We start from the raw sequence: 71,276 nt of genomic DNA on the forward strand, positions 1-71,276 counted from the left end.
ACAGAACCACATCATCTGCAAAGAGCAACATACGCAATTCTGAGGTCCCCAAACCGAACACTTCCTCCTGCTGGCATCCAACACCCACTGAGAAGGTTGGAGGAACATCAGATAAATCATAATAAGGGGACATAGTTCCAACATTGAAGATGTATGGAAAATGATGTCAAACAAAAACCAGTGAAGCTGTTGTTATTGTTTGTTTGACCCCACTCCTAAAAAAGAAGAGAGAACTATTTTGGTCGAGGTGGTTTCCATAGAAATGCTGGGGAGTTGCAGTGTGCTGCAAAAACAACCAGTCAGTCTTCATCCTTGAAGTATTTACTCCTGTAAGACTGAAAAATAACATTTGATAACTCCTGATAAAACATTAATTTCACTTTGCGTTGTTTGGATTCAAAACATAAGAGTTTAGGACTTTGACTTGTATTGGAGTATTTTGGAGTACTTAAAAACTAATCTGTATAATTCTTCCACCGCCAGTCAAATTCATGTTGTCATAATCAAAAAATGAGATATTTTATAAAGCCATTATCATACAACTATGATCCAACAATAATTTGTAATGAAGTAAAACGGCACTTGATGACATCTAAGGGGGACAGGAGGTTGGTTCTTTGGAATGTGGACTAACTTTTTATTGGGAAAAAATGCCGCAAAAACTGGCCAAACTTTTCATGAGCTCCACGGAACCCTTTTAACATGCGCAACCAAACAAAAACCTCAGTTGAGCAGTAAACAGCCCAAATCTAGTAACAGTCCTCGTGTATTTTCCAGTCTCTTTTCAGCAGGTGTCCCCCTCGCCTCCCTTATTCATGGGGGGGTTTCTCTTCTTTGCCCCTCTTCGGTCTCTCTTTCCTCTCCTCTCTTCTCATCAGACGGAGAAACAAGGTCAAGCGAGAACAGGAGAGGAGTGAAGAAGAGGAGAGGAGGACTCGGCTTCCTTCCCTCGGTGTGGTTTCCTGTTTGTAGGTGGGAGGATGTTGAGACGGTTGCAGCAGCGTTCACACAGCACTGCAGCTTTTTGACACCCAGCGACGCTCTGAGGTGTCACAGTTACATCTCCTGATTGGTTCGAGATGTTTGTGTGAAACTTTTTTTTCTGCCGCTCTGAGCTGCAGGGCCCCTTTTCCAGTTTCCAGTTGCAGTTTGCAGTTAAGAGCGACTGAAAGAGGGCAGTTTGATCAACCCACACACATCGTTCACAGAGACAGTGCTGTGAACTTTTATGGTAGCTGGTTGGTTGGTGAGTCACCTGGTTGGTGAGTCAACCTTTGCAGATGTTTGTCACATATCAGTCTGTAACTTCTTCTGATCTTTGATCAGGTGATGTTTTTTTTTCTCCTCTGTGTTTTCAAAACTTTCAGAAGCCAATGCTCCATCCCTTTGGACAAACCTGAGTTGATGGTCAATCATCGCCTTCCTCACAGGAAACGCTGAGGAAAACGACAAAGCATTGCAAGACCTGTGGCGGGAGGTGAAGCAAGGTGATTGGGTGCAGCAACAGAGGAGGAGAGTTGGTGACAAAGAGGGAGGAAGGAGGGAGCTGAAGTAGGTCGCTGAAGGTGCAGATCAGACTCCAGATCAGATCAGAACAGAACGTGAGCAAAGAAGTCTTCAGCTATGGTGGATATTTGGTTACAGTAGTCGCCTCATGTGGACCAGATACTCCAGGGGGACACAAGACCAGCAGCAGGCCCCGAAACTTCACCCAGCCTCCATCCTCCTCATCAACGTATCGCCTCTCCAACCCCTGTCCTGTCCTGTCCTGAGGTGTAGGTGAGTTCTCCACCATTTTTATTTCCCCATTTGTTTAATTGTGACTTACATGTGATGGAGGAACCTCAGTTTGTTCCCAGCATGCACCTGGAGGAGGTGAAGCTGAGCACTGAAGTAGATCTGTACAGTTTTCACATTGAGGCCTAGTCAAGGAAACCAGCATTCACTTTTTCTCGTCAGGCACATTGAGGTGTCTCTGAGTTAAATACGCATCGTTTTGGGTCGCTCACTCTTTTAATTCATTCTCTCAGGCAACAAAAAATGAGCAATCACAGGACTTTCACACCATAAGTTCAAGTTCATTATGTTCTGAGAGGCTGTGTGAGATAGAGCTGTATACGTTTGTCGCCTGGTTGTGCAGCCAAAGTTTGACTTTGACTCAAAATATGTTAACCTCTACAGTGGGTGTTGTCTGTGTGGGATGCTCGCATACATGGAAGTCATGACAGCAACAATTTCTACAGAGAGGAGTGCAAGAAATTTAGTGTATCTCAAGTGGTCGAAAGTAACTGAACAAATTTCACAAGTACTGTATTTTGATACAGTTTTTATGTACTGCATTTGAGTATTTCCATCTTCTGCTACCTTCTAGTCCACTATGACTAAGAGGGAAATATTGTACTTTTTACTGTACTACATTTATTTGATTAGTTTACTTTACATTAGTTACTTCATATATTCTGATAAATAATAAAAATATAATCAGTAAATTACACATGATGTAATATTATATGTTAAAAGAAAACTTTATTGATCCCAAGGGAGGGAATCAGAAGCTACTCAGCAGTTTATAAATCAACATTGAAATGATGCATGCGTTAATGCATTTATAACTATAATCCAATAATATATCATTCTCAAACAGGTCATTCTGCATAGTGAGTACTTTTACTGTGGTACATGCTAAAACTTTTATACTTTTATGAAGATTTTGAATGCAGGACTTATAGCAGAGTCTTTCTACACTGTGGTATTGTAACCTTTACTTCAGTACATGATCTGAGTACTAATTCCACCACTATGGATCTCTGAATAACTCAACACTCTGATCCAATCAGGGCTCCAGTAAGATAATTTCAAGCAGTCCAGAAAAAGCCAGAGTTAGAAAATAAATTGTACACGTTAACATTCTGATGTAGCTCGGAGCTGCTATGTAAGATCATCTGCTGCTCTGCTTGGTGCAAACTATTCATATTTCTTTTTGAAGCTCTCTTGAGCTTTTCTTTACTTGAACCTGACACGATGGCTGCAGAGGTTAAAGCCTCCTCTCTCACAGCCAAATTGGAGGTATATGAGTCCTCTGGTTGCATGACATTTAATGTTCATACTTACCTATAAATTCACAGAGATCTAAATCAGCTCCTCTCACAGCATGACAGTGACTGGCAGCCATCTTGTGAGTTGAGGCTCCATCTTTAAGCTCATTTTGAAAGGTCTTACTTAAACAGCAGCCGGCCACTAAAAAAGAGTGTATTGTGGTGTGCGGCGCAGTGCGGACAGTAAACCACATCACCTCTGTTTCAGGTCTGGCTGGCGACCTTTTTTTGCAGGTCAATCCCCGTCTGTCTGTCACTCTCACTCTCTCTGTCTCTCTGATACAAACACTCATTTCAAAAAATGTCCCTTAAAGGAAAAGTTTGACATAATCAGAAGTACACCTATTAGAGGCAGATGTCCAGATTGATTCCACCCAGGTCTGTATACTAGATATAAAGCCAAAGCCAGTTAGCTTATCTTAGCATAGCTTAGATTAGCATAAAGACTGGAAAAAAGGGGCAACCAGCTAGCCTGGCTCTGTGCAGAGGGAACATAATCCACCTACCATCACCTCTAAAGCTCAATAATTAACATGCTAATCTGTTTGTTTTTCATCTGTATAATAACTGAAGTATAAAAAAAAACACTTTAGTATTTGATAGGGGTTATGTGCAGGACTATTTCTTGGCAAGGAGCAGTGACTTCCTGTTGTTGAAGTTGCCAGTAAATGAGCAGAAACTCGAGGAAGCTGCTGAGTGTTTTGAGAGCTGATATCACAAAGATAATCAAGTCTGAATGTGATGCTGTAGGAGGAGTTTGCATCAAATGTTAAGCCATACTCTTCATCTTACTGACTTCTTTTTACACTCAAGTACCATACCTGTAAATAGTACCGAGAATACTTTTGAGATACTTATACTTTAATTGAGTATTTCAATTTTATGGCACCTTATACTTAGACTCCACTACATTTATCTGTCAGCTTCAGTTATTAAATACATGATCTTATAAAATACTCAGTGGTGGAAGTATTCAGATCCCTTATTTAAAGGTCCAGTGTGTAGGATTTAAAGGCAGAATACAGCAGTCATAGCTATGTTTTCATTAATATATAATCACCTGAATATAAAAATTGTTGCTTATTTGTTACCTTAGAATGAGCCATTTATATCTACATACAGAGTGGGTCCTCCTTCACCGAGTCCACCATATTGTTCTACAGTAGCCCAGAACAGACAAACCAAACACTGGCCATACGTGTTTTAATGTTTTCATGTTGGCTACACTACAATACTAATACTACAGTGTAAAAATACTTCAAGACAGAATTCAAGCTTAATTTACTGTAAGTAATAAAAGTAAAACTACTCATCATGCAGAATGGCTCCAACATTATATTATTCTGTTTTTATCCCTAACTTATACATTTTAATGTTGTAGTGTGGCTTCAGTGTGAAGCCAGTTTTAGATACTCTGTGTACTTAGATAAGTTGTACTGTGTAGTACCACATCATATCATATGTTTTTTATGTAAAAAACATATGATATGTAAAAAGTAACTAGGAACTATGGTGTCAAATGAAATAGATAAAATTGCAATATTGCCCTGTGCGTTTTAGTGGAATAGAAGTAGCGTAATAAAATGGAAATACTCATGTTCAGTTTTGACATGCATGAGTAAATGTACTTAGTTACTGACATTATGATGCACTTGTACTTGTACTTACATAGAGGTATTTGTACTTTTACACACGTAAAGGATCTGAACTCTTCTTAAATCTTTTTTTTTTAATTTTTTGGTAAAGATAATACAATGAAGACTTTGCCACCCAGTCTAGAAATAAATCATATGTCAATGTCCCTGGGTGAGAACACAAATAATAATCATGGGGCTTAATTTTAAACTATTGCTGTAACCTGTTAAATAACACGGTTTAATAGACTCTATCTGTCTTTTCCATTCACACTTCCTTTCTATGACCTTTTCACACTCACTTCTATTAGGCTCCTGCATTTAATAAAACCTTTTAGGGGGTTTTGTTTTGTGTGTGTGTGGGTGGGTGGGGAGGGGGTCATTGTGAAGAGAGTAACATGAAGACTTTGTAGTAATATTAAAAGTCAGTTCATCAGGAGACAGAGCTGTGTGTTTGCGGTGGTGGAGTGTAACTAAAGCATTTACTCAAGTACTGTACAAAGCTGAGGTACTTTACTTGAGTCTTTTCTTCCTTGCTACTTTCTACTTTTACACTACACATATCTGACAGTTATACAGATTCAGGATTTTACACACAAAACAAATATAAAGTTTATAAAATATCATGTTTTGTTATAGATTGAAAACGTCCCAACACTTTATAAAGCTGAAATAATCAGTAGATTAATTTATCATTTGGTTAACAGTAAACTAATCAGACAGTATTTTGGTGGTTGAATTGATTTTTAAAGTAAAAACATTTCATGGCTGCAGCTTGAGAATGTGAAAATTTGCTGGTTTCCTTTCAATAATTACATGTGTATCAGTGATAATGTCAAGGTTTGAGCTGTTGGACAAAACAAACACTTTGGGTAATTGTGCCGGCATTTGCCAGTATTTTCACAAACCAGTTAACTGATTCATGGAGAGATAATCTGCAGATTAACATGTAATGAAAATAATCATTAGTTAAGAGTTTGAGCTTCACTTCAACCAACTACAACATTTAAAAATCCTGCTTTTACATTAATGTATGAGTCGTAATAATCTAATGATATCATCAATAGAATATTTTCACAGTGTGACATTAGTACTTTTACTGCAGTAAATCATCTGAATACTTCCTCCACCACTGTGTGTTTGTGGCAGGTTTATGTGGAGGTTTCCATGTTCTCACTATGTGAGGGGGTTCAGGTGTTTTCCAGTCTCTGGAGTTGATCTGTGATGTTTTTAATGGAGAGTTCAGCTTCTCAGAGGAAAGAAAATGATCTGTACCAGCCAGTGATGCCACGTGTGAGATGAGATGGTTTTCCTTCCTGTGTGACGCACCTCTATGATTATCATCATGTTCTTCTGATGCTTCAGGAAACTTAAAAACCACCACTTATTGAAGAATACAGAGCAGGCGGGTTCATCTTTAAATCATGGCTTCCTCCTGTTTGTCGCATGACATTAACTAGAAAAATGCAGTAGAGTGCACATCTCCACCAGGTGCCCAAACGGCTGTCAGGCTGATGGCTGCCACTCTAGACAATTCTTGTAATACTAATAACTTTATTTGTAAAGTACTTTGTGAAGTATGTACATACGCCTACACCAACATATAAGCTTAAACACAAATATACCTGTATGCATGCATACATACACACATGGCTGCAAATACATACTCTCCCATACACACAGTAAGTATCAACTATCAGGAAAGGCCAGTCTGTAAAGGTAAGTTTTAAGATGAAATTTAAAGACCTGAACAGTCAGCTGATCTGATGCTTAGTGGGAGGCTGTCCCAAAGCCAAGGAGCAAGAACTGAAAAGGCTCAATCGCCATTTGTTTTTAACCTGGACTCTGGAACAGTTAGACGACCCACTCTAGCAAACCTGAGGGGACTGTTGGGACGGTACGGTGTGAGAAGCTCAGTTATACTGCGGTGCCAGATCATTGAGAGCCTTGTGTGTGACTAAAAGCACTTTAAAATTCTGAGACTGGAAGTCAATGCATAATTTCAGCAGACGCGATGTAGCACGCTTTAGAATCATCCCAGAAATATGTGCCTCATATATTTTTGATGGAGCTGCAGGGAGTTGCACAGAGCAGACTGACGTTTCCGGCCAACAGGTGCTGTATGTGAAATATAGATAGTGAGGATGAATGCATTTTTGATAACTAAAACACAGCCACAAATCTTTGATCCATGTCATTCATAACTGGACTTTGAAAGGTATTAACTTTTAGCACAACAAAGGAGGAAATAACAACAATAAACACTATTGAAATAGACAAAAAAAAAAAACATTTAAGTACAGAGCCTGCTTATTTACAAATTAACCAACAAATTAATCTCTCAAAACAGATTCTGCAATTTACATTGTAGAGGAAAGAAAAAAAAATTTTTTTTGTTTGTTTTTTTTTTTTACTGATGGATTTCCAGATTGCCAACAAATAAACACACAAAATCTGCATTCTACAAACTTATTCCACTCCTTAAAGCTCCCAGTGTGGTGTGACACCGGACATGGCAGCAGACAGAAAAAAAACAGGTTGCAGCCATGGCAGCCAGGATGTGCCTAGTAGAATTGTCCCTCCTGGCTCCCTTACAGTCAAGATGGCGTTGAAGAAAACAAAAATTGGGGATTTATTCATCTTGTGTTGTGCCTAAGTTTAGTAGATCGTAATGTAAGAGATATGGAGTTGATCTGCAGATGCTCGGGTTCAAAATGAAACCAAACTTTTTTTTTATGGATGTCAATTTTGAGCCTTGAGGAAGCCAAAATGTGGCCTGCAACAAATGCTGAGGCTTTTTTTAGTTGAGCCGATTTCTGGAAAACTTTCAGCTACTTCCAGCCGGTAAGAGAAGGAAGGAGTCAGCAGTCAGTGATGGTATAAAACAGTCAATAAAACAACTCTTCCAATGACTGTAAATCAACACAACCACCACAAACCCTTGAGCATACAGTCAGACGTGCACACAAAATTTTAGACTGATTGTTCCAGTAGTTTGCCAGATTAGCTGCAGACAGAGGATAAACACACATACAAAAAAACATTTTAATAACTGTCAGATGGCTTGTGATGAAGTGTTGTTCATCATTCATGTTCTCAGGATAAATTGGAATAATAACTGGCGATGAAAAGTCAGAAGGTCACCATAGTTATTTAAAATTCATGAGGGAACATGACCGTCCGAACTACATTTCATCACAATCCATCCAACAGTGGTTGAGATGTTTCAGTCTTGAAGAAAGTTAAGGAAAAATAGACCCATTTTATTTAACTGCATGAGTAAAATGACTGATGGTCTCATGTCGTCTTCTTCTGTCCTCCTCAGATGAAACATGACTGCCTCCTGGCTCATTTGGTTTTTGGCGAGTGCCATCTTCGTCTCCATGGTTCTCCTGGCTGTCGTCTGTCTGAACTGCAGAAACAAAGGCCCTCTGGGTGGGATGATGTCTCACTTCACTCTGTACCAACACGTGGTTAACAGCTGCTGTCCTTCTTCACAATCACTTTAACCTTATATCCCGTGGCTTTAAACCAGATAAATGCTTCACACTTCTGGTGCTTTCTGGTTTTAGCTGCTGACAGATTTTATATTTTCCTTATTTGAATTAAATAAAGTAGTTCATATTTTTCTGTTTCCTTCCACCAGTCTCCATCAGGCAAGTGAACGCCTCAGAGGAGTACATGCCGTAAGTATTTTCTTTACATACACTACTGTTGAAAAGTTATATTTTTCTTTTTTCCCTCAACATAACCATTTCAACAGAAATAAAAACAGTATAATTCAGACACCAAATTTTATGATTTACATTTGAAATAGTTTTTGCCTCAAAAGAAGAAAAAGAAAATGATTCAAACATTGATTTAGTTGATGTCCCCATAGTGTTGCATGATGTGGGAGAAAACTGATGGAAATTGGAATTTGAATTTATTTTTCAGCCCAGACAAGCCTCACTGACACTCGATCATACATTAACCACAACTGTGCTACTTGGCTCTAAATACTGAGTTTGTCAGTTTTTTTTTGGGCTGACCGTAGAGTAACCTTCTGTTTCTATTGTAAAGTCTGAAGAAAAGCTTTGTTAAACCAAACGTTGCTGTTAATTCCAGTTTATTATATGACACTGAAACAGCAACCTGTTCCTGTTTAAATCTGCACACATTTTCTAAGCTTCCAGTTTTTTAACCAGTGACTGCTGATTTCTTCCCCTCTTATTGAACTGTTGCTCAGAGGGATCTTTGTCTCTTTCAGTAGTCAGTCTGGTTGAACCATTGTAAAGTGTTTTGTTCTCCATGTACAAAACGAACCCTTCATACAAAATATCATCTATTTGAAAAGAGGACTTTGTACAACCTAAAAGCATCAAAGACTATTTAAATATATGGAGTAGTTCTCTCAGACATCTGACTGGACCCAATCAAGCTTTTGTGGCAGGAGATTAGAAACTTTTCAACAATAGTGTAGATGAAAGATACTATTTTTATAGTACAATAATTCAGTTTAAATCTTACAGTTACACATGAAGTGATGACTGACTGTGTTTTTTCTTCTTTCAATTAGATCCACTGAATTCAGAATCATCCATCCATGTAAGTCTGAAACACCTGAATGGGTTGAGAGGCATCTATTGTGAGAAGCTCTGACGCTTTAATTCATGGCTCCTATCTTTGTCTGTAAAACATTTAAACATGTTACAGTAAGCAGCTCAGTTCTCTTCCAAAGTCTCTGCCCTGATGTCCTGTCAGTTGCTAATGTATTTAATTGTCATACAAAAAGAAAAATGTACCAAAAAAATGTTGACATGCTAACCGCTGAACTGATTTTTTTTTTTTTTTTAATGGTGAATAGTACATGAACAATAATAAACCCTATTTATTTCTCATGTATTAACTGTAATAAAATAGGACTTAATATCCAAAGGATTGTATTTTGAGATCAAAAAAACTATTGTTGAGTTTGGTTTATTTTTCATTATTATTTCTTACTTTTACAGTTTTAAAAGTGCTCTGTAAATAAAATGTATTGTTATTTTAAGATGTAAACTCTGTCAGCAGCAGCAAAGCATTAGTAACTCGTAGGTCACGTCAAAGGATGTATGCTGGAGGTTCTCCAGTAAATAATTAAAGCATGAAATTTAAGTGTGTGGGAGTGTAAAAAAAATAGAAAGTTTGAAGGCTCATATATGTGTTGTTACATCAGTTGGTTTAGAGGGGCTGCTGAACTGAATTGGACACAGCAAATTAATGATGCAGAAATTAACAAAATATGATATTTCATTTATTTATTTAATTTTATGAAGATGACTCTCTGCTGATGATGTTGTCATTTACTTAGGTCTTGGTATTAATTTTTAAGTTAAGTTGACAATGATGATGATGATGATGATGATGATGACAGTGATGACAGTGATGATGATGGTGACTTTCTCTTTGTTGAGTTGCAGCTCAGCCGTCCACAGATCTGAACTCCATCCACCTTTCCTCCAACCTGCTGTCACCTTTGTGAGTTGCTTTCATTTGAATCTTTTATTGAGCATAGCCTTAGTTCAGGCAGGACACTATGTCATCCCAGCTACATCAGCAAATGCAAATACATGTTGACCTCATATAAACCCTAAGCACAGCTCCATTACTGAAACACCTGTGTGGCTCATGCATGGCCTTTAATCTCTAATTATGCATCATATTTTAAAAGTAATTTTGTATGTAATCTGAAAAGTAACTAAATCTGCAGATGAATGTAGTGCAGTGAAAAGTAGTTCCTTTCAGATTAGAAGTGTAAAGCAGCATTAAATTAAGTAAGTAAAGTACAAGTACTTTACAATTTTACTTAAGTACAGTACTTGGTCACATTAACCACTGCTCAGATCTAAGTAGAGTTAGTAGTTTCTGAGAGGTGAAATATGGGACTACAGAGAGTATTACATTGGAAAGAAAACATGTTTAACTGTTTCATATCTGATGTGTTTTTCTTTTTTTGTTCACACACACAGCTCACCTTTAGCTGATCCTGGAACTCAGCGGAGACACAGATCCTTCACGCCAACAGAAACTGGTGAGATTCTGCTTTTCTTTTCACTTTGAGTTGAATGTGTTTGTCCGTCGCCAGCGTGTTGTTGTCCTCTTCAGGCTGTCATTTGTTTGTTGACTCATGATTCATAAGTAATGTTAGTCAGGAATATCAGTCAGTGTATCTCAGATATTAGCTGTTGAACTTTAATCTAAAAATATATGTAACAATCTGACTTTTTCCATCCTACAGAAAGTAATCCAAGTTATGAGAATCCAGCAGATGGTAAGATCATGTTGACTTCAACTGCAGCAGATGTAACTTCTATAACTGACCAATGATCATATTGAAAGTCTAATTAGGAAGAGGGATCCTGCATTCTTCTATAGTTTACCAACATGAAGATACTTAGAAAGTGCAGCTGACTTGCTTTACTGTTATAATCAATCAGTCATGCATACTGTAGCATTTCCTTCTGCATATTAGATGACAGTAACTTTTATTTTACACACCTGTAATTATTTTTATCTGCACATTTTGAGACTGCAAACATCATAATGATGAGCCCTGTTTCCTTTTAACGGCTCTGAGAAATATCAGCAGATATAGAAGACAAAACCAGTGGATCTGGTTGCTGTCTTGGTCTTGGGACTTGATTACTGGATGATGATAATGTTGGATGAGTTAATGAGGTGTTGCCTTCTGCAGGTCCTGACTACATAAACACTGAGAGCGATGCAGAAGACCCCGGATACATGTAGGTTTCCTTTTTCAGATGAACCTCTGGTGTTTTTTCCATCATTTTAAAGGTCAACATTTTGTGTCTAAGTGACTAATGGAGACAAGAGCTTTTGAAGTTGGTCCAATATTGAAAGAGCGTTGCAGCCATGCAACGCCTGCAGGGTAACCCAGCCCGTTCTCACTCCCAACTAGTCAAAAACCGTTGCTTTGTCAGTGGATCTCAGTGGCAGACACAGACACACAGAGGCACTCTTAGCTGCGGAATGATACGCAGCAGGCAGCTGCTGTTTATGATGCCGCATGCAACTACCGTAGTATGAAGAACGAGGAAGTCTGCATAGGCTGGACGGGAGTGGTGGTGGATGGGTCAAACAAACTCTGGACTTTCACTTGGGAGGCTGCTTGTTATTTTAATAACAAGGTGATGTGCTAGTGTGTAAAGCAATTTTATGTTAGTGACATGTCACATGACATTATGCACGTACGATAAGCCAAACCATGATGTTTTTTTTTTAAACTGATCACATGCTTTTGTTTCCTAAACTTAAGGAATTAAAGCTAAAAATGAAGTGTTTTTTCAACATTTTAAGTTTATCTGAAAAAGGCCGTATTCATTTAACAAGCAGAAACTGTACATTTCCTGTAAAAGCAGCAGCATATTTTGAAAAGATGTAATGCATGTAACAAGCACAACTTGACAAGCTGTCCCTGGATCTCCAAAGCTGAAGCAGGAGGGTATCTAATGTGTCATATTTTGACATGTAGGTCCACTAACAAAGTGGCGGTATTAGACGAGTTGGGATGTGACAGTGCAACTGAACTCCATCACCGTCCATTCAAAGGGGTGTTGTTTAACACAGTGAGGCTCAGATTGTTATTTTACGTGTCTGAAGTGTCTCTTAACCTTTGGCTTGATCTGCTGATATCTCAGGAGATACTCTGGCACAAGTAAACCTCATCCACGTTGTTGAAATCAGGTAAATAATCACCCATAACAACACTGAAAAAGCTGCTAGATAACACAAAGCTACACTTTCTGTACTCAAACACAACACACAATTTCCTCTTATTCACATTTCCTTCGTTGTCTTCCTGCAACAAGTCACTCATTAGATTTCAGAGAGAGACTTCTCCTTGAGCGAAACTCTGACACAATAACAAACAGACCAGATCAAGTGAAAGGTAAAGAGACACCTCAAAAAACTTAAAATAATAATCTGAGCCTGTCCGTGGCAAAAATAACAACTTTAAGTGGACATACAGTACAGGCCAAAAGTTTGGACACACCTTCTCATTCAATGCGTTTTCTTTATTTTCATGACTATTTACATTGTAGATTCTCACTGAAGGCATCAAAACTATGAATGAACACATGTGGAGTTATGTACTTAACAAAAAAAGGTGAAATAACTGAAAACATGTTTTATATTCTAGTTTCTTCAAAATAGCCACCCTTTGCTCTGATTACTGCTTTGCACACTCTTGGCATTCTCTCCATGAGCTTCAAGAGGTAGTCACCTGAAATGGTTTCCACTTCACAGGTGTGCCTTATCAGGGTTAATTAGTGGAACTTCTTGCTTTATCAATGGGGTTGGGACCATCAGTTGTGTTGTGCAGAAGTCAGGTTAATACACAGCCGACAGCCCTATTGGACAACTGTTAAAATTCATATTATGGCAAGAAACAATCAGCTAATTAAAGAAAAACGAGTGGCCATCATTACTTTAAGAAATGAAGGTCAGTCAGTCCGGAAAATTGCAAAAACTTTAAATGTGTCCCCAAGTGGAGTCGCAAAAACCATCAAGCGCTACAAGGAAACTGGCACACATGAGGACCGACCCAGGAAAGGAAGACCAAGAGTCACCTCTGCTTCTGAGGATAAGTTCATCCGAGTCACCAGCCTCAGAAATCGCAAGTTAGCAGCAGCTCAGATCAGAGACCAGATGAATGCCACACAGAGTTCTAGCAGCAGACCCATCTCTAGAACAACTGTTAAGAGGAGACTGCGCGAATCAGGCCTTCATGGTCAAATAGCTGCTAGGAAACCACTGCTAAGGAGAGGCAACAAGCAGAAGAGATTTGTTTGGGCCAAGAAACACAAGGAATGGACATTAGACCAGTGGAAATCTGTGCTTTGGTCTGATGAGTCCAAATTTGAGATCTTTGGTTCCAACCGCCGTGTCTTTGTGAGACAGAAAAGGTGAACGGATGGATTCCACATGCCTGGTTCCCACTGTGAAGCATGGAGGAGGAGGTGTGATGGTGTGGGGGTGTTTTGCTGGTGACACTGTTGGGGATTTATTCAAAATTGAAGGCACACTGAACCAGCATGGCTACCACAGCATCCTGCAGTGACATGCCATCCCATCCGGTTTGCGTTTAGTTGGACGATCATTTATTTTTCAACAGGACAATGACCCCAAACACACCTCCAGGCTGTGTAAGGGCTATTTGACCAAGAAGGAGAGTGATGGAGTGCTGCGGCAGATGACCTGGCCTCCACAGTCACCGGACCTGAACCCAATCCAGATGGTTTGGGGTGAGCTGGACCGCAGAGTGAAGGCAAAGGGGCCAACAAGTGCTAAACACCTCTGGGAACTCCTTCAAGACTGTTGGAAAACCATTTCAGGTGACTACCTCTTGAAGCTCATGGAGAGAATGCCAAGAGTGTGCAAAGCAGTAATCAGAGCAAAGGGTGGCTATTTTGAAGAAACTAGAATATAAAACATGTTTTCAGTTATTTCACCTTTTTTTGTTAAGTACATAACTCCACATGTGTTCATTCATAGTTTTGATGCCTTCAGTGAGAATATACAATGTAAATAGTCATGAAAATAAAGAAAACGCATTGAATGAGAAGGTGTGTCCAAACTTTTGGCCTGTACTGTACACTGACAGTGCACAATTGCCCCATCTGGTTACATTGTGGGAGTTGTACAGCAGCACTCTCTCAATACTGGACCAGTATAAAAAAACTGTCTGCATCAGTTACACAAAAGCATGGGAAAATAGGGTTCAGGTTGGAAAATGCAGAGGTTACCCTTTAAAGGTGCAGTATGTAACTCTGAAGAAAGATAGTTGATTGCTGAGTCTCAGTCTCAGGTCATCACATACCTACACTTTAGACCAATGGTTCAGTCCAACCACCAGCCCAAGTTCTTCAGTATTTGATGACCTGGGAACAAGACTCAACAATCCACTATCTTTATACAGAATTAAATACTGAACCTTTAAGGCTGCAGCAGTAAATCAGATCATCTGATCATCTCTTCTTCTTCTTCTTCATCTTCTCTGGTTTCTGCAGAATCGTGTTGCCTGAAGGCGAGACACCTCTGACCAATCAGAGTCGAGCCTCGACGCCCAGCTCAGGTACAGGTTTGGAATACAGAAATGCAAACTCAGGGTGTAGAGTTTCCATGCATTTTTAAAAGTTGATAAATAACTATTTAAAAAATTGTATGACATGTTGTATTATGATGCATCATTGAGGATCATAAACTGTTACCTGTCTGTTAGGGCTCACCTGTGAACTGATCAAATGTTTGGTTTCATCCACAGATGTTCAGCATGATTATGTGAACGTCCTAGAGAGCAAAGGTGAGTTTCTAAAGGAGCATTGTTGGGTTTTTTTCATGTTTGCAATTCCTTATTGCAGGTGTACAATTCCACATAACAGCCAATAACTTCATCACACTGTGTTTACTTTACTCTTAAAATTTCCTTGGGATTTTTTAAAATCTTCCTTCATTTTAACATTGTATATTTGAATGTTCCTATTTATTAAGTCTTCCACATGTTCATACAGTTACTTATGAATTCTCTAAAACACCACAGTAACTGAATTTTCTCCTTCGTCTTCTTGTCTCCTCAGAGGAGAGAGACTATCTGAATGTGGAGCCACTGCACTTTCAAAGTGAGTTGGAGTTTTCAGTTTCCACATTGTGTGATGTTCTTTCTCGGTGGTGTTTCACTCAGGAAGCTCTGGTTATTGTGAGGTCACCTGTAGCCCCAGTTTGTGCCTCTCAAGTGTCACTGTCATATTCTGTCACAGAACTCAGCATCCGGTCTCTGAAACATGTATACAGGCCATCTTTGTTTTAATAACACTTACAGCTGTTCTCAAGATACTTCAAGTTTTTTCTTCCCATCTATTTAATATCTGTCTGTTTCAGACAGTTGGTTGGACAAAACAAGACATTTGAAGACTGCTAGTTTTCTATCTGGCTGCAGTAGAGCTGTTAAGTATAATTAGTAATACCACACTGTAAAAATGACTTTGCTACAAGTAAAAAGTGTTACTTCAGTGAAAGTAGAGAAATGTCCCCTGTGACTGTTTTACTATGATATACAACAGTTAGTAATTTGATTGGACAAGAGGCATTCAATGACCAGATTATCATGAACTACAGTCTGATGGATGAACTGATGGTGATGTTTAATTTCACATTTTCCAGCAGGGTCAACACCAGATCTGTCAACCCAAAGTGACAGTGATGACGATGAGGAGAGTGACGATGAGGAGAACTACGTAAACGTGCAGAGTGGGACACAGACTGAATGACCACAGTGAGCTTTTTAAAATGCCATCTACATGTCTTCTTGTACCTTTAACTAATAATAGTGTTTATTTAAAACTGCTGAACGACTGAGAAAAGAAACTGAGGATGAAGAATGAGTGTTTTTCTCTCAGTTTCTGAAGATTCAGCTGAAGGAACGTTTCTTTTTATCAGGCTGAGTTTGTCTGATTTATGATCTGTGGCGGTTAAAAACAAATATTCTGCCAGTGAGAGGTTTCAGTTTTATGACCAATGCATCTGTACTCTTGTTGTCAGATTTAAAAAGCCATAATAATTAAATGTAATTCTCTGAGTGAAATTGTGCATCAGTCTGATTTCCATCTCCACAGTTAGCTATAGATCGATATACTGTAGTCACCCATTAAAGAGCAACAAAACAAGACACTTTAAGACATCTCGTGGGACTGTGGCATTGCATCAATCTACAGCTGACTGCAGGAGAGGTAATCACGCTGTGTACCACAACTGGGTTTCTCACGAGAGACAAGATGAGTACATGTTTATGTTTATGTTGTTTTAAATCAGTATTTAAAAGGGACAGAAATACTGGTGCTTTGAGCACCACAAGCTGAGTGCCATCAAAATACATATTTTTCCTATTACCTGTAGTGCTATTTAACAAACTAGATTGTTTTGGTATGAGCTGCAGAGTGTTGGAGATACCAGCCATAGAGACATCTGTCTTCTCTTCTATGTAATTGAACCAGATGGCACTCAGGTTTCTCCCAAACCACAGTCGCCAACTGAATCACCGTGTAGTGCCTAGGTAACGTTACAGCTCAGCCGTGGAGGACGGCATTAATGTTTACATTTCGCACTGTCCCGAGCACAACCCTGTCGTCTATGAGTAGATGCACACTTCCTCCTGCGTCGTGATTCGGTTGGTGGATGTAGTGTAGTAGAAAGAAGACAGAACTGCTCACAACAAGGTCTGTGGATTATCTTGAGTAACCGGCTTATGATTTCTGGAAAGAGACATTGCTGGTGAGTTTTTCACATTTTTGGCGCTTTGGCCACAAGTCGAGTGACATCTGGTTCCATTACACCAGAAAGAAGGTAGACATCTCTACGGACAATATCTCCAACGCTCACATCAAAACGATCGAGACTGATAAATAGCACTAAATTTATGTACTTTTTGATTTTGGGTTGAACTGTCCCTTTAAGTCTGATTAAGAGTACAATTTTGAATGAAAAATAACTGAATTTCTTGACAATCCTTCCAACAGTTGGTGGGATGTTTTAGTCTGGATCAAGAGACGAACACGTCATCATTGCAAAGTAGAAAACAACACATTTCTACTGCACAAAATTTGGTTTACCTTTTGAGGCTAATCCTTGTTTTTATTGCTTGTACATTTCACTGTTAAAAATGATTAAATTAAGGAGAAATTACACATAGCAGGACAGCTATGAAAATACCCCCAAAACACAATAATTTCTCCTGTTAGCCTTTTCAGTCTCTCTCCATTTAACTCTCCTAAACCAGTCAGAAGTGTTCACTTCTGTAGTTTTTTAAAGAATCATTTTTGTCATTGTTTTCCTCCACAGTGTGTGGAGTACGCATGTTTGAGCTTTACTTTGATTTACTGACAACTCCTGAGAATGTCTTTATTCCCGTTTTCATGTTTGTGGTTTATTTATGTGTCGCTACCATGGTTACTGTCACTGTCTCTAGATCTGTAATCCACTTGTGTGAACTAGAATTCTTTTTTTAAGTAACTACAATTCAATTAAACATTCACAAAACTGTGAACGCTAGTTGATTTTGTTCCTTCATAGTAACATCTACTTTGTTGTTACAAACTGAACTTTTCTTTGGACATTTTTGACACTTTAGCGGAAATTACAAAGAAAAACAAATCAGGCTGCTGTGGTACTCCGCTTGTGAGTTCATAAAAATATGTTTTACATTTATGTGTGTGTTGATGTATGTAGAGCCAGGCTAGCCAATTCCCTTTGTTTCCTGTCATTATGCTAGGCTAACCGGCTGTAGCCTTAAATTTCACAGACAGACATAAGAGTAGTGTAGATCATCTCTGGCAGACAGTTAATACATCACCTGTAGTTTAAGTGTTCAAGCTAACAATGATCTTCCAGGGACAATGCATTTAGTTCAGTGGTTTTATTATTAATGAACTGGTTTCGTCTGTAAAAGGACAGAGGAGGTGGGACGGGGAGAGAAACTGTTTCCACTGTCGTCAGTCTAAACGTTTCCACCAGTTATTGTCTTCAGTCCAGCTGTGTGGACACAGTCTGTATTTACATTTTAAAATCCAGACACGTCTCTGTCTAAAAGGTGATGTGGGTAAAAATGAGGACGTGTTAAATGTGATGTCAGGAAGTGGGAATGTTACAAGTTGTTTGGGGTTTTGGGGCGGGGGCTTTTCAGACAGTAACACTCGTCTTCCTCGCTCCTGAATCCAGCTATGACCAAGTGGGTTCAGTTTGCAGAGGGGTGGAAGGACAGCTGCTGGGTGGGGTGAGCCTGAACCTGAACAGCTGGAAAACACAACATACACAAAAGGTTTTTTGAAAAGTAATCTATACACATTTTGAATATAAGGCTGTTATTTACAAACGCCTTCAATTACACAACAAGTGAAAACAGAGAAGCAGTCAGAGCTACAGGCTACAGTGAGGCTAAAAACAGAGTTCATATGACGCTTTTCAAAACAATTTTTTATGTTGGGGCTTCAGCACACTTGGATCACTACGGATGAGCATGTTGGAGATATTTTGTGGTTTCAGTTTTGTTTTCTTGGACGTTAGTCTGGCGCTCCGTCAGCCATTAGGTGTGCTAGCCACTCCCCCCACCGATATCCGCAAGGTATGTGAGGACTCTAAAACTTCACCTGAGCCTCCGTCGGCATATGGGTGAGTAGATAATGGCTTAATTTTCATTTTTGGGTGCACTATCCCTTTAAGTTATAGTATAGTATGTTGTAAAAAGTAGTTGAAAAAGTGTTGGCATACTATGTCATAAAAAATCCTAAGTCTTAGTATAGTATCTCATAACAGCATAAAAGTAACTTTTCTCCATTAAAAACAACTTTTTTTTGTGGCCCATAGGACCACAGTCAGTCTGTGTCCAGGGGTGTGTTATACCTTGTGGGTGTCCGATGTAAAAGTGTTGTGGTGCTCCCTGCTGGGGGCCGTGTTGGGGGTTGGAGCTTCCACCCTGCTGAGGGGAGACGTAGTGCAGCATGACAGGTGGCAGGCCGTGACCTGCAGAGTGGTGAGGTCCTGACATGCCTGCAGTGACATGAGCCTGCAGAGGACACACAAGATGCCATATGAGAAACTGCAAACTGACGATGTCTTAAGAACCACACATCAATGACACCTCACGGATGTTCGGCGGTGAAATAACTATTCAGCTCCTTTACTTTAATAAAAATACTGTAATCACACTGTAAAAATACTCCACTACAAGTAAAATTCCTAAACTCAAAACCTTAACTAAGTAAAAATACGCAGGTATTATCAGCAGAATGTGCTGTAGTGCATGCTCCGTGCCAGTACTCCTGTCTGCTTCTCCAAACTTGGAGCTTAAGATCGCAATTTGCAAAGAGGGTTCAGTTATGAATAAGCACATCAGGCAAGCCAGGAGGTTTATATGTGGCAACTACATCATGCAGAAACCTGTGTCAGCTCACATGAGGAAAAAGTTTTAGAAGGGTTTGGGAAAAAGCATTTTGATCCTAAAACATGCGCGTTTTGACCAAAATTTTGATTTTTGAATTTAATATATAAAGTTCACTAATGGGAAGCTACAGAATGATGAAAAAAAAAAAACCACAACTAAATAATAATATAGTATAGACAGGAAGGGTATGAAAAAACTCTAATCTAAAAAAATAACTAAAGCAGACAGAGAGGTGGAGTAGAAGTTTAAGGTAGCATAAAATGTGAATAGTAAAGTACAAGTACCTTGAATTTGTACTTAAGTAAAGTACTTGAGTTAATGTTCTTAATTACATTCCAAAATTCTGAACCCCATCTCAGATTTTCTTAAAGACGGTGTTTCCTAAGGGTTCATATTCACCTGAGTGAGTTGGCTGATGGAGGGGAAGCCGTGGGGCAGAGCCTGGTGGGTGGGGAGGCTGTATCCCTGCATGGTGTAAGAGGCCTGAGGGGAGCTGTGGCCCTGCTGCAGGTTAGGAGGGGTTGGGGCTGACAAACCTCCAGAGTGGAACATGGACTGAGGCTGAGGAGCAGCCTGATTCGACTGAGAGGAAAAAACAGACAACCCGAGTTTGATTAAGTAATTTAACAGGAAGAGTCAAAGATTTTACATCAGAACATCACCTGTCAACCTAGTTTTCTTCAAGGTGTATTATTATTATTATTATTATTATTATTGTCATTGTTTTCTTTGTATATAGTTTTAAGGATTACAATTTGCAGAATAGTACTGTATGTTATGTTAAATAATGACCAAGGTAATCTTATTATAATATTTTGCCTGGTTCTGTCTTGAATTTACTACAAAGAGTGTATAAATTACTGACGACCATTTTACAAAGTACACTAAGGCTTTTCATAGGGACAAAATATTTCATCAACCAGGCAGCTGATAGTCACCATAAATGTCAGTACAGCATTACCTGAGTGTGTCCTGGACTGGGAGCTGTGTGCTGGGGAGGGGGCTGATTCCCAGTGGGGGTGCTGGAGGGCTGAGGAGGATGGATGGAGCCCGAGTGGTGAGAGAACGACTGAGCTGAGAGAGAAAAATACAGGTAAAAGTGGGAATATTGCTCATTTACATGCAACTTTTAGGTGGTCTGGTATATTCTAACATTTAAACAAAACATTGCAGATATGCAAGTCTGTACATCATCCAGTGCCTTGTCTGCCTTCATACCACAGTACATTTACAATTTAAAATCTAATTTAAAGTGAACATAAACGATGATATACTGTTAAACCTGGAGCTGGCAATGCATTGTAATTAATGATTTTTCCTCAACTGTGGACAGACATTGGTGTATATAGGCGGGTAATGCTCAATCTAAATTCTTATTTATTACCAAAGGAATCCCACAAGGTTCAATACATGGACCATTTCTTTTTTATCATTTATTTTAATCACAATATTTCTATTGTTCATCTTTATGCAGATGACACTGTACTGCTGAGCTGAATTAAGCTTCAGAAAATCTGCAACTTTACTCTGCAACTTTACCTATGACGAGTCTTTCTGTACCTTGTTATTGCAGTATTTATTATTATATATTTTCATTTAAATTCATACAACAGTAAACTCACACACAGACTTTATGTAAATAGTATATTTGGCAACCCATGTCAGCATTTTTCATTTTTTTTTTCTACATTCATTTTCTACATTTATTCTACATTTCATCTACGCCAGAGGACGATGCCATCCGTGATCAAATAACTAGTGGACAATTCCCCTTTGATCTACCCTACCCGTACCTGCTTGTTCTGCTACCACGGCCGTGGCAGAATCACCCTAAAGGGACGGTGTTGTGTCTAAGTCTGACCCCCTATCAAACACTGTTCCTGTAGCACCCTCTTTGGGGTTGCCTCAGATTTAGGTAAGGGGAAACACATAGACGAGGAAACAGTCTTCAACACAACACAGGCCCAGGATCTGCGGCGACAGTTTAGGCATTTGGTCTATGTTTTCAGAGAGTTGCAGGCGAATCTGAAGAAACTATACTGAATCTACTATTAAAGGTAGGATCTGGAGGATTTTCAAACAAAACAAAATATAGACATATACAAATGAAATCCTGCTTAATCATCACCTATGGGCTTCTACTCATGTGTGGTGGTGACTCTGTTTGCAGAGCTCCTGCCCTTTAACTGTATTTTGATGTTTTTTTGAGCTCGGACCGCTTCTGGGCGGAGATTTCCCCAGCCAATGAGAGAGCGTAGGTGCCGTGCCCAAGCGTGTCCAAGCGTGCACCAGCGCGAGCCTTGCCTGCACCTCTTCTGCAAAGCCTTCTTCCGTACCTCCGGGCTCCGTACACCTGGGAGAGTTGAGCCTGATAGGAGGGGCTAAATTTGAATGTGTGTTTACAAACAGCAACTGGAAAATCCTCCAGACCCTACCTTTAAATATGATAAAAAGATGCATCCCATCTTTCCATTTCGTTTGATTTACCCTCCTCTCTCTGCGGTTCTCCTGGAGTTGCATTTTTACCTCCCAAGTGCTAAAATTTCTAAAACCACCCCTCCACTGTTAGAAATAGCCTAGTATTTCTGCTATTTGTGATTGTGTTTTTTTAATATATGTACTTATTCCTCATACTTGTCACTTTTGTCTACACAGAGCGAAAGAGACAAGAAGAGACACACACACACACACACACACAAAAGCAGGAAAACAGTGACAGATAAGCTTGGCTCTACATGTGATTAGAAAAGAGCATAATGATGTAATGTATAAAACAGTAATAGGAGTATTGAATAAATCAAAAAATTGATTTGTTGTTTGTCGCAGGTAGACCACTATTTGTGCTGGCATGTAATGCCGGCCATCTCCATCGGCTACAACCACAAGAATATTTCAGAGCTGTAGGAAACACTGTATCATCAATGTTGCTATCATTATTGAGTATCATGTTTCAAAACCCAAAATGGCACAGTGAAAAAAAGAACTGCAGTGATGTTTATTTCCTACAACGGAGATAAGAGCTCAATGTGAGAGATACATTTTGGTGTAGGCTAACAGAGTTCTGAATTCACAACAAATTACTTATTAGGGCAGATCACAACAAAACAAACTGTATTCACCACATTCATGATTTGTTGAGTTTTAAGGAAAACTTCTTGCTTTGCCTTTCAGTAGATTAGCTTACCATACATGCCCTGTTGTGGCCCCGGTGGGCCATCACTCTGGCCAGGGTACTGGGGGCCAGGAGGACCCATCTGCTGAGGAGGTGCCCCAGATGTCAGCATCCTGGCACCACCCTGCAGCATTGAGTAAACAGGCTGGAAATAACAAAAGAACCAGACAAGAGTATCAAAAAACAAAGTCAAGTCAAAATATTTGTTTTAGTTTCTTAAGATACGGTTTAACAAACATCAAATAGTAGTTTGACTTCATGTGATTCAATCCTAATATACATTTCTTTTTATTTTAGAGGCTTTTGACACACTATTACTCACATTTAGCCGATGAATAAGAATCACATGCAAAGTCACAGTAGAATGTCCTAGTGGTTTAGTTTTACTTTAAGTAGGGCTGGGCGATATGGCCTTAAAAAAAAAAAAAAAAATCCGATTCACGATTTAAATCGATTTTTTTCCCCTCCTAGTTAAAACAAAATAATATTTGCGGCCTGGTAGCACATACCTGGAGTCCAAAACTTTCAGCATGTGAATAAACCCTGGCTTTTCCATGGTAGCCTATATGGGCACCACATCTCCTGCAATATACATGGCAACTGCATCTGTGATCGCTTTCCACCGGACCCCTTTCTTATCATAGGCCTACAGCAGTGTTTCCCCTACCATCATATTTGATCACAACAGAAGTCATTTAAGGTTACCTTTCCTATAGAACAGGTCTATACCTTGTCCTTTTATTATACAAACTAAATAGCCTTATGTTACAGGCTGAGCCTGATGTGTGTTTGTGTGTGTGTGTGTGTGTGTGTGTGTGTGTGGAGCTGTGTATGTGTGTAGTTGTTGCAGGAGTTAGTGCGCCGGGTGTGGTGTGTGACATCAGACGGATGCGCCCCAGGAAGAAAGTGAGGCATGTGCTATGCTATGTTTACATCGAGCAGCCACAGTGAAGAAGCCTGCGCAGTTCTGCATGCTGTTTTTGAGTTATTTCCCTCTATGTAAAAGTCAGACACTGATGACAGAGGCTGTGCATCATCCCTGCAGTGCTGAAAATAAAGTGCCGTTCTTCAACGCAGATGAAGTCCCGTTGTTTATGTGTTGTTGCCACAACGAGCTAACACAAGCTAAAGGAGCTAATGGTCTTCGGAGGTCCCTTTACTACGGTTCGGGGGTCTGCCAGCTTGGCGTTGGTAACACTTATTTATCTTATTGACACAAGGACATGTCATTTCTGTCCCTACACGGTGCGCGTCTAAAATCCTCCTCTGCTCTCTGTGTCGTGCACGGCGGAGTTCGGCCCTGATACCCACACACACACACACACACACACACACACACACACACACACAGAGATACGGACACAGGTGAGCACATAAAAACACTGAAGAACTTGTTCCCTTTCTTGAGAAGGAGTTCTTCCCCGCTTGCTGCCATGTTGTTTGTGTATCAAGCGCGCGGGGGTGAGGGGGGAGCCCACTCTAAACTACGGGAGCCCAGCATGGAGCAGCGTTGGCGAATTTTAAATAGAAACTTGATTTTCATTAAAACAAATTGGCCTAAACTACAAATTCGAATTAATCGAGAAAATCGATTTATCGCCCAGCCCTAACTTTAAGTATCAAAAGTAAAAGAAAAAGTTACCTTGACTGATATATTTATGATTTACATTATTTGATAGTTAATACTGAACCATCAATGTTAGATTATGTTCCTGTTGTAGCTGCTCGGGGTGGAGCTAATTTGAACTACTTTATAAACAGTAAGCTGGTTTGGTCCAGTGGTTCACAACCTAGGGGTCGGGCCCCTCAAAAGGGTCAACAGTTAAATCTGAGGGGTCATCAGATGATTAGATAATAGACTTCATGTTAGGTCTCTTTAAACAAATAGACATTACAACTGTGACAAGGAGTTCCAACTGCTTTTTTGTAGGGAGCCATGAGCCAAAGAGGTTGGGATCCACTGGTTAAATGTGCTTCATGAGCTTCAATGTTAAGTCAAATATCAGTACCTGTCCGTGGTAGTGTGGAGGAAGGGCCTGGAGCACCTGACCGTACTGCAGGTAGGACTGGGGATAAGGTGAAGCCACCAGGGGGGGTCCTGCTGCCGAGGCTGCAGCTGAGATCATGGGGGAGGCCTGGGAGGCATGGTGCTCTGGACGCTGTCCCACCACCGGACCTGAAACAGCAGAACACATGGTCACTACCACTTCAGAGGTAAGAATCATGTTGATAGTAATGTCAAAAGAAATGTTGGTAGTACATCACAGAAAAGGTGAACAATAATGGATTTTGTCACTCCTAATATTAGTCTTTGTCTTTAATCTACTTGGTGATCAAAAATGTTTTGGAACCACAGTGGGATGTAAACAGGAAGTATAATGTTGCCATGGAGTCAGCGAATTATGCTGTAGGCTACACTGGGAGCCTGTATTTGTTTACTCTTTCTTCACCATTCAAAGCATGCTGAATTAGCTACTAGCAGCTCCTGTTTGCAGTGTGCCTACACACAACTATTACTGAATTACTTTGATACTGAAGAAAACTTAAAAACATGATGATTCTCAGGCAACTTCTGCACCATCTTATTTCTGTCAGTTTTAAGAGGATTTGTAGACATTTACTCCGGATGGACATCAGATATAATGATACCCTCAGGAAGTGTGACTAACACTGAATCTAAAAATATGTGTCATGTTTGTGTGTTAACATTTCACTGAGTGATGAGTCTGAGAAAGACCATGATTTTTGGCACAAATTGCACCCTCATCCCTTCCACAAACGCTGCTGCAGCTTCAACTATTGCCAGTGATACGCAGGCCAAGAACACCAAACTATGTTGAATAATTTCATGTTTTTAGAACACCTGCACGCACCTGTCCCTTTCACCTCCAAATATCTTTGCCTCACGTTTCTCCATTCTCATGATTGCACAGACATTAATGATCAATTTGAATGAAATAAAAAAAAAAATTGTGTGTGTATGTTTACCTTTGGCTCTGGGGTATTTGCCCTGGTTGACAGTTGACATGGTGTACTGATACATCTGAGGAGCCTGAGAAGGAGTCAAGGGAGACACTTTAATTACAGCTGTGTAAAGTTTTATGATGACTCTCTAATGCCATCTGATTAATGACACAACAATGGAATATATGTGTATAATAACAGTCTTGGTGACTGACACTACAAAGAGGGAATCAGACCTGGATCTGGTGTCCTTGGATGTGGAGGGGGGAGACATAGGACAGGTAGTGCCCAGGTGGGTTGCTGTAGATGGCGCCTCCTCCTGGCTGTCCTGGAGGAGGCAGAACTAAAGAGGGGCTCGGAGGGGTTGGTCGAGGAGGGGTGGGGGTCGGCGCAGGCTTCTGTCACAACACGGGGAAAGAAATACTGTCAGAGAGGAAAATCTTAAGTTGAATTTAGAAGTTCTGGACTATTATACAACCCCTACATATAAGGTTTCACATAGAGCAGTTCAACACTTAAAAACTGTATAACAATCGTGAAATCAAACTAAACATCATGTTAAAGTGTCAAATTATTCACAAACTACAATCAAACTACAAGTGAAACCAAAAAGTGGGTGTTTGTTTTACCATCAAACTAACCTGGACTGTGTTAACTTTTATGGGAAGAAATTCTTTTGCGTTTGGATTCAGTGTTGAGTTTTTCACTTGCCTGCAAAAAAGAAAACAGAAATGGTCATTAAATATATACGTATATCAAAAACAACAAACAGCTAAAAATAACAGCCATGTTGTTTAAGGTACGGGTGGGACGATGAAAAATGATTCAGGAAGTCCAGTTTGAGTAACAGATTTTTGAGTTTCAGGGTTTATCAGACGCAGTTACAGAAAGGATTACTTTTGCCTCAGTCTCAAGTAGCCGTTAGAGGAATTGCAGTTTTTGGCAATTCCACTATGGCTTAATTTTTCAGCCTTGGGGCGCTGCTGCTTTATGAACCCCCACTAATCAAATTCAGCAAGTTTGTTTTGAATGGGAAATTTTGGTATTCTTAAAGTTGAAAAATACCAAAGTTTCCCATTCTCATACTTATGTGCATTATGACTATGCAAACTTTAACCATCTTCACTGTAGAGATTCAGGAAAAGTGTCTCCATTTTTCCAAATAAACTTTAGTTTTATATAAATTATTTCACAACCCTGACTGATAGTAAAACACAGAAAGTAACACCCTGGATTTGCTACTGTAGCTAACTGGTTTGTTTACACGTGTGAGGCTGTGCAAATTTAATATGATCCACAGTCAGAATGGACACCCCACACCTTCCTGATATCTACAACTTTTTCCTCTAACTTTCTGAAACTGACAAGCTGACATCCATGTCTACTTTCCTTTCATTTATCATGTTTGCCTGTTTTCACTACCTGAGAGAAAATTTTGTAATAGTAATGCAGCACTTACACTGCAGCTGCAGATGCAGACTCTGGTCGTTCACCGCTTTCTGAACAGCCCTCCTCACTGCTGGGGGCCGACTGGGTTGTCCCTGGCTGCAGCTCATCTGGCCCTGAGGCCTGGGGGCCGACAGGAGCTGTGGGGGTCGAGGCAGCAGGGGTCGTGGTGGGGGCAGCTGCCTCTGCTGTCTGCTGCAGATCTTGGGCAGAGGAGGTGAGAGGTTTCAGCGGCACAGGGGAGGAGGAGGATGAGTCAGCAGGTGAGGAGGAGCTGTGCTGAGGAGGATCTGAAGAAGCTGGGCTCGCTGATGGAGAGGAGGTGGGCTGCAGCTGAGAGACATACAGGAAGAAATACAAACATTAACAACTGACACCCCAGATACTGTTTTTTAACACTTTATAACTTCACTATTTGCTGACTTCTTCTGATACACAGTAAAGGTGCAGTTTGCATCCACGTCTGTCAAGACTCATGTAATAATGAAGACTTTGAAGGAATGTAATGAAAGGTAATAAGTGTATTTTTGGGGCGAAATGTGGATGCTTTACACACATCTTCATCCCAAATCAATGTTTTATGTGTTGATTCAAATAACCAAATTTTTTCCATGTCTTATTTCTTCTATATGCATTCTTTTATTAATTTACTGTAAATATAATACACACATAGGATTGCAATGCTAAAATTAAACACTCCACTCCATCCTTCATGAATTAATCCATCAATGCCTCACCTGTAGATTTCTGAACATAATAAATTCACTCATAAATTAACATTTACAGTAATTAACTCTAAATCTTACATCATTAACTTTGATCTGCTGTGGCTGTGATTGAACTGTATATGCACATCGCTTTAGAAAACAGCATCTGCCAAATCAATAAATGAACACATATTTATTCCTGAACCCTCAGACAGGAACATGAGCCCTGTATGACCCCTGTCCCCTTAGTATCACATCATTCTCACCCTGAATTCTTTGCCGAATTTGCGGAGCTCTTCCTCCAGTTGGGATCTCTGCTGGCCCGAAGAAGCTGCGAGATAGAGACAGAGAAGTAGATGAATGACTCATCAGATTCACCACAGTGGGATTTTTAAGACTAACATAAGAATGACTGTGTGCGGATCACAGCTACCTAAAGTCAGTGTTTTCTCACATCAAGTATAAAAGGGACGAATGTAAACGCCGTGAAGGACACAAGTCTTTTACCTTTGCTGCTCTTTGCTTCAGACAAACTTTCAGTTCGCTCTTTCGCTGCTGTGCTGAGGATCTCATTCACTGTGGAGGATGGAGAGAGGACTGAAACACACTTACAAAGAAAACACTGACATGTAGAACATACCAGCATTGTGGATTCTCAAGTTCTGACGACTCTTAGACATCCATTTTTCCATTTACAGTACAGGCCAAAAGTTTGGACACACCTTCTCATTCAATGCGTTTTCTTTATTTTCATGACTATTTACATTGTAGATTCTCACTGAAGGCATCAAAACTATGAATGAACACATGTGGAGTTATGTACTTAACAAAAAGGTGAAATAACTGAAAACATGTTTTATATTCTAGTTTCTTCAAAATAGCCACCCTTTGCTCTGATTACTGCTTTGCACACTCTTGGCATTCTCTCCATGAGCTTCAAGAGGTAGTCACCTGAAATGGTTTTCCAACAGTCTTGAAGGAGTTCCCAGAGGTGTTTAGCACTTGTTGGCCCCTTTGCCTTCACTCTGCGGTCCAGCTCACCCCAAACCATCTGGATTGGGTTCAGGTCCGGTGACTGTGGAGGCCAGGTCATCTGCCGCAGCACTCCATCTCTCTCCTTCTTGGTCAAATAGCCCTTACACAGCCTGGAGGTGTGTTTGGGGTCATTGTCCTGTTGAAAAATAAATGATCGTCCAACTAAACGCAAACCGGATGGGATGGCATGTCGCTGCAGGATGCTGTGGTAGCCATGCTGGTTCAGTGTGCCTTCAATTTTGAATAAATCCCCAACAGTGTCACCAGCAAAACACCCCCACACCATCACACCTCCTCCTCCATGCTTCACAGTGGGAACCAGGCATGTGGAATCCATCCGTTCACCTTTTCTGCGTCTCACAAAGACACGGCGGTTGGAACCAAAGATCTCAAATTTGGACTCATCAGACCAAAACACAGATTTCCACTGGTCTAATGTCCATTCCTTGTGTTTCTTGGCCCAAACAAATCTCTTCTGCTTGTTGCCTCTCCTTAGCAGTGGTTTCCTAGCAGCTATTTGACCATGAAGGCCTGATTCGCGCAGTCTCCTCTTAACAGTTGTTCTAGAGATGGGTCTGCTGCTAGAACTCTGTGTGGCATTCATCTGGTCTCTGATCTGAGCTGCTGTTAACTTGCGATTTCTGAGGCTGGTGACTCGGATGAACTTATCCTCAGAAGCAGAGGTGACTCTTGGTCTTCCTTTCCTGGGTCGGTCCTCATGTGTGCCAGTTTCCTTGTAGCGCTTGATGGTTTTTGCGACTCCACTCGGGGACACATTTAAAGTTTTTGCAATTTTCCGGACTGACTGACCTTCATTTCTTAAAGTAATGATGGCCATTCGTTTTTCTTTAGTTAGCTGATTGGTTCTTGCCATAATATGAATTTTAACAGTTGTCCAATAGGGCTGTCGGCTGTGTATTAACCTGACTTCTGCACAACACAACTGATGGTCCCAACCCCATTGATAAAGCAAGAAATTCCACTAATTAACCCTGATAAGGCACACCTGTGAAGTGGAAACCATTTCAGGTGACTACCTCTTGAAGCTCATGGAGAGAATGCCAAGAGTGTGCAAAGCAGTAATCAGAGCAAAGGGTGGCTATTTTGAAGAAACTAGAATATAAAACATGTTTTCAGTTATTTCACCTTTTTTTGTTAAGTACATAACTCCACATGTGTTCATTCATAGTTTTGATGCCTTCAGTGAGAATCTACAATGTAAACAGTCATGAAAATAAAGAAAACGTATTGAATGAGAAGGTGTGTCCAAACTTTTGGCCTGTACTGTATAAGGGACATATTAAGAGAAACAGACTTTTTCACAGCTTTTCAACAAAACTACATGATATCATCTTACATTTTGGATATTGTTATATCTTCAGTGTTGTCTTTTCCTGGTTTTAAAGGCTGCATTACAGTAATTAGAGTAGACTATTATGGCTGTGCTATTATTTGCCTTTACCCACTTAGTCATTATATCCATATTACTGAATTTATACTAGGAACTCATTGTGTACACATTTTATGATAGCACCAATAGTCAACTCTACAATGTCATTACCATATTGATATCAAGTTATTTGCTAAAAAATATAGTGATATGTATTTTTTCACTTTTTTCAACAGTATGAGAAAGACACTCTTCCCCCCACCACAAAGCCAGTCAGATCATTAATTAAATGTTAAATAGCAGACTTCAACTTCTCGGGATTGAGCACTTGCACGCTTGTTTACAAAACGTTACTTTTAGTTCACCTCATCCTTTTGCAGAAGTCTCATGATTTTTTTAATTACATGCTGCTGTTTATATTTTTCTCAAGACTTGGTTGTGGTGTACATTTTACACTGTCTACATAGTAAATGCTCTAACTTCAAGTTTTTTCCACTTGTGATATTGATTTTCATAATCAATTCTTTGTATAGTAGGTTATAAAGGAAAAAAGCCAAACATTTGCCTCTAAAATGTGAATATTTTCTGCTTGTCTCAGTTTTATTTCATTGTAAATTGAATATCTTTGAACATCCAAAAAAATTATCAAGAAATTAATTGAGCAAAAAATTCTAATTATTTATGGCCCTAAATTCGTTCTTTTCTTTTCAGCAGCTTCTGAACTTCACTTTTATTTCATCTAAAATTATCTGCAGACACATGAAATCTTTCCTAAATTGTTATTTCTGTTGTTTAAGAAGCTGAGAGTCCAAAAAGCCCTTTGCTTACTTAAAGTTGTTCGGTTTAACATTTTCATTCAGAAAATGGGGATTCTTATTTTCTTTACCAACAACAAAATGGAGATACAACTATTGGCTCAACAAATGTAATTGTATAGACATAATATTGAGAGTACAAACAGTCAATCATTTAAACTCTTCAGGTTAAAGAACTTCTCCATGTAACTGAGTTTCAATGTCAACATTTTTGAAGCCTTACCGAAATATACATATAGCCCTAGATCTGAAAACGAAAATAAAAACTGTCTCACCATCGACAGGGAAGAGCGGGGTGGGGCCAGAGGGTTTAGTGGTGGTGGTTGCCGTGGCGACTGTGGAGGAGAAAGAAGAGGAGGAGTCCAAGAAAGTGGGGCCGACCAGGGGGAGGTCCTGGGAAGAGGCGTCTGGTTTTGGAGCACGAGAGACTGGAAGGAAGAGAAAGAGGGCAAAACTGAATCTCTCTTCATGATCAAAGATTCATGAAAGAAATTTCTCTCTTTCTGTGTGTGTGTGTGTGTGTGTGTGTGTGTGTGTGTGTGTGTGTGTGTGTGTGTGTGTGTGTGTGTGTGTTGGACCTACCTGCAGGTGAGGACTGGGAGTTTGGGGTCCGCAGGTTTCTGGTGCTCTGAAGTCTCTGGGCTTTGGGGGAAGTTCTGGATGTGACTGAGAGTGAGAGAGAGAGAGAGAGAGAGAGAGAGAGAGGGAGAGAGAGAGAGAGAGAGAGAGAAAGAGAAAGAGAGAGAGAGAAGCAGTTAAAGCCAACACACACATACACAAACACACTAACACACACTAACAATAAATCGTATTTCAAATTAATTTTTAAACCCATCAATCTCTATGATCCTTTCTTTACCAGGCAAAATAAGATTTTCCTGCTCCTTGTTGGTAATGGAGCATGTAAATCAAGTTGTGCTGTGACTGTGAGTTGTTTTTTTCCTTCCTGGTGTCGTGTATTACCATGAGTGGATCAAATGAAAAAAAGAAATGAAATAACTGTACTTTTTGCTCCACTTTATTTATTTGATAACTTAAGTTACTTACAGATTTCTATTATTAATACAAAATATAATCAGATGAAAAAAAGATGATGTATTATTATTATGGATTAAACTGCCCAACAGTATATAAACTAATTAAACTGAGCTCCACACATGATAAAGACATTAATGCATCAATAATTATAACCCAGGAATATAATATTTATGATTCTGCAATGAGCCATTCCGCATCATGAGCACTTTTCCTTTTAGTACTGTAAGTACACTTTGATGCACGCTAGCCTGGCTAGCTCCTGCAGTTTTTGTGTTTGACATCTCTCTGACTGCACCTGTATGGGCAGAAGAATTTAAACCTTTGATAAGTCTGGTGACCCGAGTAGGTGAGCAGAGATCTAACTATGTGTGGATCTGCATGGCCTTCAACACGACAGTGAGGCTCCTTTATTTAAATAAAATAACAGGAACATATATTTAGGTTACCTCCGTTAACAGACGAGCGAGATGAGTCGGCCAGTGCCTGTGGGTGGGAGACGGAGTGCGGGAGGACGTGATTGGTGCAGGGAGGGCTGCCGGCAGCTGGCGGGCTGCTCTGTGATTGGTGAGGAGAGTAGGCTGTTCTGATGGTCAGTGGGTTACTCCTATCAGAGGGCAGTTTGGGAGATGACGAGCCAGGCGGTGGGTGTCTGGAGGAGGTAGGTGGAACAGTTCGACCGGAGGTGCCAGCCCTGCCAGACAGACCGATCTCTCGAGCCCGCTGCGGGAGAGGAATGTATTTACCTTCCCTGGAAAACCAGATGGAGGAAAAAAGGCAGTGAGAGGAATTCTGGGAGGTTGATGGAATAAAGTTCTGTTTTTAATCACAGAGAAATTTATGTACATCTGGTGCACGGCCAGCAGAGCAAGTTTCAGAGTGAACACAGACAGGAACATAATTTTAGACTTTTTCTGAATGGTGCCATGAACTCAGTTCTCTGGATATATTTAAATGTTTTTCTTCCACATAAAAATCTTTGTTTTATTTTAACTTTTGTTTAAGTTGCAATTAGACAATCTAAAAAAATAATTCTTGTATGAATAAGACTTATTCTGTACTATCAAATAACTGTAGGCCTCAGGTCGTGTTAATTCGCTTTAAAATTATATTTAATCTGTAATGATCTGTACAATTTCCCAAGTGTAACCTACTCTGCCTTGTACTTCACTGGTGTGCTGTCATAAAATCCACTGTCACTCTGATCTTTTGGCGTCCTGTTGCCCTTAGTAAACGAAAGTGTTGTTCTCTTTGTTGACGGAAAATGTGTCGTGCTGATGCCAAAACACCTATAAAGTCATGTATGGAGTGATTTTAGATTGAACAATATGAAAGGAACACTTGCGGATGAGGAACCTGTTTGCTGACTTTATAAAATGCTTTATGCTAACATGATAACGAGGCACTGCAAATGGACAGAAACAGATTAATTCTACAAAAAAAACTTAGGGTATATATATTATGGTACGTTGGCTACAAGTCAGTTTAAACAATTTTATGTGAGTTATTTTAACTTAAGCATATTTGAATAAAGTGACAGCCCTAATATTTAGAAAACCACATAATCAACTCTTGTTCTGTGGGACGATTCTTTATTACTGCTCTATATCTGTGTTCTTGTACCAGCCCCTTTTTCTAACTGAGGAAACACACAGGTTATCTAACAGCACGTTATTAATGCTAACCTTATAAATCACAAGTTTGGTAAAGAAAACAAATTTAAGTCAGTCAATAACTCCTGCTCCCCTTCCTCTTAAGACTTTTGGCACAGATTTCTCCAAAGTTTATCTCTCACAGACAAAATCAGTGTATGTTCTTCTTGCCTGCCAGTGGACGTGAACCCGGGGCTCGCCCTGTCCTCCCTCTCTCGAGCCACTGAGCTGTATTTTTCTTCCTCGCTCCGGCCCTCGTCGTTCTCTAAAGACACCCGCCGGCGGTACTGCAGGCTGCCCTCAATCTCATTGGCTAAGCGGGCTGCTCGTGCTTCCCGCTGTCGGAAAACGTCTGAGTTCCCCTTCTCCAAAGGCATGCTGGGAGACCATACAAGACACAAAAAATAAGTCCTAGAAGTAAATGAGACCCTATACTCATTAGGAAAATGTCTACTGAGGTAATAAATCAAGTGAGAAGTGGGGTCATTTGGCAAACTATGAAAATAATGAAATAATAAACCCAGGAGGAAAAGTCGGGTTTAGTTTGTAATAGTGTCGAGGGATGAATTCTCTTTGCGAGTTACTCTAGATAAAGTCACTTTGCATAAAAGCATTAAACTGTGAAACTTTGACTCACGTGTACATGGAGAGGCTGGAGTCATAGGTAGACTTCACGCCATACGTCTCCTCATTAAACTTAAACATCTCGTTGGCGTCCCAGCCGTTTGACTAAGAAAGGAAGCACACAATGAAAACATGGAAGGTGCCCTCTCTCTGCAGTCATCTTTATACTGGACACAGTGGAGAAAGGCACAGTTTCAAAACACTGATCCTACTGCAACACACATTATTCTGCCATCAGCAGGCAGAATGCTTGTAAGACTTTCAACATGTTTTCACCAAAATTAGAGCATATATGCAGGTTTTTAGACTTGGGAAGACCTGCTAAAAATCAGTGATATGTCAATAGACCAGAGCTGAATCAGTTACTTATTCCATCTCTCTCTCAAATTTGGAGCAGACCAATTTAGAAATGATGTTTGAGCTCTGCTTGGACGGAGACAAACGGACTTTGTGGCAGAACATCATTGCATTGTGCCTGAAAATGGGCGAAAATTTGCACGTCCACCAGGGTGTCATTTTTCCATCCCTGCCAATCAGAGCAAATCTAGCTGAAGCTGATAAACACCTGTTACAATTGTAGAGTCATTTGTCCCAGGAGTGAATGCCGATTGTAACCTTTCCCACTAGAGAGGAAATAGTGAAATACTGGAAAACAGTTGTTGGTACTATATCTTTTTTTTTTTTACAGTTTTAATTTTATACTTGTTTTTAAGATCTATACACACTGTGCGTGCTTTCAGAATCTGTGTTGTGCGATTGTTTCTAATCAGTGTATTGTCTTGTCTTGTATGTGGAGCCACGTCGAAGAAGATTTTCTGTTACGACAGACAATAAAGTTTTCTGAATCTCAATCTTCTGAATGTGAATCTGAGACTGTTGGACTGAAGGTACCTCATCAAGCAAAATTGTGTGTGCTCGGCATATATCCAGTGAACTTTGCTACTTGTTCACAACAGACAATTCTGATTGACTTTGGACTCCTGCAGGCCAGGAGAATGATAGCTCTATCTTGGAGAAAAATGGACCTTCGAGAAGCATGTGGGTGAGGGAGATGGCATTTTGTGTCGTATTGGAAAGACTGACTTATATAACTAGAGGAAGGGCAGGAGAATTTGAAAAACTATGGAAACCTTTATTGGAATTTCTTATAGACTTGCGCCGATTTATCGGCAGTGCTCGGAATCAGGCCGGTTTCACGTGATCAGCCATGACCTCCGACCAGCCGGTCAGTCTAAAATATGCTGATTTAAAATGCTGGTCAAATTCTCACCGCGCCACATGATTGACATCGCGTAATATCCGCAGCGCACACACACGCACAAGTGCAGCTCAGGCTTGAGCGATATGAGGAAGGAGGCCTCAGGGACACACTGGTGTGGGTAGAACAACTATGGAGTAAATGATTCCGGCCAGAGAATCAGGGTCGAGAGGATACTTTAATTTTCAATGCAGGAGGTTCACAAGTGTAGCGTGTGTGTGTGTGGTTCTGAAATAAACAAAAGGAAAAATAGCTTTACACTCAAGTCTTACAAATATGCATATACAATCTGTAAACATGGGCGGCTTCTCACCTTAATCATTCATGCACACACATCAAAAGAGAGAAGGAGAAAATTGTTAATTGTCCGTGTTAAACTTAACGGAGCGGAGCGGAGTGCTTGAAACAGACGAGGCGCGTGTCCGCGCACTTACTGACCGGAGCATTCTCACAGGAGCGGCAGCCTGTACAAATGTAGGTAGGTAGGTACGTAGGTAGGTACTTTATTACTCCCTCGGGGAATGTGTACCAAATATGAATGTTACATGGCAGCCTGTTCAAATGTGTTGTTAAAATAAGAATGTCCATAACAGTGCATTTTGTAGATGTAAAGCCCTGTGTGAATTTTATGTTTTTTTCCCTGTTAAAATGTTCTGATTAAGGAAAGCTAGAAAATACTGCAATATCTTGTGTACTGTAAAGTGGTTTGAAAAAAATTGGAATCGGCCGTCCAAACACTCTTAAAATCGGAAATCGGTATCGGCCCAAAAAATTGTAATCGGTGCAAGTCTAATTTCTTAGATATCGGGGAACACAATCACTATGAAATAGCTGTGTGTAGAGTGTATTTATGGTGTTATCATCTTTCATTTTGTCCTTTTTTTTCAAATCTGATGTTTTGTTTCATTTTGTTTGTTGTAACTTATTTATTTATTTTTCTTTTTTTAAATATGTGCGTTATTGTGAATGTTTGCTTTGTCGTCTGTATGTGTGAAATTTGTGGAAAAAAAAAAAAAAAAACAAAGAAAAGAGAAAATAGTGGGGGGGGTTTGTGCAGTGGAAAGGGGCTAAAGTCAGACTTCCTTTCACGGTAATATGTATGTGTCTTCGTGTGTGTGTGTGTGTTTTTTGTGCATGTCCTTACTGTGTCTGCCTCAAGCTCGAAGTTCTCTCCATTCCCGTTTCCGTCCCACCTCTGTAGGACCTTCTCCCGGTGTTCCCCGTTTACCCGCGACGAGCTGATGGCCGTGTCAGTGAACGTGTCTGAAAGCACACACACAGAAACATATATACACACATGGGTCAACAATAAATAAAACTAACTCTCAAAGAGACTGTTACACTGCCACTTCCAATAAACTACACAGAAACATCTGTACAGCTTCAGTGCACACAGTTGTTGTTGGCTCTTTCATAAGGAGTGTGATGGAGGTGTAATCTGATGAAACTACAGGTAATAATACATTCAGTACAAAACATGATATTGCTTCACAATCATTCATGGGTAATTTGACTTTAGGGAAAACATAAAAAGCCAGGACAGATCTCTCAAAATATTTTTTATACCTAAAGATGGCTAATGTTTTCATTTTTAAATTGTACAACAAATCATCAGCAGTCAGTGAAAGCAGTCTCAGTTTCCCTTCAAAGGAAAAGTTCAACTTTGTTTTTCTTTTTTTACAAGAGTGAGATCAAAAGATAGTTCTTAAACCTCATGTGGACTGACAGAAGTACTGGACGCATGGATATACTTTCATTCATTAGAAAAAGAAAACAACAAAGAAATGGTTTCAGCATGTACCTCCTCCTTAAACCACAAACTGTTTTTTTTTCCCTGTTATGTACAGACTAGAAAAAATAGATACAAAGTGTAAATTGGTGATCTTTGGAGGTTATTCTGCCTTTTTTAACTTTTCAATATCAACTTTACTTCCACACCATAAAGATCAACAACCCCTATATGTGTCTGTTTACCTCTGACAGCAAAGTTTAAGTCGACATCGCGGCAGGTCATGGTCACAAGGTCGTTGGGGCTGAAGATCATGGTATCAGTGATTTCTTCAATCTTGGGTAGAAAGGACTGGGTTCCTCCTCCTCCTTCCTCACCTCCCCCTCCTCCTCCTCCTCCATCGCTCTGTTTATGAACAGCATCCACAGCCAGCTCACACTGATCATAGACAGAAGAGTGCACACAGATATATCAGTTATTGCAGCAGCTCTGAGCACTTGTGTCATTTCTGTAAAAGATTCCGAGAAAATCGGTGCAGTTTAACAAGACTTTTTACCTGAGAGCTTAAAGTCTTGAAGATTCCTTCATATGCTGCGCCGTTTTTCACTCTCACATCACAGGTGGAGCCCTGAAACCAGCAGTGAGGAAAGATTCAGTCTGTTTGTAGTTGGTGAGACTTAGGTGGTAAGACTTCAGACAGATAGACAAGTACACTACTCACCACGACTGCTGTGAGGAAATGAAGCATTCTGGCATTGTTGTAGACGCCTTCAAATACCTGCAGGAACAGGTGATATGTGAGCATGTTGTGTAGTGGAGAAGAAACTGCAGCAACAAACTGCTACAACAGAATTCTGTAGCATCCATAGCATTGTTTAATGGAATAATATAAACTTTTTTAGGCCAATATTGATGACAATATTTGAGAGTTTAAAACATCTTCTTTTTTTATGAAAGGGGCAAACACTTTTATATTCTTTCACTTAAGTGTTGAGTTGAAACAATTAGTTTGTTAATCAATTCGTCAGTTGACAGAAAAATTATTGGCAGCAATTTTGTTATATTATTATTTCACAAGTAATCTTTCAAAGGAAAAGAAAATCAAAATGTGCTAATATCCAGCCTCATACATTTTTAGTTTTCTTTTTTTTTCATTTATGAGAGCAAATACACTGTATTTGGGTTTTGAACTGTTGTTTGCACAAATCAAGAAATGTTCCAACCTTTTATAGATAAATCAGTAATGACAACTGGTTGTTAGTTGTAGCCCCGATTTTGTTATCAACAAACTGTGACCAAGATCTAGTGTTGGGGACACTTCACACTGTAAAAATAATCTTGTCAGCACACTCTGGTGGACAAACTTTGTAATTGAGACAGTTTCTGAACAATTCTTGTAATTTGTCTTTTCAGCTGACATTTAAGTCAATACCAGTACATCTCATCTGTCACAAGCTAATATCAGTATCTGTCATCAGTAATTGATCAGGTGTTAATGTACACATAAGTCTAAGTTAGAGATTATGTAACAAATGTGTTTTGTCTGTTTTTTAGGATACAGGACAGGTTTTTTTTTTTTTTTGTTTTTGTTTTTTTTAAATTTCAAACACTTTTGCACTCCCACAAGACTCTTTTAGACTTTATGATTTGTCACTTCTACCTGCTCTGTATACTACATGTCTGTCGGTTGTCTGTTGGTCTTCCTGAGGTTTATCACCATTAAAAAAGTATTTGAGATAATTAAAATTGGCTCAAACTTGATGAACTACGACAGTAAAATGCTATTTTCATATTAATGCATAAGTATTAGCAGCACAGTATACATCTCTTTTGCTCATACATGTACTAAATTGTTATTTACATTGCAGATTATTCTTTCTGCAATTACTATCTACCACAAATACCTAGTTTTATTTTATACAATTCTTATGTTACATTTTATACCTTAAGTTTAACTTTTGCACTATTGGTCTTAGAATTTCATTTTTACTTGCATTTTGTTTTTACATATTTAATGAGCACGACTTTTCCTTGCAATTACGTTTTACACTTGTGTATTGCCACTCAGTTTAAGTAAAGGAATTGAATACTTCTTCCATCACTGATCGCTGTCATTAATTTAGGGCGTGATGGCAGTTTTAGAAGCCATCTTTTTGTTTACATTTGATGCGCGGACTGTGCCTATTAGGACACTTCAGCAGACTGGGTTTTCATTGTTAGTCATGAGAACAGCTAAAGAACTGGGTGTTTACAGGACGATCTGCAGCTTATTATTCTCCCTGACCACAAAAATCACTCTCACTTTTCACATGGATCCTTGGAAAACATGACAACACCTAGCTGTGATAAATGATTAATCAAGTTTATATTCTGAATAAATACACTGAGCTGTCACCACTTACTAAGCTGCTTACAGGAGTTGACTGTGATGGAGGCTTCATTGTGTTCCTGGTCCTGCAGATGGGGGACAAACAAATAAACATCAGCTAAAAGGTTTCAACTCCACTGCTCCCTCAGTGAGAACAATAAACACAAGCCTCAAACAGGCAGCACCACAGCCTTACTAGCTAACATGCGAGCTCCTCAAGCGTTGACACTGCATGATCTGGTGCAAATTAAATCAGCTATTATAATCTAAACTGTCTCTCTAAAAGATAAAGTACGGAAAGCTAAATGTTATTGTTGTACAGCATAGTAAAAATCCGCTAGCTAAGTCAGCTAACGTCGCTAGCTTAGCGTAGACGTCGACTTTTAGCAACAGAGACACAAACGAACCGCAAGAAACGATGTCGGCATCACATTAGAAACTGACAGCTGAGCAAGTCTAAGTATTTAAGTTATACTTTTTAGTCATGTGCATCCCTGTTATTCCAGTCTCGTCGTTTCAGTGAAAAGTCACACGGTTTGACAGGCCAAAACACGATACACCGCTGAAAAACAACAAAACACGGCGACAGGTGCGTTTGATTTGGCAACACCCGGCAACTGCTGTACATGTGATACGAGTCGGTTCTGGCAGACGGGCTGGTTCCAGGCGTTAGAAATCAACGAAAATATTAAAATGTACTTACAAATACTTAATTATGATTAAAAATGGCCATTTTCCACGATGAAAGTACTGCCGCAATTGGAATCATGCCGCATATGAAGTGCAAGTCGAAAAATACCGGGCTTAACCGAGGTACTGTAACCAACGTACCAATCGCAAACCCCGCCTACTGATTTAATCTTAAATCCGATTGGACAAAACTTCCTGTCAGTCATTTCTGATATTTTTCTCTCATTGGTTAAGTTTCATGTCAATCATTTATCCGACGAGTTGTCCTGACAGAGGTCATGTAAGGAAACTGATGCTAGAGAATGTTGTTCATTAGTTTTAGAAAGGAAATTACGAATTAGAAATTTATTGACACAAATATGAGCTGGATTAAATATAGCTTTATCCCCATGACAAGCAATAGAAAATATTTTAAAAGCTCCTTCTTAACTGACGAAAAGGGAATGAAGAAAAAAGAAGAAATACAGCAACAGGAAAAACAAAACTATAAATACACTAAACATAAAGTGTTTTAAGTACATAGCTACTATTTTACTAAATATTAAAACAGCATAAAATGTCATTCCTGACCTCAGAAACAGTAGAGACAAATAATAACTTTAATAATAATAGCTTTATCCTTAGCTTTCAACCACATCTCACCGTTTTCACATGCAGAGGAAGACAGTGCAATGTGGTTGAAAGCTCATTATAGTCTTAAATTTTTGGCCACTACAACAGCTTGGGAATGGGCAGTCTGTTGGTTGGCAGGTTACTGACTGCAAAAGTGATCAATTTTACTCTGACGACCAAATCTCAAAAATGACTAAAAAAGTATCTGGAATAGGCCTATAGGATTTCGCAAAATTTTGTGGATTTTTAAGTTTAAATTGTTGTTTATTTAATCCATGAAATGAACTCAAACCACTAAACCTCTTCAATCTGACCACGAGGTAGACTGCACAGGGCCCCAGCAAAAAAAGAAAGAAAAAAAACCTGCACAGACTCAATATTTAGTCAAGTTGTACCATTATCCTTCAATGTTGCCAGAGGGTCACTTACACTTTTCTGGATTGGAAAAAAAATATAAAAGCCAAGTTGCAACAGTATTTTCCCCTGTAATGAAAGACTGTGGGGACATCGACTTAATTAAAGTTTGAATCATTTCATTCTTCTTTTGGAGCCCAAACGATTTTAAATCTGAATAATACAACTGGTGAATTACATTGTTTTTAATATCCGGTGAAATAGTTATTATTGAAGGATAAAAACAAAAATGACAATATAAAAGCTGATTTATAACTTTTCAACAGAAGTGCATCCCTAATAGTGTATGTGATTTATAAATAACATTTCCATCTTTGAGAGTGAGAAAAAAAAGACCACACGCTATTGTATGTTTCACTATATTTATATTATATCATTAAATTCAATGTAGTACCTGAAACTAACCACACAGGGTGGACAGACAACACTGCCCGCCCTCAACACACGGTCCCAGCAAAGAGAGAAAAGAGACAGAGAAAGGCACAAAGAGTTTTGAAACTGAGAAAAGGACACTGAACATGATGATTAAGCTGGGGGGGGGGGGGGGTGTTGAGGTGCATACAGACAAGTACATGAGCAAAGAAACGACTGATAGAAATGACTGGGTGGGTTATATGGTACATAAAGAAACAGGCAAGCTCTAAACTGAATGATGAATGAAGACAGGGCAACACAAATGCAGGCTGATGACGAAGACGACAGACACAGAAAGGCACAAGTAGAAAAAGTAGGTATTTTCATTGACATTTTCTGCTAATTGTATATTCTTTTTACCCTTGATGAATGGAGGATGAGGTTGAGGAGGAGAAGACAGCATGAAAAGAGTGAGGATACTGTAACCTTGAGAATGAGGCATTATAGCAAATCTTATATATATTTTTGTTTCCTTCTTTTTATCCCAAAAATAAAAAAAGGCACAAACACATTTTCAATTACAAGATGGGGTCGGAACAAGTGTTACATGGAGTAAGCATACAAAATAAAAAGATGTCTTAAAAACAAATAAAATTAATACTATTATTCTGACCGTCATTATTATTATCATTATTATTATTTCCATCAATATTATTGTTATTGGTATCATCAATAATTTCTCTCCCAGTTCAGCTTTTTTTTCTTAATGTCAGAGAGAAAAAGAAGAGAGAGAGAGAGAGAGAAAGAGAGACATTTACTGAGTGATGCTGCTGAGTGTGACTGAGGTAAATGTTTCCTGCCTGCTCTACTTCAAGTGCCACTTAGACCCAAAACATTTCTCTGTTGTGTTGAGATGTCAAACCAAACTCCACTGAAAAATCAGTCACTTTTATGCTGTCTGGAAAATGTGTTCTTTTGAGAAACATTTATACAGATAAAATCCCTTTTTAAAACATTTTAATCTGACCACAATCTTGTTCAACTAATATTGAAAAAAATGGGCAGTAGAGCTGCAACTAACATCATGTTATTTTGCTATTAATTGTTTAGTCTAGCAAATGCAAGAGAAGTGTAAAACCCCACACATACACACACACACACACACACACACACACACACACACACACACACACACACACACACACACACACACACACACACACACACACAAGTCACTTGAACTTGCAATTTCTTGCTCCAAATGTTTTCTGCTTGTTTAGGTTTATATATCTCTATTTAGTCATTCTTTTACTTAATCTATATGTACTATTGCTGTCTTTGTGCCACTGCAAAAGCTGGATTTCCCCTTTGGTGATTAATAGAGGTTTACCATATCCTAATCTCTTTAAACAGATGTCTGCATATGCATGCAGAATCTGCAGGTGATGGAAAAATAGTCTAGTGTCGGAAGTGTTCTGGTTTCAGTTGTACTCTGTTTGTAGTCCGAGTAGTATTGACCAATCATGTTTTAACAAAAGGTAAACAGTCCTTATGGAGAGGCAGAACGCATTGGCCAAAATGCTATCTTGGAACCCATCGGCTATCATTTAACAACGAGTTAGGTTAATGTTAGCTTTTTCAAAAAATTGGCAGCGTTCATATGCAGATATTTGTTTTTTAGAGATTAGCCGAAACGACTAGAGCACTAAGGAAGAAATGTTAGCCCCAATATCCGCTGGCTACTACGAATCAGCCCGAAATACTGGCCATCACTTCCAGAGGCTTTGTCATCGTCAGACAATAGCCAATGGGTTCCAAGACTTATTTTATCTTAAAATGTTGTTCGAAATTTCTAAGAGCTGTAGGTGTGGCCTTCAAAACATTTTATCTGAAACAAAAGTCGAAAGATATTAAATTTACAATCAAGTAAATCAAAGAGAAGCAGCAAATTCTCACATTTCACAATCTGGATCCAACAACTATTTTTTGCGTGATAAATGAAAACATATTTAAATCACAGACTGTATAAAAAAAGATGGACAATGTGACAGTTCCCGCGAAATGAAGCCAAAACATCTTGATCACCACAATATAGGTCATACACCCTGCCCGTGGGCGAGTAGAAAATGGCTAAATTTTCATTTTTGGGTGCCCTATCCCTTTAAACTTCAAGGTACACCTCAAATGACTTTTTTCCCATGGTTTCTGTAATCTTAGGTAGTTTTTATGATGTTTATACTGATGTATGTTCAAGTGTTTGTTTTTTGGAAAATTTTGGTTTTAATTAGTTATTTGATGCTATAAAAACGGCGTTTGACATCACAATTGACAGCTGTGTGCGCCAATTGGTGTTCAATCAATCAATTTGATCCACAATTGGTCGGACAGGTGTTTGGGTGGTAACACGACACGGCGGAGATCGCTACTGCGCAGACTCTGGCTCCAAATGACATCATCAGCGCAAGATGGCAGAATATTCTGGCTTTATGTTTGTACAGTGGAGTTAAGTGGAGACACGTAATCCATCTTTATGTACAGTCTAAGACCTAAATCGACATTAGTGTTCTTATTATTATTTTACATTCAACCATACATTGTGTTTATTCAAAATTCACATTTCTGTTTGGCCTTGTAGTTCTTCCAATCAAACGAGCATAACCATGTATTGATGTTAATAAGCTACATGTAGAACCTTTGAAACAATATAATCTTTTAAATAGAGGTTGCTGAGACGTGGACTCTGTAGCAGTAAGAGTAAAAGTTTTGGGTCTACCTGCCACAGTACAGGTGTCTGTAGAGTATGTTTGGCCTCTGGCTAGCGTGTGCTGTCTTGGCAGGACCACTGTGAGGTATCAGGACTGCTGGCTTCACAGCGCTCGAGCTCTCAATGCTGTTCACGTACGAGAAAGAGCCTGCTGCTGTGAGTCGTACCGGCAAAAACAAAGCTTATCTGACTAAAAAAATAAAATAAATGTACCGCTATAGTTAGTGTTGTAAAGCTGCTCTCACCCGTCTCTCCATCTGCTTAGTCTTCTCTCTCTCTCGTATAGTGTTAGTACTTTTACACCTCCTCCTCCTCCTCTTCTCCACCTTGCTAACAAAAGAAAAATACTGGTTATGAATGGCTATGATGTACGCCGCCTCATCCAATCTCACATTTGCTCACACACACACACACACTCAAACATAAACACACATACACACTCCTCCTCCCCCTCCTGGTCTTCCCTTCATCAGAAGAAGGAGTATTGGTTGTCGATGGCACGGGGCGCCCTCGCTCCGTCCCTCTCTTCTCCCTCCACAGCTTCTAGTTGGCGGAGGGGAGTGTCCCTGTCCCTCTCCTCCCAGTCCTCCACTCCTCCTCCGCTACCACCCCCGCTGCCTCCGCTTCCTCCTCCTCCAGCTCCTCCTCCTGTCGTCGCCATCGTCACCACTGGCGCGCCTCCTCCTCCACCTCCTCCACCTACTCCTCCTGCCTCCATCTCGTTTCCTCTCTCCTGGGGAGGAGTTGGGGGCGGCGGCCGGCCTGGCGGCAGTGGAGGAGGCTGAGGTGGGCTACGGGGTCTGCTGGTCAAGTCTGCATGGAGCAGAAACAGATGAGAGAAAAAGAAAAGAAAGAAAAAAGGGGGGAAATGAGAGAAAAGTGTAAATAAAGGGAGGCAGAGGAGGAGGAGGAAATAAGGCCAAAAGTGTAGTGAAGGAGTGAAGTGACAGCATAGTCAGAGGAGAGGAGGGTGAGAGGCAGGAGAGAAAAAGAGAAAGTGACAGTGAGTGGCTGGTTAGGTGGAAGAAGTCTGCAGTCATGGAGTCCATGGGAGTCATGGAGGCAGTCCGATTCAACAAACACACAAACACACAAATACACACAAATACACACACACACACACACACACACTTTTAACACTGTTGGGCAATGTAATCCATAGTAGAGATGTACACAGACAATCCAGAGCAGGGCTGCTACTGATAATAACTTCTTTAATTCATTCATTCACATCAGAAAAATGTCCCTCACAATTTCCCACAGCTCGTCGTGATGTCTTCCAAACAACTTGTTTGCCCAAAACCAAAATATTACCATCAGAAAAGACAAAAAAGCACCAAATCTTCGCATTTGAGAAGCTGGAACAGGAGAATTTAAAAAATGTGACTTTAAAAATGTACTGATTATAAAAATAGTTTGACCAACTAATAATTTATGCTTAAATCCAGGATTTCCTGGCATGTATTACAATGAGGGCATGAAATGTCTCTTTTAAATATCCTGATAAAATATTAAACTTCAAGGGAAAAAAAGATATGCAATTGATTAAACTAAAAGCTAGCAGCTAAATTAATAGTAAGATGAGACTGATGTGTTTGATTCAGGTCAGCAGGTAATCTACTGATCCGATGACTCTAGATGTTCACTTCACATTTACTAATAAGAGCTTTAAAGGGAAACCTAAATTAAGAATTCCAATATGATATTTACATGACCAAGAATATTTAATCAATATCTGTGAACATGAGCTGGTCTTTTTTCAACGGCAGTATCCAGAGAAGTCTCAAACTTGTGATGTCACCAAGTATAAAGTCTGGAGCTGCTACACAGACAATGAATCTTATTCATACTTATATTTTTTCTTCTTATACTTAATGACATCACAAATTCAGTTTTAGCACCCTTGTTTTTAAATTCGGGAGAGCATTGTTCATATAAAGGGGCAGACTTACAGCTGAGCCTGTCACTGTCAGATGGAGAACACATTTTACTCAACTAAGTCAATGTAGAGTTGGAGGGCACTGGGGAAGAGAATCACAGAGCATGAATTTATCACTCCAATTTACAACTGTCCACAAGATGGAGCACTGAAAGAAGGCACAGAAGAAAAAAATAATTGCTCTGTTTAGTAAGGAAACAGGTCATGGAGTGCATCAGATGAACAATGACATACAGACTGAATACTTAAGTTTTTTCATGTTTGAACGGCATTCTGAATTTTGAATAAAAAGTCACAGTCCTGTTGGCATCAGACCATCATTTCTCTCCACTGTGCAGAAAAAGACATTATGTTCAGCCTACGTCACATCTGCACAGCTTGTTGGTGAGTTCCAACTCTGTGGTGGGCAACTTTAAGTTACAATTAAGTTTTCTAGATTAAAAAAAAGAATAAAAGAGTAATCAATGATCAATCAGTTCTTTTAGTATTGCACTTAAGTTTTATTTTCTCTATTTATTCTTTTCTTTCTTTATTCATTTTTTATTTATTTTTGTAGTTTATTTATATCAGCTTCTGTCCTGCAGAATCACATTGCCAAATTTAAATGCATATTGTGTTGAAATAAATAACAAAAAAACCTGACGTGTCAATGTGTCTGATCTCAATAAGCACATTAAATATTCAACCACTCACTCCCAGACAAAAACTCTCTCTCTTTCTCTTGCTCTCTCTCAGCCGAGTCCGGTCTCACTTACACACAGTCAGAGATGGGGGTAGATGGAGAGTCAGGATGGCGCGTGGTGATGGCATCACAGACTGTAGGCCGACTGCCTGCCCTGTCCCGGCCTGCAAGGGATGAGCCAACGGATACAACAGACAACAACAACAGAGAGGTCAGAACAGAGATGGGTGCTGTAACACATGAGCAGATGGAGAATGCTGCGTGAGTGTGAATATTTGTGGTTAGTTTCTATTACTAACAATCACTTTTAACACATTTCACACATTGAACTTTTACTGTGAAGCCATTTCTATTTAAGAAATAAACGAGCACAGTGTGATGCTTCTTATATAAACAAACAGATGTTGTTTGAGATCTACAGCTACATGGAGAAGAGAGGAAGAGCAAAGGATGATATGAGAGATGAGGAAAAAGAGTTAAGATGTGGCTGGCGTCTTCTGTTAGATATCATGCAGTATGTGTGTAAAAACAGCTGAGAGAAAGATGTGACCAGCATGCATGTGCACACAGATAAAAACACATTTGATGGATTTAGGTCGAGCACACACACCTTGATAGTAATTTCCCAGATTTCTACAGGCAGTGAACACCTTAAGACTAGCTCCAACTAAGCACATGCTAACACACAACAACAATTGAACTGACTGACTTGTGTATGTAGTTCAGGGTTTCCCACACATTCATTTATTTGTGGCGGCCTGCCAAGCTGAAAACATCTGCCACCACATTTGATTTTCTATTTCTGCAGCTGGACTGATCATTAGGAGCGCTGTTGGAATACTGTCAGTAGTTGCTCCACACTGTCGCAGCGCAAAGCCTACTCTAGGCGCAGATGGGGCAGGAGAACATCAAACACAGTGAAAGTGAAACTTACATGCCCATTGCACTGGGTTTAAAAATTTGCTCTCACTCACACACTGCTGAGCTGCTCCTCTCTTCTATTGATCTGATCAGCTCTGAGTGAATCAACTGATCAATTACTCATCCCACAACTCAAAACTCTAAAAGCTGCTGCTAAGGAAAAAAGGAGAGTTCTGCCTGTGCTGCATTAGTGGACCTGCAAAAACCTCCAAGTTTAGAGAGGTAACAGACTGCTACACAAGGACACTCGGGCAAGAAAAAAAAATCATGGATTCGCCCACTGTAATTCTGAGGGATTGAACCACACACAGAATAAACAGTAGGTTGATTGATGCACATTATGTAGACTCAAAGTCCACAAGCATGAGTTCCACTTGGAAATTTTTAGCCTAGACAGTCTGCAACATATGCTCAAGTAAGCACAACAAGCTGATTAGCAAGTCAGTCACACTATGTCAAGCACAAATGAATCAGCGGATCTGGGAGACCCGCCTGCAGGTTTCAGCAACTACAGAGGATCGTGTCTATCTTTGACACTTGCACTGTTGTCTGCTCAAAATGAATAAAAAGGATCTTTATGTATTTGGTCATTTTCCGCTGTACCGAACTTGCACCTAACCATGATTTCTCTGTACAGTTATAACCCTAATAGCTGACTGTACTGAACTCTCTCTAGGGGTCTGCTGTACAGGATGATCGGTCCCTGATGTCTGTTACTTGGATCCAGTAGGACACTGACACCTTAAACAACTCAAGGTCGTCATTCGCATTGCAAGGAAACTAATTATGGACTAATACATATAAAAATAAACAGAAAAAAACACAAGCAAATCCTCTTTCCCACCAGATACTTGTGCACTACACATGTAACCTGTATCCCAGTAAGAAAGAGGAAAAACCATGGATTACACTATTTCAATTGATGATTTTGACCTAGTTTTAGTTGTTGAGTTGCTGCAACCCCCTGAGTATCCCTGCTACCTGTGCTCCATGTCATGTGTGCAGAAAATAATAAACAGATAAACACATATATTCAAAACTAAATTTTTTCAGTACTATGTTCTTTAAAAGGTCATGGCACATGATTTTTAAACATTGTTTTTATATGCCCCATGCCCAGCCAACACAGAATTTGACCAGTCTCAAACTATAATGGATTTACTTCATACTTTTCTACTCATGCTACAACTTGGTGGCCTGTGCTTCAAAGCTCTTAACCTCTGATGCACCAACACTATGTGCAAATAAAATTAACTTAATTAATTTTCCTTCCAGCTTCTATCCAGCTGTGTTTATCTCCTCCCACCAGGAATACCCAAACAAAAATGATGTTTTTCTCCACTGAAAGAGTTAGACAAAGCCTGTTTCTTTTTATTTCAAAATTAATCTGGGGGCATTTTATGCCTTTATTTGATAGTAACAGAGGAGAGAGACAGGATACGTATGGAAAGGGAATGACATACAGCAAACAGTCCAGCCAGCTGGGAAATGAACTGGAGACTCGCTGCTCAGGGCGTTTGTTTCACTAACCTGCTATTTGGTCACCCAAACAAAGCCTGTTTGTGTGTCTGATGGGTGCTTAAATTTAATGACAGACATCTCCTCTTTTGAATTTCAGATCGCAAGGATTAATAATTACCACAATGACATTAAGAAAGAAGTGTGTTTTGTTTTCTCATAGGCTACGTCACTGATGAACTGACTAATGGAGTCCCTTATTAGTTTCATCATGTATAACACAACTCTGCTTGCTGTTTACGAGAGGTTGAAACTGTTTACTTACATGCTGCATATAAAGACATTCATAATCCAAGCAGTTGAAACATAAGGAGGGAGTCCTGGTCTGATTTATTTATCTTTTTTTTGCCCAGCACAACTTTTTTCTTCTATTATTACAGACTGATCTTTTCTTTATATATTTGGAGGGTGGAGTTCACTCGTACCTGGCTGTCGAACAGCGGTGGCACCCACAAAGCTGATGAGTGTGACGTCTGATGCGCCGCCGGACTCCAGGGGGATCGGGTGCACCCGGAAGTGCTCCAACATATCAAAGATGGACTGGAACCAAAGGTGCTGCACTCTGCACTGACCGTCCTCATTCAGGGACAGACGAAGGTGCTGAAGGGAAGAAAACAAAGTAACACAAATTTCAGAACATTTACTTATTTGTCTTAACAACACACACAGCTGACTTCCCGGACTCACCTTGGCCTTGCCCTGAAAGTTAAAGGTGAGGACATATTCTCCACGCCTTGTCTCGCTCTGGCGAACCAGGAAGACACCGTGGCTCGCCGGGCCTCCGGCCAACACCAGCTGAGCAGCTTTGAGACGGGACAGGGTGCCGTGGAACCACTGACACTCACTGAGTGGGTGCTCTACTGCCTCTGCAGTGGTCACCTCCGAGAACAGGAAGGACCCTGGATGGGTGAATGGTACATATGATATTTTAGTGCTTTAAAGTTTAAAAGATGGTTCATGTAGGATTTTAAAAGCAAGCAAGTACCCAAGTGTTGGAGATATCAGCTGTAAAGATGTCTGCCTTCTCTTGAATATAATGAAAATATATGGCACTCAGAGTTACTCAAGACAATCCACAGACCTTGTTGTGTCCAACATGTCCAACATTCAAAAACTCACACCAAAACAATCTAGACAGATAGGCAGCATTACAGGTAAAAGGAAAATACGTATTTTTTATTTGGGGGTGAACTGGCCCTTTAAATAAAATGTCTTTGGATCATAGTCACCTGTGGCGTCTGGCGTCTCGGCAAAAGGTGTGCCCAGACTAGCTCCACCTCCACCAAGAATCCGACTGTCTGGTTCGTCGAGAGGGGCTCGAGGTGGTAGCTCGGGTGGAAGAGGATCCATCAGAGGTGAGGAGCCTCCAATACCTCCATAACACACTGAGACAACAAAAAAGCACCAAAGAGAGGTGTAAACTATATCATAAAGCAGATAAACATACATACAGATGCCATTTACTTGACTTTTTGTGTTTGGGATTTGTCCCTTCCTTATTTTACCTCTTTCTTATGTGATGTAATGTGATTTTATGTTGTCATGTAAACTACTTTTGATGACTGTCTGCTTAACATTTGCATTTTATATGTCCTACTTTGCATGATGCTGCCTTACTCTTTATCCTGTTTTGCTTTCTCTGGTTCTAGTTTTACATGTTGTGTGTTTAATTCTTGTTTTATTGGCTAATTTAACATCTGGCCAAGGGACAAGGGTTGGAAAAAGTGCCTGTTGGCAAACACCGGTATATTTACAATGATGCTGATCAATGTGTACTGTCTCTGAAAATAAATGAATTAAATATTACAGCTACAAACCAGGCTTAAGTAGTTTACAATTACAAGTCTCACAACCAGGGTTCAGTGCCAGATATCTGGTAATTTAACAAGACAAAAGACACTCAAACTGAACAATAATGACTACTGTACACTATTACTCACAGATCTTGCTAAGTCACCTGCCACACCTTCACAAGTCTACTTTCAAATTGTGTATATTCTCTCACACAGCCTTCATGTTAACAAAAACATCTCAAAGAAGTGCTTGTTTCATTCACAAGGTGGAATCTTCCAGCTAATTATGAGATCAAGTGTTGGCAAAATGACTTTTTTATGTTATGTGTCACTAGTAATAAAAGGAAGTTTATGTTACTCTAAAGGCTACTCTCACTAAACACTGCAGCCCCACTGTACTGCAACACACTGTAAAGCTCACAGTATCAGTATCACGGACGTACCTTGTGAAAGACGGTCAACAATCTCAGGCGTCCCACTGATGTCCAATGGCCCCACACACACACCTTCAGCATCCTCCTGTTCACTGTGGTGGAGAGAAAGTAGGTAGTAACCTAATATTGTCCCACACATTGCTCGTCCCATACAATAATGCCCCACATGCACCCAGTCATTCTTTCAGTCATTACCTGAGACAGATGCCGTTCCTGATGTCACTCAGCCAGGCTCTCATCTGTACAGCATCACGTGTCTCGATCACGTACTGTGCCGACCCTTCCAGCTGGAAAGTATTAAAAGAAAGAAGGCAAAAATGAGGGGTGAAGCTGATATTGGTTAGTGGACAGTCCATCATTAAACTAAGTGCACTGACTGTCAAACTGCATCTCCTTTTACCCAGAGATCCTTGTGTTTTCAGGTTATTTGCTTTAGTTGGTTCATATTCTAACACTGCAATTCTCCTACCATTATACTGGGGCCAGCCAAACCAGCCAGACTGGCATTAATTACTGATTTCATTCATTTGCTTTTTATAATAAATATATAGGTATTTATAAATAAACTTGACATATAAGGTTGAAATATTGTACCTTAATCATGTAACATTCAAGTATTGCATTTCTCATGGTGTGGTGTTATTATTCTATTAGATAGACTGTATATCTTTTCATTGTTCTTTATCTTTCAATGACCGCATATTATTTATTTCAGTTGTAGCACACGGAGTTGCAGCAAGGCACACCTCCAAAAACCATTTAATGTCTAGCAAAAATCAAAGGCAGTCAAAAATATTTCAGTTCTTTAATAGAGACGACAACCATCAACATGACAGCAGAGACAATGCAGAGACATCAGCAATGCCTCTGGACCACCTGAGAAGCACAGGAACTGAGCGAGACAGCTGTTGAGCTGGCTGTCACTCACATCTCTGTGGTCAAACCAGCTGCTGCTAAAGTTTGAGTATGGCATTCAATGAAACGGCCAGGGATAAATGTGAATAGGTAAGCATTTCAAAATAAGGCGTTAACACTGAGTATATACAAAATATGTATCAGTAAAATAGAGTAAATGGATTATATATGTACAGGAAAAATAACACATGTAATTGGTGAAGAAAAGTAAGACAGCAGAACTGATGGAGGGATGAAGAGGTGATTACCTGCAGCAGAAAGGTGTTCTCCTTATCAGGCACCTCTAGCGCTGTGGTGCTCCTCACATCCACGATTGAGCAGCAAGGGACAGTCAGCCGGGGCTTCGATGACTGGGGAGGCAAACCAACCAAAATCAGTGACTGCTGTTCCTCCATTAAAGTTTACTACTTAGTTATCACAACAAAAACTGAACTGTAAAAAACATAGCTGTTATACAGGGGGGTCATGGGCTGGAATATTTTTTTGTCTTTGCAAGGAAGTCACTGCTGCCAACCAAGAAAAAGTACAACACATAACCCTCTGTGAAACTACAACTTTTACACTTTGTTTTTATGTGATTAAATAAGCCAGGCATAACATGTTATCTGTGAACATCAGTGAACCTGGTAAGTGGATTTTGTTACCTTTGGGCAGAGTCAGGCTAGCTGTTTCCCCCTGTTTTCAGTCTTATGCTAAACTGAGCTAACCTGCTGCTGGCTGCAGTTTGATATTTAGCATCCAGTCACAAGAGTGGTATCAATCTGAACATCTAATTTCCTGCAAGAAAGCAAATCACTAAAAATGTCAAACTACTCTTATAAGGACACTTGCCAACCAGGGATTTTGTTATTAACTGTTTTATCTATAAAATGTAAAAGAAAATAAAAAATGCCCCTCACAACATCACAGAGTCAAAAGTCGGGTCAACTTTCAGTGTTGCTGGTCCAAACCAGTATACGAGTTTAAACTGGTTTGATTTCATGCAAACCAGCTGAACTGGCATTTGTCATTATGAAATGTTGTGGCTAAATAAAAAATAGCCGACTTCAGCAACTTGTGTGGACAGTGTCATGGCGCTTGGCACTTGTATGGCATTAATAACAAGCAATATGACAATGTGAATAACATATTATGTTTGTTTATAAATGCTAGACTAGCGGAACCACTAGAGTCTGACAAGCTGTGCGCCATTTACTGCCAAGCCAAGGCTGACACCAGCCTAGAGCTCGGTCTCTGCCTGTCTGTCTGCTTGCAGGTGTGTGTATGTGTCTGCTTGTCTCTCTGTTTAGACACTACTGACAAATATGTTGAATAAGTACGTAATTTAAAAAACAAATCTGAATTTGTATGAAATAAAATGTCAATAACACTTTCATTTTCATTTTCAAGTTGTTAGAAAACTGCATTTTAATTGTAAGGGTGACTTAAATAATTCTTTCATAGCTGGAAAATCAGGCTACACTGTTTATATTGCATTTACTTTTTTTTTTTTTTTTTTTTAAATTTTGAACCTGAGTTTGTTTTAACCGAACCAAATACATTAGATGTGACACACTGTTAGTCACTGCTTTGATTTGTGTGGTACCCCAAGGCTCAGTACTGGGCCCTCTTTTTCCCTGCAAAGACATGCAGGCTGGGGATAGGTTAATTGGTGAATAATTGTGAAAGTGAGTGTGAATGGTTGTCTGTCTTTATGTGTCAGCGCTGTGATAGTTTGGCAACCTGTCCAGGGTGTTCCCCGCCTCTTGCCCAATGTCAGCTGGGATAGAGCAAAAAAGACAAGGCCGAAGACCAAAAAAACTGTACTGGTACTATAACTTGGTAATACTTACCGACATTATGAAAAGGGAATACTGAAAGGGATACTTTTCCCATTTTCAACCAGCTCTGTATTAAAATAATGTGTGTAATATGAATATGTATAAATAAACTGTGGTAAACTTCATTCCATCTTACCAGCACCCAGATCTCCCTGCTCATCTCTTAACTCAAATTCGCTATATGATGCAATTTTCTCTGGCTCTGGGGCTGTTGCCTGAACTACAGATTGTACCTCCATATTTTTGGATGCCCATCACCACAGACACAAAGACTATAGAAGCAGATCGAGAGAGAGACCCAACCTTCTCTCTCACTCTCTCAAACGCAGACCAAAGTCACATAGGCCTTTCTGACAGCAGACATTTTGACCTATCATAAGGCGTTACTATAACACTAATGGTGGTTCTGTTATATTCAGGTGCTCCAGTGAGTATGACAGGTAGCAAGCATGCAAGAGACCAACAACCTGGAAAAAAAGCAGCTAAATGGAATTCAGCCATCATTAATTTCATTATTCACACCTGTGCCTTTCCTACTGTGACAAGTCAATATGTCCTCTGTGAAAAAGGCCTATGAACCAGTAAAACTAAGCAGCGTGGATCAAATATGAAACAAGATTCTGTTATCATGTCGCCTGTATACGTGACCCAAAATGTTTTCAGAAACATATTTTAGCTTACTGTTTAACTGTAATTTGAGATAATTTGGTACAAGCCAGCCGCCATATTGTTTCTTGTAGAAAAACAGCCAAGCTAAATTATGTCACACACCAGCAGGAGCATTTACTGGTCTGGTCTGGCACAGTGCATTCTGGTAGTTTCTGCCTCTTAAGCAAGCGCACATGCCACAGCCCTTTCCCCCTGTGTTCTCTAGTCAAATAGCACCAGTTTCAAATGTATTTACGTCCTTCTACTGCATAGACAGCCTAGTTTTATGAAAAGACCATCTTTTCAGCAGTGAAATGCTTCTTTAAAAACAATATATTAAATAAAAAAGAGGGAGATTTTTTTTACTGTCCCAACTAAAAAAGATAAATTAATTAATCAATGAAAAACTTGTTCCAACTCTAGAAAACATGTTTTAATGTTTCACACTTACTTTAGGTGGAATGAAGAATTCCAAGTAGTACTCCTCTCCCCGCTCACCACCTTCTCTGTCCCTTTCTCTGAGGACCAGCCGACACTTATGCCAGCGTCCTCCTCTCCAGGGCACATTCCCTCCGCTGGCCAGAGGCTGCACTGGACCTGCTTGAGCTGCAGCAGATGAAGCTGAGGCAGCATTGTTGTTGTCCGTACTGTGATGCAGTAGACCGAACGAGAAGCCAGAGAAGCCAAGGCTTCCGCTCAACTCATCGCTGGATGAGCTAACGGTCACCCCACCCTCACGCACCAACCGGCCCACCTTCCTTGGAGGTCCCATGTTGGCAGCAGCAGCACTGCTCGGAGGCAGCGTGGAGGAGGCGGAGTGAGGGCCTGCAGTGGTCGGGGTGAGGACAGGAGGAGGTGATCGTGACAGTCTGAGTTTCTCCAGACGATGGCTCCATTTCTCCTTCTCACCTCCTTCGCCATTGCTCCGCCGCCTATCTCGGGCAGCCTCCGAAAGAGACAGAGAGGTGGCGCTGCTTGAAGATGAGGGGGGCAGCGAGGAGGAGGAGGAGTGGGGAAGGGAGAGAGGCATGGACAGGGATACAGGCATGGAGGAGGTGGGTGTAGGAGGCTGTGTACCAGAGTTCCTCTTTGAGGTTGAAACCAAGGTGGCGTCCTGCACACCCATAGTATAGCTGTAACTAGAGGGCATCTGGCTCTGGGCTGAGTCACTGGAGGAGCTTCGCCAGTGCAGGATGCCTCGGACACTCCCCCGTACACTACGACCCACACTCCGCAGAGAAAAGCGCTTCTTCAGTTTGTTTTTGGAGGAGTTGGGCGTACTGTTACCTTTGGAGTCAGGTGGAGGAGTGACCGAGGAAGAGGAAGGTGGAATCTGAGGAGTGTAGGAGGGGTCAGCACTGTCCACCTCTGCAGACTCTGCTTCCTGCTCTTCTGGCTCAACGTCTTCCCCCACAGATGCTACCCCTAACCAGCTGTCCTCCTCTTCCTCAACCGGTGCTTCCCCATTCCCAGGGGCAATCATAGCCCCCCTCTCCTCACGCCTCCCGTTGTTCCCTCCGACTGAGGAGCAACATGACGATGATGAAGATGGAGGCAGGACTTGGCTGTGGGCATAAGAATCTTGAAACCTGTCCCCACTGCGGTTTTCCAACACCAGCCGTGCCGGTGCAGGCTTGGATAAGGCCCGTGTCGTGTTAGTTGGTGGACATGGGAGGACAGCTCCCCCAGACGTTGACAGGGGAGACACTGCTTCCTCTTCCAGGGAAGTAGCATCTGACTGGGGAGCCCAGCTCGCCATGTCATCCCTCCCAGAAGCACAGCTCTGCGGGAGCGCCCCCTCCAGCTCACTTTGAAAGTGACGAACAAAGCGGTCGGTGAAGCGCCGGCAGAAGGCGGCCGCTGAATCTGGGGAGTAGTGGGGGTTTTCCAGGAGAAAAGCTCGAAAGTGGCGTGCAAAGTCACCGGCTGCAACGCGGGCATGGAGCTCACAGAATTCGGTCCAGCTCAGGCAAGGCGAGGGGGACGGTGTGGGGGTGTCTGACAGGGAAGACGGGTGAGCCTGGGGTGGAGGGCTCACCAAAGGGGGTAGAGGGGGTGGCCGAGGGGAAAGGGGCAGCAAAGAGGGAGATGGAGGGGATGGAGATGGGGAGGGTGAGGGAGGTAAAGGGGAGGAGTTTGCCGCCCGCGGGCTGGGCGGGGTTAATAGAGAGCCGTTCATTCTGATTGACTTGATGGTCTATCAAATCACTTCAAACATACAACAGAGAGCTGAAGTGATTGCACAGCTGGGATAACTGACTGGGGGCAAACACGGCACATTGGTCTAATAATTTACAAATGAGTGTGAATTGAAGTGTTGTGCACAGCCCCATCCAAAATGAAGACATAAAATGCACCGGACCCATGGAAGATGGGGTTAAAAGAGGTCAAATATCTCCAAGGCTAAGCTTTTGCTACATTATTTTGTGAATTTAAATACTTTATCTTTTCAATAAGAAAATACTGGATTCAGACAGCCAGTAGATGGATGAGTAGAGGTGGTTAGATGTGTGGGATTTACGAAGTCTGCCCCTTCTTCACCGTCTGTCATACATCCAGAGAAGCGTGACCACATCCTGGAAAGACACAGAAACAAACTAAAGTTCAACTTCAATTTATTTATACTGCAAATCACCCAGAGGGTCTCTGGATCCTTAACAGGATCAAATATTAACAACAGAAGGACACCACACAAGAAACATGAAACAGACTGCAGCAGCAGGACTGAGGATGAGAAATTTAGAAAGTTAATAGAATACAACACAAAAAGAAAACAACAACAAAAAAGATGGGCTTTTAGCCTGGATTTAAAAAAAAAATCTCAACAAGGCTTCCCGGAATTGCAGTAGGAGTTTAATCCAAAGGCCCTAACGCTGAAAAAGCATCGAGAGAACATATACGACAAGGATGGAGCCTTGTGAGACAGAGGATTTTGAAATCAAGTCTGACTTGTGTTGGAAGCCAACTTCTTCAGTCTTGTGAGGACTCCCTCTTGTAAGACTACAAAAAATGCCTTTTATCTACAAGAACTTTAGCATTTGTAATGGGACAGAGTTTGACTGTTACATAGATGGAGAAGACAGATTTGTTAATATTCCTCTTGATATGTGGTTTAAAGGTAAGAGAGGAAACAAAAACTATTCCCACATTCTTCACTGTGTGGCTCTGCGATACTGTGTAGCTATCAGAACTAGGTACTTTTTTTCTTACCTCTACTCCATTACATTAAATAGCAAAACACTGTACTTGTTACTCCACTATGTTTATTTGATAGCCATAGTTGGTAGTTACTTTACAGACTAACAAAATATATGATCAGTTTACAATTATCAAGTATTATAATACATTCACTACACCGCAGCATATTAAAAAACTAGTAAAAATAAGTTCCAGCTCAATAAACTACATCATCAAAATTCTTATTACAAGTTTATGCATTAATCATTATAATCCAATAATCTCATGTAGAGTTGTTGAAAGTTGTTCTGCTGCAAATTAAAAAGTACTTTTTAAGATAAGATATGTTACTCCTTCATTGATCTCCAGAGGGGACCTTTGGATGTTGCAGCACCACGAGGACACAAAAATAAGTACAGATAAATAGAGAGGAGTAGAAATGGAATAAATAATTATATGAAATAAAAATAGAAGGCAATAGAAACTATAAAAGAGCAATCAGAATCATAGTCATGATTGTGATACTTGTACTTAAGGAAGACTATTTTGGACCTTGAATGCAGTACCTTTATTTGTAATTGAATATTTTTACTTGAATAAAGGATTTTAGTAGTACTACTTCTACTGCATACTCTACACAAATCAATTCATTTACAGAGAGCAAACCTGCATTAAAAATGTTGTATTTTGAGGATGAAACATTTAAGTTGCCTCATGCCCAGTAAACTGACCTGATGTTTGCCTTGCTAAGTTTATTATTGCTTGGTATCACAGTTAAATGTTATCTGTAATTATTGTAAACCTTTCTATATCTGTTATCGTCATCAAATGAGGTAAATAAACAGTTGGTCAAATGGCAGGGGTGGAAACTAAATGTATTTGCTCAAGTACTGTACACAAGTACAAATTTGAGGTACTTGTACTTCATCTGAGTGTTTTCTCCTATAACCACTTTATACTTCAACTCCACTACATCTCAGAGGGAAATGTTGTACTTTTTACTTCACTACATTTATGTGACAGCTTTAGTTACATTACAAATAAAGATTTTTGTAAACAAAACATATAAAAAATGCACAAGTACAGTTAAAATTTATTTGATTGACAGAAAATTTATTTGACGCTATTCTGATGGTTGAAGTGATTTTCCACGTAAACGCATTTCATGGTTCCAGCTTCACAAATATTAAAATTTGCTGCTTTGCCTTTTAATCATTTGAATAACTGTCATGTATTGATAATAATGTTGAGGTTTGGACTCTTGTTTGGACAAAAAAACACTGTAAAGATACCACTTTGGGGCCTGAGTAATTGTGACAGCGTCACTATTTTTTACAAACCACATAAGCTATCAATTAATGGGGGAAAAAATGAGCAGATTAATCCATGATGAAAATAATCATTACTTATTATTTCAAATGAACTTCACCTCAACCCACTACAACAGTAAAATCCTGCATTTACACTTATACATGCGAAATAAATAAACTATATCATATATAATAGTAAAACAGTCACAGGGGGCATCTTTCTCCCTTTAATACTTTAATTACAATGTCCTGATTACACTTACATACTAATAGCATTTTCAATGCAGGACCTTTACTTAAAACAGAGTATTCTTACAGTGTGGTATCAGTATTTTTACTGCAGTAAAGGATCTGAATACTTTCTCCAACACTGTTAAAAAAATAATGCTTGCTAACTTAAAGTAATGTGTCTTAACATCACATTCTCACCCGCTAGCTTGCTAACATGAACTAGCAATGTGTGAGTCTTGCTCATTCAGCTTTCTCTTAAGACGTGTAACGTTAACGTTCGCTAGCTAACAATAGCTAACTAACGTCAGCTTGCTTAGGACCTGCTGTTAATAAGCATCGTTATTTAGCACTGTTGGTTAGATATATCTCATTTTGTTGTGGCTACTGTAAGCTGTCGCCGGAATGGCCACACATTAAATCATCCAACAAGCGAGCAGCTATCACGAAAGATTCTTTGCGAGCTAAGCTAACCGTTAGCCAGTTAGCTTAGCTATTAATAAACCAGCTAGCTAGCTATCAATATTGCTTCACCACAACGTTGTGTGTGTTTTCTCTACCTGTACATCACAGTCCACTGGTTTCATCCGTGTCTTTGTGATAAAACATGGCACACATTTCATCATTCTTTCAGTCTACATAACGGAATAATCATTCTCCGTAAAGATTGTTGTTGTTGTTGCTAAATATGAATATTGCTATGCCTTTTGCCTGGACCCGTTCTTCTCGCACTGCCCTTGGTCCTCGCGATAGTTGATTCGGTGGGTCGGTGTCCGTTCGTTGACAGTTCCCGTTAAAAAACGCTGGATTTCAACAGATGAGTCGTTTCCCAAAAACTGAGAGGGTGAACAGAAGTACGACCGGGGGAACCAGAGAAGTACACCGACACACCTCTCCCACCCTTTTCATCCCTCTCTTACAAACAAACAAACAAACAAACTACAGTAAAAGTAGGCTACTAATAGCACACTGTGAAAATACTCTGTTACAAGTAAAAACCCTGTATTGATACTATTGATACTAATACTATTTATGGAAAAGTATGTAAGTCGGCTAAAATCAAGAATATGTACTGAAAGTATTTAAAGTCGAAAAATGTCCCTTGTGACTTTTGTTTATCATATTATTAGATTATTCTGACTCGTGTATAAATGTAATAGCAGGATTTTACTTTTGTAGTTGTTTGTGGTGGAGCTAATTGAACTAAGAATGAATTATTATTTTCATTATGGATTAATCTGCTGATTATTTTCTTTTTCATTAATTGATTGATTGATTGATTGGTATCTGAAAATAAAGTGAAAATAGTGGGAAAATGGTGTTATAATAACCCAGGGCCCAAAGTGACACCTTCACAGTGTTTCTTTCGTTCAAACCTCAACATTTTTATCAAAACATTACAATTATTAAAGGGAAAAGTAGGTAATCTTCACATTACTGAAGCTGGAACCATGAAATAATTTTGCATGAAAAATCACTTCAACCATTAAAATAGTTTCTATTTTCTGTCAGTCAACTAATCCATGAATCAACTGACTGTCACAGCTGTAGGCCACTTGTATAAACTGTAGGGATGGTTAACTTATAAGAAAACAACACATTTTATAAATTCCTACATTTGTGTGCAAAAATGTGCTTGAATTTCTAGAAGTAAGTAAGTATGTAGGGTAGACTAGGGATGCTCGTAACACCACCAAGAAGGCACAACCAATGAGTCATGTAATAGCCTACGTTTATTGTACGACTCCTTTCTTCCAAATCTTGCATGTGAAATTTCACAGCTGTGTGAGGAAGTATGCAGATTTTACTGCCAAAGTACTGATTTTCAGGTATGAAAGTGATTTTTGAATGAAGTCTATTTGATTAGCACTGATACTGTTGAAATTAGAATTATGTAACTTGTATTAGATCAGAGAGAAGTCATGCTGCTACAACTAGCAAAACACAGGCTGACAGGGGCAGGGATAGTTGTCACACCTTTTAAAAAAGTATAATAAGTAACCTCAAAGACAACTTAACACATTTTCTCTATCTTAGTCCTTTTCTCAGCATACCACTGGAGTTGGTTAAAAAAACTGATAGGGGTATGCTTGAGGCAGGGAAAGCCAGTAAAGTCTGTCCCCAAAGAATCCGCTATCTGCCATGTCAACACATTCTCAATCTGACCTCGTCACATATGGCCACTTGGTCGTGGACTTTCCATGGTGACATATGATGTGCAAGGTAGCCAGGGTGCCTCTGTTGGTGTTCTAGGATGCCTGGTCAATTTCAGCATGTTACATGCAATGCATGTCTTTTCAAAATACGCTTGCGTTTTTATAGGAAATTTACAGTTTGCATACAGTCTCTTTCGAAATAAACAAACTATGTAGGTACAACACCGCAAAGTGAATTTTTTTCCTTCAACAATGAACCCTCTTGGTTGTGTTTAGGCAACAAAAGCACATGGTTACTTTTTTTTTTTTTTTTTTTTTTTTTTAAATAACAAGGTTTGGATTTACATTCATACAAGAAGCAAGCATTGACCTCTTGGGTGAAAGTCGGTGGTTGTTGGATCCATCCAACACCTCTTCTCCCCACCCTACTCTGACTTTTTGCCCCCTTAACTTACATTGTTGTCACGTGTTTCTCCCTGACGCCATCAGGCACCATTACACACTGATGGCGCCTGGCTATTTATCATGCCGGTGTAAAAGGATGGCTTTTTTCATCAGTGTCTGACACGGAAGTCACTGACCATACGCTGATATTTGACGACTGCAGAATTCGACTGGGTTGGCCATGAAACGTCGAATAGATACTGGAAAAATATACATGTATAGATAAATACAGACTGTCTGAGAAAGAGGATTAACACAGCACCCCTGTGTGTGCTATAATAGCTGTCAAAAGGTCTTCAATGTGCAGTAAGACTTGCTTTGAGGCAGCAGACCTGTATTTTAGACTCAGTCCATGTGAGGCACTAAGCATCTGACAGGTACAGGTTAGTGAGTTTGACCTTCGTTTGATTGGTTATCAGTGTATTTCTCAGTTTATGTGCGTGTAATTTCTGTTATTGTGTAATTTTTAGTTCTTCACCTTAATGTTACTACTCACCCCACATTGTGTTACAGCTTACCCTGGTAGCAGGGCAGGTTGTGACAATGGCAGTCCTTGTATTTGACATCAGTTAATTAATTCTGTGATATAGTTGGAGAAGTTGAAAAAGTTGCTATTTGTAGTTGAGAAATGAGGATACTTTGGGCCAAAATTTGAGAGCTCTAACACAAAAATTAAACGAGTTATAGGTGCCGAACAAAAAGTGTTATAACCATCCCGGATCGCCCCTAACTAAAGCTGTCAGATATATGTAGTGGAGTATGAAATAGCATGGAAAAAAAGACTCAGAAAAGTACAGATTTGTGATACAGTACAGTATTTGATGAGTAAATGTACTTAGTTACAGTCCACCACTGCATATCTGAGTGCTTCAGAACAATACAATTCCTTCAACACACAAAGACAACAGCTGTATTTAAGGTAGTTTAAAAGGGTTTCATTAAACTTTAATGACTGAATACAGCAACAATAATGTTTACTAATCTAGTCTTGAGAAATACATAAATGCCTGGGATTATTATTTGTATTATTTGAGTTAATCATCTGAACCAATTAAAAATCAGCATGATAAAGAGTTGTATCCACTTTCAAGAAATGTTGAATGTTTACAGCATTTTTGTAATCACATTGTTACAAAAATTAATCCCAGACAGAGAAGCATTTTCCTTTTTTTTAACAAATACACTCACATCATCCTGTTTTCACTAATAAAAATCACTCAGTATTGATTCCAATGATCAAAAACAGTTTGGGGAGAGAAACCTGCTCTCTGTGTGAACATGTCAACTTGAACACTAATAAAATTATGATTTCTCTCTGTTCCTCATCTGGTGAAACTTCATGATAAATGTTCTTCATTTCATCATTCTTCATTTTCAATTCATTAGTCAGACTTTCTGTGACTTTTTCCATTTGAGACTGTTGGAGGTTCTATGAGGCCTTCACCACCAACTTTATTCACCTCTCTCTCCTTTCATTAAACTCTTCTCTGACACTTGCTGCTTCAGATTTTTTTTTTTTTTTTACATCAGATGAGAAACACTTGTCATGTCACATGTTTTATCTGTAGAAAAAATGCAATGTGAGTTGCTTTGGCTCATGTTGAAGTCACTTCTATTCTTCACCTCCAGTGTCAGTCCTCCTGATGCAACTTGCAGCCGTTACACTTGGTGAGGCAGCCGTCATGGTCAGCTTTGGATGATGGTTTTGAACATCCTGTGGTGGACAGGCGGATGGCTCCTCTGCAGATCAGTGTGAACCAGTAGAGCTGGAGGGGCCACAGCAGAGCAGCCCCCAAGTTGCACTGCCACGGGGCCACCAAGGGCACCATGTACACTGGGATGGATGCATACCTTAAACATACAGCAGAAGCTGTCAGAGCCAAACTAACTATTCATACACATTTCTAATTAAAGGTTCCCTGTAAAGGGCCAAATTATTATTATTATTATTATTATTATTATTAGAAATTATCTCTCATATTATATCTATTTATCTGTATCTATTTCATTATACTACAAATACATGTGTGCAAAGGTTGCTAAAATGAATAAGGTAAAATGCAAAAGTAATATATTTTAGTTTATTAAATTGGCAAATAAAGGAAAAACTGAAGCATTGAATTAAGATATAACATTTGAAACGTGTGTGTGTGTGTGTACAAAGTAGAATGATTAAGGCGGTTTTAAGCGTTTTTTGTTTGTTTGTTTGTTGTTGTTTTTTAATTTTACGTAAATATGTCATTCTGCCCCAGCACACACTGCATTCATCTGTGTTTAATTTTGGTTGAAGAGATGTACTGTAGTTTTAACTCACATAAGAGTTTACACGCAAAAAAGAAATTAAGATAATTATGTTTTTACTTGATTTAGATACATTTAATAACCCGAAAATGATCAGACTCTGCACTCATGGCAGGTTATGTACACGTTAAACGACTTCATATTCTGCTAAGTAGTTTAATCAATAATAACACATCATAATCTATCAATGGATTGGATTTTGTATTCATAATCTGAATCTGCATAATCATTAAATCTGTAACAATATGAATATAGTGCTATAAAAAGTGCAAAAGTGCAATAAATCCCTTGATGTACAGTAGTGGAGTAGAAGTAGGCTTATAAAGTCCCAGAAAATGGGAATACTCATGTAAAATCCAAGTATCTATGTACTCAGTTACCTGCTGTAGGCGTAGTACAGGTAAGGAAAGAGCAACACCCGACAGCTGAAGAAGGTGAGCAACATGAGGACTCCGTTGACTTTGTGCAGCAGAGTGTGCTGCTGCTTGTACTGATGAGAGAAGAAGACAGTCCAGACTGAGCAAGACAAGAGTACGGAGGCTGAGAAGGCACATTTTATTTCAGCATTACAAGTTGATTTCAGAATCAGAAACAACTGCGAAGTAGATTTTCACATCCGCTGAATTTGGCCCCAGGTGTGAATGTGAGTGTGAATGGTTGTCTGTCTCTATGTGTCAGCCCTGCGATAGTCTGGCGACCTGTCCAGGGTGTACCCTGCCTCTCGCCCAGTGTCAGCTGGGATAGGCTCCAGCCCCCCGCGACCCTCAAGAGGATAAGTGGTTCCGAAAATGGATCAATAATAATACAAACAATATTATCACATTATTATTTTTGCTCACTCAGGAAAAGAACTGGTCATTTTCTCGAGAGACAAAAGGCAATCTACTTTAGATAATTCATTTTTTTTAATCCTGTTATCTCCAAATTTGAAAAATAATAGTAATAATTTGTATTTTGTCAATGTGCAAAAAGCTGTGGTTTTGGTGAGTTAATAATCTTGTTTTCTTATGACAAGGCCATTTTTTTCATGAAGGGATAAATTCTCACCAGGAGAAAACAACCTAATTTCAAGAAAACTTTAAATGAAATTGTTCTTGGTTTTACTATAAAACAGAAATATAAAGTTCAAAACAAGCAGTTTTATTTATTTTTTCCATCTCGAGCTTTTAAAAAGAAGTCATACAACCTTGTTGGTTTTGAAAAGCTAGTTTAAATTTCAACTTTAAATATATAGTTGCTTGTATGAGTCTGTTTATTTCAGCTCTTATTTACTTACATACATATAAACGCAAATGTACATGTAAACTTTTCCACGACAGAGAGGAAAAGCTACATATTTTAGATTTATTTACAATACTTGGGCTTGAACTCCAAATGAATTAACATCTCTGTATGACACCTGGACATGCACACACACGATGCCATTTGTCATTTGTTGCTTGAATGCAGCCCCTGGACCAATGGTGGCCCTCAGAAAAATTTTGTGTGGCCCTTAAACATGACATGAAACCCATGCATTATGTTTTAATCAACGGTGGTCCATCTCAGTAATTTTACTTTCAATAGCTTACATTTAAAACTCTTTTGGAGACTGCATCAAAGTGCGCCCCCCTAACAAGCGTCTGTACAGCCTTCTGTTATCACATTTATTCTGTATGTATGTATGTGTGTGTGTGTGTGTGTGTGTGTGTGCGTGTGTCACTCTTTTACTTTCAGTTTAGCTGTTTACCTGGATCAGGACTTTCCCCAGACAGACACACGGCGTGCTGAGCTCAGCCAAAAACAAAACGCCCTGGAAGAAGTCACCTTTCCCTTGCCTCCACAGCTGATTCATACACACACACACACACACACACACACACACACACACACAGAGAGAGGCAGACAGGGAAGAAAATACAATTAAACATTTGTCAACAAACTTTTCATTGTTTCAGCTGCTTGTAAAATAATAAAATACACCACAGAACTCTGAATCTCATCCAACAGTGGTCAGTTTTTTGTTAAATCACAGCACCTGAAACAATGTTTTTAGCTAATCCAATTGCTCCTCACATTATTAGGGTCTGGGCAGCTAAGCTGCCAGGACACTATTGTAATCCTAGGTATTCTTCTTCTTCTTCTTCTTCTTCTTCTTTCTTCTTCCGAGGAAATCATACTTCCCATGGGTGAAAACTCACTAAACTTTGCACAAAGGTCCAGTCTCATGCCAGATATCCTCAGCTGTAAACTCAAGCAATAGTCCTGATGGTGGCACTACAGCAAGCGTCTAAAGTTCAAAACGTTGAAAATTCATAACAAATCAACCATACGTGCTACAACTTCACAACTTTCATCAAACTGTAGCCCCAACACTGAAGAAACATGTGTACATTAAACCTTCATCACTCTGTTGTTTTTTTTTTCAAAAACTGTAAAACTTATTAAACCTATCTCCTCCCACAATTTTTGCTGAGTTACAGAGCATCTTCACACTGTCCTACAAAAACTACGTTTCTCGGATTTTTGATTTATCAAACATTGAGCCTACAGTGCATCAAAATGTTTGACTGTAAACGGTACTGTAAACATATACATGCAAATTCTTGCTAAATAAATCTTCAATGTTCATGGAAAAAATGACAAAATTCTAGAGTCATGGTAGATGACATGTGACGAATTTTATCTCAAAAACTGAATTTTTGACAACATTTTGAATTTTGCTCTAATGTGAACAATTGGAGTCAATGTAAAAATGGCAATATTAAACATCAGTTTTTCACTTATGGAGCAAATCAATCATTGTTACAAACAAATTACCAACATCTCCATGCTGTCTAGATGCAATATGTGTATTTTCAGATTTTTGTTTCGATATTTTTTATTTTTTACAGTGGTTTGAAATCTCCTTTTCCATGCATGGACGGCTGCTAAACCTGCACGTCTGGCTTAGTCAGTTTGTGAAGCTACACATGAACTGTCACTGACTAATTAACTCAGTGAGGTAGAAATTGATCCTTAGTCTCAGAGGTTGTGAGTTCAAGCCTCAGTTGATGCAAAAGGCAGATTGTGTTGCTAAATTCTTAAATGTCTACCAATTCTTCTGCTTGTTGCTCAGAATTGCCCAAAAATGCCCGGACCTGACCCATCGCTGTGCAGCAGTTATAATTAATATTAAAACCTCAAAAAGGGGCCACAGATGAAATGAAGAATTAAGAAATCTGTAACAGGAGATTTGAAGTCCAGACATATCAAACAACTTTGACAAGACCATCACAAGTGACAGCGTGCACCAAATGGACTAAAAGGCAGGTGTACCTAATAAACTGGACTCTGAGTGTTTATAGTGATACTGAGGAGTAATTCAGAACTTAGTTGGCAAAATGTCACTTTTTCAGATATAATAAAGTTCACTTGTGGAGCTTTATTGTAAGCAAGAAAAGGTTACGTTTACATTCAGTGTTTACAGTGAGACATCACTGTTACTGTTGCCTTAGTTACCAGTGAGGCGGGAAAGCAGAAGGCCACCAAGAAGATGTGATGCAGCACCATGAGCATCTCTCTGCGCAGGTAACCGGCCACAGCAGCTCTCTTTGACCTGACACCCTCCTCCTCGTGACCTTTGACCTGCAGCTTGTGCCAGTAGCACAGGAACATGGCATAGATGTCGTAGGCAAAGTATGGCGTGGCAAACAGGATGTAGGTGTTGGTCAGCCAATGACTGAGGAAGAAACAGGAAGTGAGTCAGAGCTGGATAAGACGCACTCTGATTATTGATATGTTTATCGTAGAACTGATCAACTCTAATCTGGCTGTCAGCTGATTTAAATTATATTATTATTATTTCTACTATTACATTGCACCTGATACTATATCTTATATCCTATCCTATACTCTAATGTAGTACATCTTACTTAACTTTAATTCTTTAATTACTCATGTATAGTTCAAATTTTGTACTTAACCTACTCTTATTCTAGTTGTCCATACCAATTATTTTGGTGCAACACCTGAATTCCCCCTCTGCAGTGGCACCCCCAAAATTGTATGCACCTATTGTATCAGGGTGGCAATGGCTCCAGTAAAATACCTGAAATATTTACTGAAGGACTGTATGAAGTACACACATCAGTCACACATGAAAGTGTTTTGTAGTTGATTTTTGTCTTTTAGAAAGCAGAAGTTCTAAAAAAACAAAATATATTTCAGTGATATTGATGAAACAAGTGATGCTGTGTGTCTGTGTATCCAGTATTTTTTAAAAGATTTTAAACAGTATGAGACAGGACCTTTAGATATTTTACTGTTTTCTGACTGTATCCACGAGCTCCAGTCTGAATGTGAGTCAGTCAACTGATTTTATTCTCTTACTGCCAAATTATCAGCTCACATGATTAGAGCCAAAAGTGGATCTTAAATCAAGTTTTAAGAATCTTATTATTTCTATTTTGTACTGCCATGTTTCAGATTTCCATGTTGATGTGTTAAAGATTAAATTTCACACTAATACATTTAGAGACTTGTTAGAGTTTAGCAGCTACACAGTGCGATTGACAGCAGCTGCTCCCAAAGTCACTTGCTGCAGGTCAGTGTTTGTGGCGTGATTTGATAAACAAATGTCTCTCAGACGTACCTCCTCTCCACTTTGACTGGGAAATGAAACAGAGGAAACCTGGGATTTACAAGCCCCCCCCCAGGACCCAGACACACACACACACACACACACACACACACACTGTCATCTGTCTCACACTCCTCCTCTTCATCGTTTCATTTCCCATCATCCTCAGCATGCAGGATTAGTGATCTCTGTGAGCGTCTTACAGACTGAAATAGCTGCACTGCTGCAGATTGTTAATTAGATTACAGAGTGACTGAGGTTTGGTTTATGTACACAAGTAGCCCCAGTGTGAGATGTTTTGTTCTAATGGCCTACTGATATCATTATTTTTCAGTAGAAGCTACAAAACTTCAACTTTTAACTATATTATTCATAAAGGAACTAAACATGATCACAAACATTCAGAGAGCTGTCCCAGACAGAAGACACAGTGTAATGCATTTAAACCACACTAGCTGCTCTGTGAGGAACATGAATGTCTGAACCACATTTCATTACAACACATCTAATAGATGTTGAGATGTTTCGGTTAAAACCACAAATGTGAATCCCATGGTGGCGCAAGAGTAAAAGTCAAAGGGATTCATTATGACCTGAGGATCATGCATATCTACTGTACACATAATTTCAGCACACTCCATCCAGTAGTTGAGATAGTTCAGTCTGGACCATCAGATGCAAAGTGATGAAGGTAAACTAAAATATAAAGCTGATGATATTTAATATTTTTCTTATTGTCAACAAATCTCAAAGCTCATTATACTGAGGACATAAATGTTTTAAAACACAAATATAAAGCTTTATGTTGAAAAACGACTCGATAATTTCCTATAACAGCTGGTGACTGGGAACTATTTTCAGCAGCGGATTAATCCACATTTGGTGGTCTAGTGAATATTTGTGGCAGCAGGACAGAGTGTGGAAGATTGAGTCAAAATAAATACAGTGTTCATGGTCATGATGCAACATGTCACCCAGTGCAACAGTGTGACTCAATCGTGTTTTTAAAAGTTTTTGGACAACAGTGGAGCTCTATGGCACAGAGGAAGAGGGAAAAACAAACAAGAATAAAAACTAAAAGGTGAGAGAAAAGCAGAAGAAAGGTAAGAAATCCTCACCTGTCCTCTACGACATCCCTGCATGACGAGGCGATGATACATCCTGCTGATGAGGCCATGATGGCCTGGATGGATGACACCAGACTGAGAGGACAGAAATAATAATCTGTTTAACAAACAAGTCTGTGTGCTTTCATCCAGGAGATCATCATTAATGTGTTTGTAAAAGTACAGAATCTGTCTCTTGGTGTTTCATCTGAACTTTAACAAGCAAACACAGACTGGGAGGGACGGCATCTGGGTCAGTCAGTCAACCTTAACAAACATGCATTGTTTGAAAGCACAGAGTTTCACAGTTCTGTCTGTGTCAGCCCCTTTTGTACTGTGGTTCTGAGGAATAACCAGTCAATTAATGGAGAAAATAATCAGCAGATTAATCCATAATGAAAATAATTACTGGTTAAAATTTTATAATGAGCTCCACCTCAACCAACCAACTACAACAGAAAAATCCTGCTTCTGAAATACATTTTCCTGATTATACCGACATACCTTTACTTCAGTAACATTTTTACGCAGGACTGTTACTTGTAACAGTCT

At 39.6% G+C, this 71,276-nt stretch overlaps 4 protein-coding genes across 12 annotated transcripts in view; 1 reads left to right on the top strand and 3 right to left on the bottom strand.

Annotated features, from left to right (window-relative positions):
* The first annotated feature begins 995 nt into the window (after positions 1–995).
* lat (linker for activation of T cells) lies at positions 996–18,041 on the top strand. 4 transcript variants are annotated; one of them, XM_049561611.1, is made up of 13 exons: positions 996–1,262; positions 1,368–1,779; positions 8,055–8,164; positions 8,376–8,415; positions 9,288–9,316; positions 10,165–10,228; positions 10,720–10,781; positions 10,989–11,021; positions 11,445–11,493; positions 14,782–14,846; positions 15,036–15,074; positions 15,349–15,390; positions 15,935–18,041. In XM_049561611.1, the coding sequence occupies exons 3-13, from the start codon at positions 8,062–8,064 to the stop codon at positions 16,036–16,038; spliced, it is 630 nt and encodes a 209-aa protein (XP_049417568.1). In that variant the 5' UTR covers positions 996–1,262; positions 1,368–1,779; positions 8,055–8,061; the 3' UTR covers positions 16,039–18,041. The 4 variants fall into 4 exon arrangements, with proteins under 4 accessions (XP_049417568.1, XP_049417566.1, XP_049417567.1 ...); XM_049561609.1 differs by having other exon boundaries at positions 1,004–1,262; positions 15,932–18,041; XM_049561610.1 differs by having other exon boundaries at positions 1,004–1,246; positions 15,932–18,041.
* A 123-nt stretch (positions 18,042–18,164) lies between these two features.
* Positions 18,165–40,730, bottom strand: atxn2l (ataxin 2-like). Of its 5 annotated transcripts, none has more exons than XM_049561543.1 (23): positions 40,602–40,730; positions 39,933–39,984; positions 38,252–38,308; positions 38,087–38,158; positions 37,776–37,968; positions 36,946–37,064; positions 34,557–34,648; positions 34,091–34,297; positions 32,717–33,018; positions 31,815–31,898; positions 31,508–31,660; positions 28,500–28,568; positions 28,259–28,323; positions 27,299–27,618; positions 26,481–26,550; positions 26,076–26,237; positions 25,864–25,927; positions 24,885–25,051; positions 22,888–23,020; positions 20,665–20,777; positions 20,103–20,285; positions 19,163–19,325; positions 18,165–18,556 (listed from the first exon to the last, which is right to left on the bottom strand). In XM_049561543.1, exons 2-23 carry the CDS (start codon positions 39,969–39,971, stop codon positions 18,498–18,500), a joined length of 2,886 nt encoding a protein of 961 aa, XP_049417500.1. In that variant the 5' UTR covers positions 39,972–39,984; positions 40,602–40,730; the 3' UTR covers positions 18,165–18,497. The 5 variants fall into 5 exon arrangements, with proteins under 5 accessions (XP_049417500.1, XP_049417498.1, XP_049417496.1 ...); XM_049561541.1 differs by lacking the exon at positions 40,602–40,730 and adding an exon at positions 40,374–40,482 and having other exon boundaries at positions 39,945–39,984; XM_049561539.1 differs by lacking the exon at positions 40,602–40,730 and adding an exon at positions 40,374–40,482.
* A 2,394-nt stretch (positions 40,731–43,124) lies between these two features.
* sh2b1 (SH2B adaptor protein 1) lies at positions 43,125–60,996 on the bottom strand. Of its 2 annotated transcripts, XM_049561546.1 has the most exons (10): positions 60,678–60,994; positions 55,854–57,978; positions 53,183–53,284; positions 52,215–52,306; positions 52,029–52,111; positions 51,022–51,177; positions 50,480–50,691; positions 50,218–50,392; positions 47,427–47,517; positions 45,389–45,545 (listed from the first exon to the last, which is right to left on the bottom strand). In XM_049561546.1, exons 2-10 carry the CDS (start codon positions 57,579–57,581, stop codon positions 45,524–45,526), a joined length of 2,661 nt encoding a protein of 886 aa, XP_049417503.1. In that variant the 5' UTR covers positions 57,582–57,978; positions 60,678–60,994; the 3' UTR covers positions 45,389–45,523. The 2 variants fall into 2 exon arrangements, with proteins under 2 accessions (XP_049417502.1, XP_049417503.1); XM_049561545.1 differs by lacking the exon at positions 47,427–47,517 and having other exon boundaries at positions 43,125–45,545; positions 60,678–60,996.
* Positions 60,997–64,317: 3,321 nt separating this feature from the next.
* LOC125879633 (ceramide synthase-like) overlaps positions 64,318–71,276 on the bottom strand; it is an 8,072-nt gene continuing 1,113 nt past the window's right edge. Inside the window, exons 2-6 of the mRNA XM_049561598.1 lie at positions 70,737–70,820; positions 68,499–68,718; positions 66,748–66,843; positions 65,399–65,508; positions 64,318–64,568 (exon numbers count right to left, since the gene is read on the bottom strand). Of these exons, the coding sequence (XP_049417555.1) occupies positions 64,349–64,568; positions 65,399–65,508; positions 66,748–66,843; positions 68,499–68,718; positions 70,737–70,820 (730 nt within the window). The 3' untranslated portion in view covers positions 64,318–64,348. The remainder of the gene's footprint in view (positions 64,569–65,398; positions 65,509–66,747; positions 66,844–68,498; positions 68,719–70,736; positions 70,821–71,276) is intronic.

Source organism: Epinephelus fuscoguttatus, linkage group LG19 (assembly GCF_011397635.1).
Source record: "Epinephelus fuscoguttatus linkage group LG19, E.fuscoguttatus.final_Chr_v1".
Taxonomy (NCBI): Eukaryota; Metazoa; Chordata; class Actinopteri; order Perciformes; family Serranidae; genus Epinephelus; species Epinephelus fuscoguttatus.

What these genes read in the sequence shown, in the direction of transcription:
- lat (XM_049561609.1), top strand. Translation starts at nt 8,062, where the DNA reads ATGACTGCCTCCTGGCTCATTTGGTTTTTGGCGAGTGCCATCTTCGTC. An exon ending in GCCTCAGAGGAGTACATGCC is followed by an intron (nt 8,416 to 9,287) that starts GTAAGTATTTTC and finishes TCTTTCAATTAG; the next exon opens with ATCCACTGAATTCAGAATCA. An exon ending in GCAGAAGACCCCGGATACAT is followed by an intron (nt 11,494 to 14,781) that starts GTAGGTTTCCTT and finishes TGGTTTCTGCAG; the next exon opens with AATCGTGTTGCCTGAAGGCG.
- atxn2l (XM_049561539.1), bottom strand. An exon ending in CTTAAACTTTGCTGTCAGAG is followed by an intron (nt 37,065 to 37,775) that starts GTAAACAGACAC and finishes GTGTGCTTTCAG; the next exon opens with ACACGTTCACTGACACGGCC. An exon ending in CCATCAGCCAACTCACTCAG is followed by an intron (nt 19,326 to 20,102) that starts GTGAATATGAAC and finishes TGTCCTCTGCAG; the next exon opens with GCTCATGTCACTGCAGGCAT.
- sh2b1 (XM_049561545.1), bottom strand. Translation starts at nt 57,581, where the DNA reads ATGAACGGCTCTCTATTAACCCCGCCCAGCCCGCGGGCGGCAAACTCC. An exon ending in ACTTTCAGGGCAAGGCCAAG is followed by an intron (nt 50,393 to 50,479) that starts GTGAGTCCGGGA and finishes TCTTCCCTTCAG; the next exon opens with CACCTTCGTCTGTCCCTGAA. An exon ending in CACCGCTGTTCGACAGCCAG is followed by an intron (nt 45,546 to 50,217) that starts GTACGAGTGAAC and finishes TGCTCCATGCAG; the next exon opens with ACTTGACCAGCAGACCCCGT.